The 72089-nt window shown below is 37.8% G+C and overlaps 3 protein-coding genes and 1 pseudogene across 3 annotated transcripts; all 4 read right to left on the minus strand.

Moving 5' to 3' along the window:
• Window positions 1–13577: 13577 nt before the first annotated feature.
• LOC119822756 lies at window positions 13578–14229 on the minus strand (annotated as a pseudogene).
• Window positions 14230–30131: 15902 nt separating this feature from the next.
• LOC119821676 (olfactory receptor 6) lies at window positions 30132–31088 on the minus strand. Its single transcript, XM_038340825.1, has one exon. It carries the CDS (start codon window positions 31086–31088, stop codon window positions 30132–30134), a length of 957 nt encoding a protein of 318 aa, XP_038196753.1.
• A 12797-nt stretch (window positions 31089–43885) lies between these two features.
• On the minus strand, window positions 43886–44830 carry LOC119822815 (olfactory receptor 6-like). The gene has a single exon (XM_038342435.1). The coding sequence runs from the start codon at window positions 44828–44830 to the stop codon at window positions 43886–43888; it is 945 nt and encodes a 314-aa protein (XP_038198363.1).
• A 10042-nt stretch (window positions 44831–54872) lies between these two features.
• LOC119821660 (olfactory receptor 226) lies at window positions 54873–55856 on the minus strand. Its single transcript, XM_038340809.1, has one exon. It carries the CDS (start codon window positions 55854–55856, stop codon window positions 54873–54875), a length of 984 nt encoding a protein of 327 aa, XP_038196737.1.
• Between the last annotated feature and the right edge of the window lie 16233 nt (window positions 55857–72089).

A 72089-nucleotide genomic window follows, 5' to 3' on the forward strand; every position in this document is an offset into this window, starting at 1 on the left:
ACCTCACTCATGAACATGGATGCAAAAATATTAAATAAAATGCTGGAAAACCAAATCCAAGAACACATCAGAACCATCATCCATCATAATCAAGTTGGCTTCATCCCAGAGAAGCAGAGATGGTTCAACATATGAAAATCTGTCCATGTAATCCACCATATAAACAAACTGAAAAATAAAAACCACATGATCAACTCATTTGATGTAAAAAAAATCTTTTGACAAAATACTACATCCCTTCATGATAAAGGCTTTGCAGAGAGCAGGGATACAAGAAACATACCTAAAAATAATAATGGCAATATACAGCAAGCCAACAGCCAAGATGAAACTAAATGGAGAGAAACTCCCAGTGATTCCACTAAAATCAGGAACAATACAAGTTTGTCCACTCTCTCCATATCTATTCAATATAGTTCTTTAGGTCCTAGCTAGAGCAATAAGACACAAAAAGCAGATCAAAGGGATACAAATTGGACAAGAAGACAAACTCTCAGTGTTTGCTCATGAGATGATAATTTACATAATCGATCCTAAAAATTCTACAAAGGAACTTCTACAACTCAAAAACACTTTCAGTAATGTATCAGGATACAAGATTAACTCAAAAAATCAGTAGCCCTCCTGTACACAGATGATAAAAGTGCTGGGAAAGAAATCAGAGAATCAGCACCCTTCACAATAGCCACAAATAACATAAAATATCTCTGAGTAACTCTAACCAAACAAGTGGAAGACTTGTATGACAAGAACTTTAAATCTTTGAAGAAAGAAATTGAAGAAGACACCAGAAAGTGGAAAGATCTCCCATGTTCTTTGGTAGGCAGAATTAACATAGTAAAAGTGGCAATCTTACCAAAAGCAATCTACAGATTCTTGGAAAAACAGTACTCAACTTCATATGGAAAAGCAAAAAACCCAGGATAGCCAAAACAATCCTGTACAATAAAAGAACTTCTGAAAGCATCACAGTCCCTGATTTCAAACTCTACTACAGAGCTACAGTACTGAAAACAGCCTGGTATTGGCATAAGAACAGACAAGAGGACCAATGGAACAGAATAGAAGACCGGGAAATTAATCCACAAACCTTCAAACACCTGATTTTTTAAAAAGAAGAGAATATCAAATGGAAAAAATAAACCATATTTAATAAATGCTGCTGCCATAACTGGATATCAACATGTAGGAAAATGAAAATAGACACATATCTATCACCATGCACAAAACTCAAGTCCAAATGGATGAAAGACCACAACATAAAGCCAGCCACACTGAACCTTATAGAAGAGAAAGTGGGAAGTACACTTGAACACATTGGCACAGGAGACCAATTACTGAATATAACCCCAGTAGTATAGACACTCAGAGAAACAATTAATAAATGGGACCTCCTGAGACTGAAAAGTTTCTGTAAAGCAAAGGACATGGTCAACAAGACAAAATGACAGCCTACAGAATGGGAAAAGATCTTCACTAACCCACATCAAGCAGAGGTCTGATCTCCAAAATATACAGAGAATTCAATAAATAGGTCATCAAAAGAACAAATAATTCAATAAAAAATGGAGTACATACCTAAACAGAGAACTCTCAACAGAGGAATCTAAAATGGCTGAAAGAAATGTTCAACATCCTTAGTGTCAGAAAAATGCAAATCAAAACAACTCTGAGATGCCATCTTACACCTGTAAGAATGGCCAAGATCAAAAACACTGATGACAACTTACGTTGGAGAGGTTGTAGGGTAAAGGGAACACTTCTGCATTGCCTGGTGGAATGCCAGCTGGTAGAGCCCCTTTGGGTGTCAGTGTGGCGATTTCTCAGAATATTAGGAAACAATCTTTCTCAAGACACAGTAATACCACTTTTGGGTATATATCCAAAAGATGATCAATTGTGCCACAAAGACATGTGCTCAACTATGTTTATAGCAGCATTATTTGTCATAACCAGAACAAGGAAATAGCCTAAATGCCCCTCGACTGAAGAATGGATAAGGAAAATGTGGTACATTTACACAATGGAGTACTACATGGCAGAAAAAAATAACGACATCTTGAATTTTGCAGGAAAATTTATGGACCTAGAAAACATTATTTTGAATGAGGTAACCCAGGCACAGAAAGACAATTATCCTATGTACTCCTTCATAAATGGTTTTTAAACATAAAGAAATGAAAACCAGCCTACAAATCACAATCCAAGAGAACTTAGACAACAATGAGGACACTAAGATAGACTTACATAGATATAATCTACCTGAAAAGTAGAAAAGACAAGATCTCCTGAGTAAACTTGGAGAATGGGGTCCTTGGGGAAGGTTTGAAGGGGGAAGGGAAGAGGCAGGGAGGGAAGCAGAGAAAAATGTAGAACTCACAAAAATCAATTTAAAAAATGAAGAAGAAGAAGAGAGAAGAAGAAGAAGAGGAAGAAGAAGAAGAAGAAGAAGAAGAAGAAGAAGAAGAAGAAGAAGAAGAAGAAGAAGAAGAAGAAGAAGAAGAAGAGGGAGAAGAGGGATAAGAGGAAGAAGAAGAAGAAGAGACCAGCGTCATTAAAATATTCTGGGAAGTACTTCCTCAGAGTCAGAACATGCAAGCTGTGTTCAGAGTTATCCAAAGTTGTACCTTGTGCTGGTAGTCAAATTTGATCACCTGTAAGAGTCTCCCAGGTTGTATTGGTTTTGAAGTCATGAAAAGGTCATGGAGAGCAGCTGAGGCCTAGCATTGTGGGAGGCCATTGGTGGTGAAAGTAAACCTGGAGAGGCAGTGGAAGTTCCTGGACTGAAGAGGTCATGGAGAAAAGCTGAGGCTTTGTACCATGAAGATAGCCCAGGAGAGTCTATCCGTGAACGTGCAGCCCAGTTTTAGCAGACCCTAGCATTTTGGAGACGCCAGTGCCATGGGGCAACCAAGAACAGCCGCAGCAATAGAGTGGAGTTGGCCCACACTTAGAAGACTTGGAAGACTTAGAAGCTGTGTGTGCTGTACAGGGCAGAGCTGGAGAAACACTTGAGGAACTCCAGAAGATTGTGATTGGCACCCATAATAAGCAATGACTTGTTTACATCTTTTGAATGTGACTTTGCTTTGTTCAGATTGTGGCTGTGCCCTGGTTCTTTCTTCTTGAAGCAAGAAAGTATTCACTTATTTTTGATTTCATAGGATCTCACAGTTGAGAGAATTTGAATTAAAAAGAGAGAGAGATTTTTAAAGCGACATTGGATTTTTATAGAAACTGAGCTTTAAAAGTGTTTAGATTGATAAAGTCTGTGGTACATTTTTAATTTTGTAATACATTTTATAATCATGATATTAATTAATCTGAGATCTTGGGGATGATCCAAAATATGAAAGATTCTATTTTAAAATGTGTTGTATGTCAATTGGAAAGGGGTCAACTGTGCTGGCTAATTTTATGTCAGCTTGACACAGGCTGGAGTCATCTGAGAGGAAGGAACCCCAACTGAGAAAATCCCTCCATAAGACTATGTAAGTGTCTCTGCAAACACCAAGGTCGGCAAAGTGTCAGTCTGCTAGTGGAAAGAAAGAAGTCTTGTTTACCAGGACTCAGTGGCCAACATTGGCTCAAACATCAAAAGTCTAACACTGGGTGATTTTAGGAATATCTAAAAATTGGGGGAAAGTTTCCTGGTGATAATTAACTCAACCCCAAGTGCACAACAAAATTTAAGGCATGTGTGTACATTAACACTTTTTCAAAGTACAAGGGACATCTTTCATAAATATAGCATCTATAGATTAACTGAGGAAGCAGAGTCAAGATAAACAAGATCATAATAAGGGCTTTGGGGAGTATATCAGTATAGATTGACTGAGATAAACAAGCACAAGATAAGACACTGGGGAAGCTGGTGTGGCCTGACCATGTAGATAATGCAGAAAGACGTCACCAAGTCAATGGATGCAGGTTGTAACTGGCCCTGCCTGCTTTGAAAGCCCAAACCCAAGCAGATAAGAACAAGAAGGAAAGAACCCCTAAAACTTTTGATCTGATACAACAAAAGACAGAAGGAATTCTGAGAGTAACTATTAGATCAATGAAGATGCAGTGGGTACCAACAGTCTTTATAGTCATTATAGTCCTTTGGTTAACAGCATAAGCAGCTCCAGAACACCTGTGGAATACAGTTCCTAAAGAACACTTATTCTCCTTAGAAGTCAGTTGGGAAAGAGGGGTGGAGAGGTAAAGAAATTCTTCCTCCATGAACTAAATTAAGACCAGACTCCTTGGAAAGAATAACTTCCCCTCAGCATTTACACACTCTCACACGGAGCCCCAGCAGATGTCCGCAGAGTACAGTGAGCCCACTGCTGGAGAAAGAGTGACTGAAGATGAAAGGTGCAGTTTCTTCAGCCTTGACATCCTTAGCCTACCAGGCTACCTTCATTTCTGTTTCCAAAATAAGTGGAGGTTAGGTCTCAAATGGGATGTGTGTCATATTCTAGTCTTACATAATGAGTACTCTTTTAAGAAGAGAAAGTTTGAAATCCTTTAAGAAACCATCAGTCAAGGTCTGGAGAGAATTCTCCAGGAAGTCTTCAAACCTGAGGTCTCTGAGGGATGTTCTAATAAGAGCACTCCCTGAAGTAATCAGTGTTGTTAACTTGTCTGCCTTCCAACAATAAGAGGTCTCACAGGGATACAGCTAGCTCAGTGTTAGAATGAATGCCTGGCATGTCTAAAGCCCTTGGTTCAATCCCTAACACCAAAACTAAAAATAAAATAATTATCTGGAACAGATCGTCATCAATCCCACATCAAACAGAGGACTGATCTCCAAAATATACAAAGAACTCAAGAAATTGGTCATCAAAAAAAACCAAATAATCCAATAAAAAAAAAAACTGGGTATAGACCCAAACAGAGAACTCTCAACAGAGAAATCTAAAATGACTTTAAAAGTTAAGGAAATACTCACCATGCTTAGCCATCAGAAAATTGCAAATCAAAGCAACTCTGAGATTCCATATTACACCTGTCAGAATGGCCAAAATCAAAAACACTGATTACAGCTTATACTGGAGAAGTTGTTGGGTAAAGGAAACACTCCTCCATTGCTGGTAGGAGTGCAAATAGGTACAGCTGTTTTGGAAATCATTATGGTGATTTCTCAGAAAATTGGAAAAAACATACCTCAAGACCCAGCAATACCACTTTTTATTATATACCCCAAAGAAGCTCAACCATACTACAAAGACATATGCCCAACTATGTTCATAGGATCACTATTTGTGGTAGCCAGAACCTGGAAACAACCTAAATGCTCCTCAGCTAAAGAAGGAATAGAGAAAATGTGCTACATTTACACAATGGAGTACTACACTGCGAAAAAAATTAATGACATCTTGACATTTGCAGAAAAATCAATAAAATCTATAAAAAATCAGATTGAGTGAGGTAATTCAGACCCAGAAAGACAAATATCATATGTCCTATAAATTTTTAAAATATGTCCAGTTATAGAGAAGTGACCAGTTTGTGAAAGGATCTAGCCCCAGTGTCACATTGATTAGCATTGTGTCATACCTGTGCTTTTGAACACAAAAGCAGACATGTTACATCAACTTGAGGATGGGTTATTCCCAGTTCTGATTTCCAGGTGTTCTTCCAATATCACCTTGGGCTGAGAACCCAGCCAACTTCCCAGTCATAAAAATGGAGCAATAAGCACATCATTCTCAGTCTTTGGAAAGTTGAGCACAAGGTTTTGTCTTTTATCTCCATGTGCCTGGGTGTGACTGAACTTTGGAATGGAACTTGGAAAGCACTTCAGTCCACCCCTCATTGTGTTACATATTATTTATTTCAGATAATATGACCTCTGTGGGACAATCATTGCCAATTTTTAAATTTGCAAATGTAGCATGTAACAAAATTGAAGATTGGGAATGTCAGGATTGGTGTACTGCTCTTCACTAGAATTTGGGGATAAGAATATTACACGTTTAATTCAATGCAAGTTTTTTTTGTCTGCAAGTAAACTTTTAAGCTCATAATGCATAATTCTCTCCCTTGTATTCTATATTGAATAGTTTTTATAGGATCATTGTTATCTCAAAGTCGTTTTATAGTTTTGGCTTTCTCCAACAGTGACAATCATTATAAAACCAACTGTCACCTTCTGTCACTCCCCACACGCCAGGACCTTATGTGAGAGCAGTGACCAGAGAATATGGACTTGATCCAGTGTGTCTCTAAAATACATGTGTATCTTGGCTTTGCACTCATCCTATATTCATCATTAACGTTTCCTTTTACAATTCCTATTATTATCTTTGATAGAAAAATGGGCAGAAACCCGATGTCGAAAAGTGCCAAGTTGTTGCTTTCACTAGAGAGTTATTTAAATCCAGAAAGAGCTAATAATAATTAAAACTATACAAGTGTTTTATAAGGGTGTTTAGGAGTTTTTTTTGTAAAGGGTGCTATGCAGAGTTAGTGCGTAGTATGTTTCCTATATTCTGAATGAAGAAAAGATAACAGTTTAGATGTTTAGGCAAAAGCTATCCAATACCTCCAAGAGATATGCTTCAAATTTTTAGAAATTCAAATAAAAGCATTGCTTACTAAATGTTGAAAAGAAAGAAGTTGCCTAGCATTCAAATGCTTTCAGGAGGTTTTTATTGTCACTTGAACTACCAGAAATTGACGGTTCATTTCTCTGCTTGAGAACTTCGTATATACTTAAAACATGGTCTGCAAAATCCACTTCTTCCCTCCCTTCTGTGTTCTTCCATACTATACCACAACTGTTTCCTTCAAATTTCATGTGTTCTCTTTTCTTTAAAATAATTTTTTTAAAAAAAAACAATAATGAGTACACTTAGAGGTGCCTTTTCTGCACAGGAGTAGGAACATCTACTAGGGCATGGGCAACCGTTCAGAGACCACATCTCTAAAGAAAATGCATTCTCCTGTTCCTGGGAGCCTTTGTTTGCCAATAGTTTGTAAACAAGGAATGGAGTCTTGAAGTCGCTGTCCCCATCCATGACAGGATGTTGACTGGCTTGAACTTGCTCATACACCGTAAAGTCATGGGTATGATTGTTATATCTAGCAAACACTGTTTACCCACAGACATTCACCACCTCTAGCTTTTACAGTCTTTCGACCCTCTTCTACAATGGTGCCTGAGCATTGTGGGGATGGTATATGACTAAATGTGCCATCTGTAGTAAACACTCCATAGTCAAATGAATTCATTTGGAAGATTTTCTCATTTGATAATTTCAGTTTTAAATTGTTACAAGATCCACTCATTCTAAAGCCATTCATAATGTTTTAGAAATATCAGTATGAAATAAATTTTAATTCTTGTGTTTTAGATATATTGTTAGTTACATTTTAATAGGTTTGCATTTTTCAAGATTCTAACTATGAGGAGTCAGACTGACCCAAAACTTTCTCAGAGACCATACTGGAAGGAAAAAGAGAACTTTAGTTCTGTGTACTTGTCCAGGGGTAGACTTGGAAAGGCCAGTCTGAGGCTGGAGCCAGTGCATCAGAGTAGTCAAGGTTGTGGCTTTCGTAGACTTGATTCTTGCCCCTGTGCTGTCGTTATCATTCCTAAGGCAGCTGTGACAGAGGTTTTGTGTTCTCTTTGCCAACATTGTCTGATAAAGCTCTCTACTGACCCTGGACATTTTTTTACCTTGGGAATTTGAAGGGAAAGCCTAGCCAAAAACCTTGTTTTGTAATGTGTGTGTGTGTGTGTGTGTGTGTATATATATATATATGTATATATATATATATATAATGTATGTAATGTATATACATATATACACATATATGTATATATGTGTATATATGTACATTACTGTACATTTATTTATATGTATGTAGAGCTGGTTTTGGAGTTGGACTATGGCTCAGTCCCTCTTCAATTCCAAGCCTGTTGATAAGAGATATCTCAGAGTTTCTGTCACAGGTCAGGAGCCATGAAATGGGACAGAATAATAATAGTAATAATAATAATAGTAATATTAATAATAATAATGATACTTGACAAACTTTCTTTGCCTTTCCTCATATCTGTGTCTGTCTTTATTATACCTTCCATCGAATATATATGTCTGTATATGTCTTTGTAGATAATGTTTACCTTTTCTGTAACAAACAACAAATTTTCCTTCAATAATCTTTGAAGTTTCCAGGATGAAGATGGGGCGCCACAACATCAATTTCACCTGGTTACTATGACGTCATGTTTTTAATAGCGCTAAAATTAGACCTGTTTTTTGGTACCAACTACACAAGACAGTTTCAAATGGTGCACAATTTTGACAACACTCTGGCCAGACCTCCTCAAAACACTCAGAGGCTAGTTACAATTTCCTTGACCAAATGTTATTCTGGGAATTTTACCATCATTTGCTTTCACAGGACCCCCTGAGAAGAACGTCCCCCCCACGTCAGCTGGAAGCAATCTTAGAGGATGACGCCCCCTCTCCCAACAGAGTTTGCCCTCAGGTTTAGGGACATCATTTAGTAGTTGGTATAGGATTGAGGGGATGGGGGAGGTATTATATGGACTCAGGGGTGTTTATGAAAAAAAGGGGGGATTACCTGGTTTGATAGGATGATTGGTATTTGTGAATTACTGTTTTTAGAAAATTGCATTGGTGTTGATTCTTGTATATTGAACATTGTATGTGAGTATGCTTCTACCTCTATTGTATGAGAGTATGCTTCTACCTCTGTTTAAAACAATTGTTATATTGAGATATTTATCATATTGCAATGTACATTTCTACCTCTGATATTACTTATGTAATGACATTGTTTAGGTTTGGGGATATTGTCCTCATTTATTGCACAGTTGTTTATTCTCTTAATCTCCAAGTTAGATAGGTATCGAGAATTATATAACAATAATCATATATGTTTGTCATATTTATATTTAGGATATTCAGGTTTTTTAGATACATAGAAATTATATTTAGTATAGATAGTATAATCTTCGACCTCTTTGAAGAGCTGTAGAAAATGGCCTTTAATCTAACCTAGAGTTTTGTACTTATGAGACACAATCACTCCTGGCAATACCGCTCTACTCCCAAGAGAATGTTGAGCACCAAAGGCACTCCACTGGGAGCTTGTCTTCTTCTTGGCAGAACTGGCCTTTGGGCAAAGAAAAGCCCATATCAACTACTGACAAAGGTACAGTATATCCATAAGTGGATAAAACAGGATTGTCTTATCTTGCCAAGACAGGGTAGGATAGTTCTACAAAAAGTTCCTTGCCTTTGAAAAATGTTATGTCAGTTGTGTTAGGCCTTAGCCAAAGTTGGTTGCCTCAACATTGAAAACAAAACTTTGGGTGACTGCCCAGGTAGTCAGTTGTCTCTGTCATTTGTTGTACATTTTGGAAGTTTCTCATTTGTACTTCCTGGTTGCTTAAGTAATATTACTTCCCTTCTCAGATCTTTGATGGGGTTGAAGATTAGATAATTGTAGTTACCCTCTACATTATTTAGACTCCTTGAAATAGAATGTTTAGTAAAGCTTTTGTTATGTTTCTTGCTTAATATTATTTGTTGTTTGTAATTTTATATTTATTATTTGTTCCTATTGAATATAGTTGTATTTGGTTTGGTTCTGTCTTATTTAGACAAAAGGGGGAGATGAAGGGGAAGCCTAGCCAAAAACCTTGTTTTGTAAGGCGTGTCCCCCTTCGGCTAAAGGAGTGTCCCCCTTAGGCTAATATTGACTTATAAAATCTTGCGGGCCTGCGGCCAGCCTGCTTTTTCTTTTCCTGTGCTCCTTGCTGGAACCTTGGATTTGTAAGTTCCCTTTTCATTCCTTTATTAAAACTGAATTTTATATATATACATATATATATATTTCATAATATATTATATTATATATAATATATGTTATAATATGTATTTTATATATATATATATATATATATATATGCTAGTCTGGTGAATCATAACTTCTGATCAACCATGCACCTTCAGGAATTTTCACTTGTACAAATACAGTATTGTATACATGATACTGTAGTTCTTTTTGTCATTGTGATTTTTCATCTTTAATTAAAAATAGAGCCTTTTCTCAAACAATATATTCTGATTACAGTTTCCCTTTCCCCTACTGACCCCAGTTCCTTCCTACCTACACTCCTACACAAATTCACTCCTTTTTGCTTCTCCTAGGGGAAAAAGGCTCCTAAGAGAAGATGGCTCAGCAGTTAAGGGCATTGCCTGCTCTTCCAAAGGTCCCTGAGTTCAATTCCTTGGGAAACCACGTGGTGGCTCATAACCATCTGTAATGAGGTCTGGTGCCCTCTTCTGACCTACAGGCATACACTCAGAATTTTGTATTACATTAATAAATAAATAACTATTTTAAAAAATATAACAAAATAAAATATAAAGAAAACCTCTCATATCAAAGTTGGACAACGGCAACAGGACAACAACAAGGAAAAGTGCCCAAGAGAAAGCACAAAACCAGAGATCAATGTGTTCACACACTCAGTAGTCCCATATAAAATATTAGGGTGAAAAACTATAATATTAATGCAAAAGACCTAGGACAGATCCATGGAGGCCCTGTGCTTGCTGCTTCAGTCTTTGTAAGTTCATGTGAGGCTTGCTCAGTTGATTCAGAGGACTTTGTTCTCTTGGTGACCTTCATCCCCTTCATCTCTTATGTTTTCTTACCTCCTCTTCATTGGGCTCAATGAGGTATGAAAGGAGATATTTGATAGAGACATCTCATTTAGAGCTGTGCATTCCAAGACTCTCTCTGTGCATTCTGTAGGGGGAAGTTTGTCTCATGATGATTTGGTTGAGCAAAGTACTAATTTGTGAGGTATAGCAGAAGATCATTAGGAGTTTTTATCATTATCTTTTAACTTTATCTTTTAAAAATCAACAGCATTTGTTTTACCTAGATCTCTGGGCCATCTAACTAGTCTTTGGTTTTTGGTCACTCAAGCAGTATCAGGTATGGGTTCCAATTCATGGTGGTACCATAAGTTCAAATCAGACATTAGTTGATTATTCCCCCCAAGCTTTGTGCTACATTGCCCTATCAACTTTTTGCAGGATGGGTGAAGCTGTAGTCTGAATAAACTTGCCTTGGCATAAGTCATCAGCTTATGCAAGATATCCTATTGGTCGGCGACAGTGGGACCAGGACATATCCTTGATGCATGAACTGGGTTTTGGAGCCTATTCCCTATGGTTGGATACTTTGCTCAACTTTGACAGGGGTAGGGACTTGCTGCTACTTCAATTTGGTATACCAAACATTGTTGACTCCCCAGGGAGGCATTACCTCCTCTGAGGAATAGATAAAGGAAGGTTGGGGGATGAAAGAGGTAGGTATAGGTGAGGGAGGGAGAACTAAGGCTAGTATTAAAATTTTTTTTTCTTCTCATGGTTTATTTTTTTTTATATTTAAAAATTTCCATCTCCTTCCCTCCTCCTCCCCCCTCCCTCCCCTCCTCCTCCCCCTTCCCTCCCCTCCTTCTCCCCCTTCCCTCCCCTCCCCTCCACCCATACCTCCCCTCCCTCCCTCTCAAGGCCAAGGAGCCATCAGGGTTCCCCACTCTATGCTAAGACCAAGGTCCTCCCAACTCCCCCCAGGTCCAGGAAGGTGATCGACCAAGCTGAGAAGGCTCCCACAGAGCCCGTCCATGAAGAACAATCAGAGCCCAGAGCCATTGTCCTTTGCTTCTCAGTCAGCCCCTGCTGTTGGCCACACTCAGAGAGACGGGTTTGGTCGCATTGATCCATCAGTCCCATTCCAACTGGAGTTGGTGATCTCCCATTAGTTCTGTCCCACCGTTTCCATGAGTGAACACACCCCTCTCGTTCCCGACTTTCTCCCTCATGTTCTCGCTCCTTCTGCTCCTCATCGGGACCTTGGGAGCTCAGTCCAGTGCTCCAATGTGGGGGGCCTCAGTCACCTTCCCCATCTGTCACCAGCTGGAGGTTCCCTCACGGTCCTGACTTTCTTTCTCATGTTCTCTCTCCTTCTGCTCCTCATCAGGACCTTGGGAGCTCAGTCCGGTGCGCTCCAATGTGGGGCTCTGTCATTTTCTTCATCTATCGTCAGGGGTGGAGGTTCTATGGTGATATGCAAGAAATTCATCAGTATGGCTATAGGAACTGGCCTTTTCAGGCTCCCTCTCCTCAGCTGCCCAAGGAACTAACTGGGGGCGTCTCCCCGGAAACCTGGGAACCCCTCTAGGGTCAAGTCTCTTGACAAACCCTCAGGTAGCTCCTTAAATTAAGATATATGCTTCCCTGCTCTCATATCCACCCTTCCTATATCCCAAGCACCCCATTCCTCCGAGCTCCCCCCGCTCTCACCCTTCACACTTGTTCTCTCCCCATCTTTCTCTTGGCCCAGTCTTGCCCAACCCTCAAGTTCCCAATTTTGCCTGGCGATCGTGTCTACTTCCAATATCCAGGAGGATTACTATATCTTTTTTTGGGAGTTCACCTTCTTATTATCTTCTCAAGGAGGGGACCTCCCACCGGCCTGGGTGCACTCAATTCCAGTCCCCAGAGCCCAAACAGGCTGAGCTGTGGGATTTTGTGGCCCCAAAGACAGGAGGATGAGGAAGGGGAGGGGGGAGGATTCTGGGTGCAAGCTGGGAAGGGACAGGGAGAGAGAGGCAGTATCCGGGGAGAAATAACCCCTGCAGAAAGAGCAGGAAGTGTGTGCTGGTGGCAGGGGGAGTTGTGGAGAGTTGGTGGTCCCTCTCCGGGCAGCTGCCGCGGTTTGGCACTCACTCCTCACTCACCCCAAAGAATGATGGATCCTCCTGCAGACTGTCAGGTCCCCTTGCAGGCCGAGCAGCTCTCAGATAAAGGCCTACCTTGCTCCTGGCAGTCCAAATGTAAGGAGGGGACCTCCCACCGGCCTGGGTGCACTCAATTCCAGGTCCCAGAGCCAAACAGGCTGAGCTGTGGGATTTGTGGCCCCAAAGACGGGAGGAGAGGCAGGGGGAGGGGGGGGGAGGATTCTGGGTGCAAGCTGGGAAGGGACAGGAAGAGAGAGGCAGTATCCAGGGAGATAACCCCGGCAGGAAGACTAAAAATTTTTTTTAAAAATTAAATAAAAGATAAAAAAATGGAACTAGAAAAAATAAGCTATATTCTCTAAAGATGGTTACGGATAATGGTAAGATAATATGAGTTTGGCAAGTAGCTATGGGGTTTAAAGTAACAGGAAACATCCCTGAGTGCAAAGAGATTGGTTCACAAAAGCTGAAGTTTATAGAATTTTCTCACTATTTTAAACTGATTTTATTTTATTTGTTTAATGTCAGTGGGAAAATTGGTCAATAATAAGTGAGCTGCACCCAAGAATAAGAATCTTGGACAGCACTGCAGAAACAAGCATTCCTGGTAAGCATGAGTAAACTTTACTCTCAGATTAGAGATAGTCCAATGAAAGATGTTTAAACTGTTCATAAACTTCAGAATGATTTATGCCCTGATTATCTCCTGTATTCTTTTATCTATCTCTCTTTTAAATACTTTCCTTAATGCTTCCTTCATATCCTTGTTCCTTGGGCTATAAATGAATTAGTTCAACATAGATGTTACAACTGAGTAGAATACTGAGATTACCTTATCTCCTTCACTCATTTTCTTTGAGTTGGGCTGCATGTAGGTAGGTAAATATTGTTGAGCCATAGAAGAAGATAACAATGATGAAAGGGAACTAAGGTGGAGAAGAACCTGAGCCTCCCCTCATTTGATTGTATTTGAGCCACAATGAAAATAATATTTCAGTAGGAGAAAAGGATGAGAGAAACAGGACCTGGAGAATTACTACACCCATTGCAAAAATGACCATCTCAGCTGTGCAGGTCGCTTCTGAAGCCAGCTTCAAGAGTGCAAGAGGCTCACAAAAGTAATGATTAATTAGATTTGGTCCCTGGTATGACAAGCATAAAGTAAATGTGATATCTACTACAGACACAAATATCCCACTAGCCCAGGATTCCACAACTAACAGAACACAAACCCTATGTTGTCATGATGCAGAGTAGTGCAGGGCTTGCAGACAGCTATATAGCGGTCGTATAACATGACGCTAGAAGAGAGCTTTCTGTGCACCCCATTATGAGGAAAAAAACATCTGCATTGAGCACCCAGCAAAAGAAATGGGTCTTTTTTTACAACTAAAAACTGGACTAGCATCTGGGAACAATAGTTGGAGAGAACAGATCATTCAATGACAGGTTTTTGAGAAAGAAGTACATTGGTGTTTGAAGTTGAGACTCAACATGAATGAGGAGTATAATGAACAGATTCCCAAACACAGTGAGTAAGTAGATGATGAGAAATACCACAAACAGCAGATCTGAGTCTGATGATCTGAAGAAAGACCCAGCAAGATGAACTCCAGTCAAATAAGTATGGTTTCCTTTGGCCATGGAGGTGCACGCCTAGAAATTAGCATATGTGGAACAATGAATGTTGACTATGATTGTCAAATCCAGAAAGTAAAAATGTGATGGGAAAATGGGGATTAGAAAAGCATTTTAAGATGCAGGATTTTGTACTTACTGTAGCCCTATACTGCTCCTAAAGCCAGTTGATTGTAGGTACACTGAAATCATGACTATACATAACTTTCCAGCACTCCTTGATGAAAGAGTACTATCTTCTATGGGGTCATTTCTCAACAGGTGTATGGACAATGTCAGGAAATATTTTTCAAAGCAATACATGTTGTTAATATGACATGAAAATTAAGTGTTGTGATAAACATCAAAACTGTAAATCAAAGGTACAAATATATGAGATGGCTTTGAAAACCAATAAAGAATCCCATCTTTTATCAAAAACTCTTAGTGGTACTTTCCAGTTCACTGATCACAGTGATTATTTAGCCTTGATTTATCAAATATTAGGTGCAAATGACCATCATCTCCATTTTCTTTTCATAGGATTCTCTGTCATCTTCTGTACAAAGTAGGAAAAATTACAAGGATATAACCTTATTATCATGTAGATACAAATGGAAGAACTCTAACTAGACTTAGGCAGTATCACATATCATAGGGCCTTTCATGAATCCACAGGGATTATCTGAAAATGACACTGTCTCGTGGGACCTGATTTAGGCTGCAGTTTGACAGGTATGTGTATTGGCAGGAAATCAGGCATTTGTGTAGTGTTTGGAGGATGCACAGCTACTAACTTCAGTTTGATGCATATCTGATAATACAAACAATGTGATGATTGAATATAAGATAAGAAAGGGGTAGGAAAGGTAAGTGGTGGGACATGAAACTTGAATGTTCCTAGGAATGACTGAAGCACCCGTACTCTTTTGAATGAAAGTGATGTCAGAAAAGTCAATCCTACTGGACAGACTATATTAAGATATGAAAAGTCAGAAACTGCAAGCATATTTGTGTTTATACATATGACCCTCTGTTCAGGTGTACAGTAGGAGAAATGTGAACCTAACCTCTGCTCTGAGCCAATTCATGGTCATAGATTGCTAAGTGTACCTTGAGTCGAGGACACAGAGGCTAGCTTCAGATAAAGAATTGCCATTAAGTCTGGGTCTGAACTATGTCTAGTCTAACCTATGGAAGGATGCAATGGACCAGCAAGATCATGTCAGAAAGCACATTACAGAAATAAGTTCAAGTAAGAAAGCTCTTGACTAGCACTTTACTTCGAGAGGACAGGAGGATCAGTGACAAAGTCAGTGCCATCAATATGTTTCTTGCTATATGTTCTTTAAATTGTCATTTACAATATTTTCATTGGTTATGAAATATTGTTAGTAGATTACAATTCATATTTCTTAATTGAAATATAAAGGAAATACTATCTTTTAGGAAATACTATCTTTTAGAATAATATAACTATGGTTTCAAAAAAATATTTGCTTCAGTATATGTGTGCCATTTTGATATATAATTTTGAGCTATATTGTAAAATTTCTTATACTTAATACTGAAAGCTTTAAGAAGTACCTTGATAAAAGTCAAAAATGCTTAAGGATATCAATGAGGGCTTCAATACTGAACACAATTTCAAAAAGTTTCAGTAAGTGAATTTACCATGTTTTATTATGGTGAAGTTTAATGCTATGATCTTTGCCTATCTCTATGTATAGTTTGGTATTAATATGTGCATTAATTATGTGTTCTTTAATATATGTGCAGAAATATCTGACCCTAACCTGACTCTATGATTTTTCAGGTTAATAACACTACCTTATTAATCCTAACATTCTATATATCTGCATCTCTTGACATGAAATAAATACTTAAAAGTAGATCCCATCACCAGCTTTTGTTGCGGTTGGCTGGTATAAAAAGGCAGTCCCCAAGTACCAATCCTCATCTCAATTCTTTTCTTGAGAGGAGTTCTTTAAATATTGAGGTCTTGGGCTGGAGAGATGGCTCAGTGGTTAAGAGCACTAGCTGCTCTTCCAAAGGTCCTAATTTCAATTCCTGGCAACCACATGGTGGTTCACAACCATCTGTAATGAGGTCTGGTGCCCTCTTCTGGCCTGCAGGGATAAGTGCAGACAGAATATTGTATACATAATAAGTAAATAAATATTTTTAAAAATTGAGGTCTTGAAGAAAGATGCAAACAAGCTATTCCCTGGGCACCTGTTGGCAATAACAGTAATCCACTTTACTACATTTTTACACTATGAGATGCTTTCAGAAATTTTATTTTGTTGATTTTGTAATCATTGTTTGATATCTATGAGACTATTTTCCAATTCTTCCCTGAACAGCAAAAGAGTTTTGTATGTTCTAAGTCTCAGAATGATGCAATAGGCCTACTCTACCTGCCCCTCCTCTGTGTATGGCAGAACTATAGTGTACATATAAGCAGGCATCTCAACATCATTACTCCCATATTGACAGAAAAACAAAAATTTTCATTCTTCTTATTGGTTCTCTGGTAAAATATTCAAAAGTGATGTTTATCAGAAAAGTCTTGAATACTGTTAAATTATTTTAGCTGTTATTTAAAATTATGACAAAGAAGCCTCTGGGTTTTTTCTGGTACAATTTATTGAAATTATTCAATTATGTGTTCATTGTATCAATTTTATTTCTTATAGATGAATATATATTACTTTACCACATCTATTACTAAATTTTACATATATACCTCTTTTTAATTATACTAATGAAATAATTATTTGTGTGAATTTTTTAATTTATCATTAAAGTAATTTTAATTCTATTGACTCTTTGGTCATTATTTATAAGCTTTTTATAAAAACACTTCTAGGTATTGATAAGTTTTATATAAGATGAAGGAGAAAGAAAATCAATCAAGAATGAAATGTCACTAGTACATGTGATATTCTCACAAGTCACAGACATGGCAAGTATTAGCATAAGTGGCTATCATTTTGATCTCTTATTAAAGAAAGGGGAACTGAAAGGCTTTTCCTATAATAGGTTACGTGGTGTCAAGGCAATCAGAATGAAATAGTACAGGGCTGTCTCTTGAGCCTCAACCTGTACCACTTTGCCATGTATTCCACCTGCACCAAGTAGCTTTCTACTATAAAGAGTACCTTTGTTCTGACTGCTTGGTTGTATTTAGACTGAACAGGCCTGAAGAGTATAAGAGCGAATTAAAGTAGATTCAATGACATAGAGACATTTTATTTGCTTCATTTAAAGGCTTCTTAATTTTTTACATAGCAGATCTTTTCTAGTGATAGTCAGTAGCATAGGGCTTTCTGTTGTCAAAGTTACCTTTTGTTTAAAGCATCCCAGTCCCTGGATTAGAACCAGGAATGATCTCATTTTAACTAGTAACCTCTGTATATATTATGTGTATGTATATTTTTCAGTAAAATATGTAAAATGTTTCTTATAGTTTTCCAAACACTGCTGTGTTACTTATCTCTTCTTTCTTCCACTCTACTTCCATCTTCTCTAGCTAACTAATATCCCCCTCCATCTCTGTCTCCCCCTACATCTTCCACTTTCCTCCTTCATAGCATTATATTCTACTATCCTCCTTTCCAGAGCATCGCATGGTGGCTCTCCCCCTGCCTAGCTTCTGAAGTTACTGCAGATTATACATTATATACGCAAATCTAAAGGGCTCTTGGGGTAGTGGAGGAAGGAATAACTGAGATAGATATAATCAAAATACATTGTGGAGATGTATGAATTTTCAAAGGATAAATAAAATTTTAAATTTAAAAAGTGAAATTTGGAAATGGGGGGTAAATGGAATCTGAGAGGGGTTAGAGTGGGTCAGGGAAGAGGTGTGTTCTAAGCATGTTGTATTTGTTATGAAATTACTTAAGATGAATAACAAACTTTAAGGAACATAAATGCTAAATGGAAAAAAAGCTTTTCTTTATGTGCTTCCCACACAAATCATCCCACCTTTAAAGGCACAATTCACCACAAATGAGAGGGTAATAAAGCACACTCCATAAAAATGTACACCAAACCCCAGGAATAACTACTTATATTTCAATAAAATAGCCATAAAGTTAGAAGTATAAAATGACACAAAGTTTTTGTGTAATGAAGAGGTCATTCAATATTTGGAACAGTTATGAATTTATGTGTACTCATTTTAGAGATGAATACATGTAAAAATAAAATATTAGCAGACATGAATGGTAGGTAGGTAAAGAGCAATACAGTTCAAAAGAAACTATACAAATATAGATAGAAGAGATGTTCCTACATTTGATGAAACTCCTTCAAAACATAAGTATAAACATAGAAACAACCTCATTCAGCATTATAACACTAAAAACAAAATTGTGGGGCCTGTAACAGCAGGTAAATAAAGTAAAAAGCAAATCAACAGTCTAATTAAAATATTTGAAATCTGGCTCCAACATGTTGGATGAAAACAATACATCTGTCATTTCTTAGTTAAAGCTATTTTTATTGATTTTTATTGAGCTCTACATTTTTCTCTGCTCCCCTCTCCATTCTCCTCTGCCATTCAACCCTCACCCAAGGTCCCCATGCTCCCAATTAACTCAGGAGATCTAGTCTTTTTCTACTTCCCATGTAGATCAGATCTATATATGCCTCTCTTAGTATCTTCATAATTCTCTAAATTCTCTGGGATTGTGGTTTATAGGCTGGTTTTGTTTTATGCTTAAAAACCACCTATGAGTGAGTACAAATGATAATCATCTTTCTGTGTCTGCGTTACCTCACTCAAAATGATGTTTTCTAGGTCCATCCATTTTCCTGCAAAAATCAAGATGTCATTATTTTTTTCTGCTGTGTATTACTCCATTGTGTACTTGTACCATATTTCCTTATCCATTCTTTGGTTGAGGGGCAATTAGATTGTTTTCAGGTACTGGTTATGACAAACAAAGCTGCTATGAACATAGTTGAACACATCTCCTTGTGGCCCGATTTTTCATCCTTTGGAAATAGACCCAAAAGTGGTATTTCTGGGTCTCAAGGAAGGATGTTTCCTAATTTTCTGAGAAATCACCAGACTGATACCCAAAGGGGCTCTACCAGTTTGCATTCCCACAGGAATGCAGAAGTGTTCCCTTTACCCCATAACCTGTCCAATATAAGTTGTCATCAGCTGTAAGATGGCATGTCAGAGTTGTTTTGATTTGCGCTTCTCTGATGATGAAGAATGTTGAACATTTCCTTAAGTATCTTTCAGCCATTTTAGATTCCTCTGTTGAGAGTTCTCTGTTTAGGTCTGTATGCCATCTTTTATTGGATTATGTGTTCTTTTGGTAACAAATTTCTTGAGTTCTTTGTATATGTTGGAGGTCATACCTCTGCTGATGTGGGGTCCCATATTTCCTGGATATTTTGGGTTAAGTTCTTCTTAGATTTAATGTTTTCTTTGACGAGTCTATTTACTCTATTATATCTTCAGTGCTTGAGATTCTCTCTTCCATCTCTGGTATTCTGCTGTTCATGCTTGTGTTTGTGGTTCCTGATCATTTTCTCATGATTTCTGTTTCTATAATATCCTCAGCTTATGTTTTCCTTATTGTCTCTATTTCAGTTTTGAAGTGTTGAATAGAATCTTTCATATGTTTGATTTCTTTCTTTTTTTCATGGTTTATTTTTTTATTTAAAAACTTCGATCACCTCCCCTCCTCCTCCCCCTTCCTTCCCCTACCACCACCCATACCCCCCTCCTTCCATCTCCAGGCCAAGGAGCCATCAGGGTTCCCTACTCTATGTTAAGTCCAAGGTCCTCCAACTCCCCCCAGGTCCAGGAAGGTGATCAACCAAGCTGACAAGGCTCCCACAGAGCCCTTCCATGCAGAAGAATCAAAGCCCAGCGCCATTGTCCTCAGCTTTCTCAGTCAGCCTCCACAATCAGCCACATTCAGAGATTCCGGTTTGGTCGCATGTTCCATCACTCCCATTTAAACTGGAGTTGGTGATATCCCATTAGTTCTGTCCCACCGTTTCCATGGGTGAATGCACTCCTCAAAGTCCTGACTTTCATTCTCATGTTCTCCCTCCTTCTGCTCCTCATCAGGACATTGGGAGCTCAGTCTGGTGCTCCAATGTGGGGCTCAGTCATTTTTTTCATACATCGCCAGGTGGAGGTTCTATGGTGATACGCAAGAAATTCATCAATATGACTATAGGAACGGGCCTTTTCCGGCTCCCTCTCCTCAATTACCCAAGAAGCTAGCTGGGGGCATCTCCTTGGAAAGCCTCTAGAGTCAAGTCTCTTGACAAACCTCAGATGGCTCCCTTAATTAAGATATATGCTTCCCTGCTCCCATATCCACCCTTCCTGTATCCCAAGCATGCCATTCCACCGACCTCTCCCCATTCTTCCCTTCATGCTTTTCTCTCCCCATCTCCCCTTGGCCCCGTCTCACCCATCCCCAAGTTCCCAATTTATGCCCTGCGATCTTGTCTACTTCCAATATCCAGGAGGATTACTATATGTTTTTCTTTGGGTTCACCTTCTTATTATCTTCTCAAGGATCCTGAATTATAGGCTCGGTGTCCTTTAAATATGGCTATAAACCAATTATGAGTGAGTACATCCCATGTTCATCTTTTTGGGCCTGGGTTACCTCACTCAGAATAGTGTTTTCTATTTCCATCCATTTGCATGCAAAATTCAAGATGTCATTATTTTTTACCACTGAGTAGTATTCTAAGATGTATGTATTCCACAGTTTCTTCATCCATTCTTCCACTGAAGGGCATCTAGGTTGTTTCCAGGATCTGGCTATTATAATTAGTGCTACCATGAACATAGTTGAGCAGATCCTTTTGTAGTATGATTGGGCATCTCTTAGGTAAATTCCCATCAGTGGAATTGCTGGGTCCTGGGGTAGGTTGATCCCGAATTTCCTGAGAAACCGCCACACTGATTTCCAAAGTGGTTGCACAAGTGTGCATTCCCACCAACAATGGATGAGTGTACCCCTTACCCCAAAACCTCTCCAGCAAAGGTTTTCATTGGTGTTTTGGATGTTAGCCAATCTGACAGGTATAAGATGGTATCTCAAAGTTGTTTTGATTTGCATTTCCCTGATAGCTAAGGAGGTTGAGCATGACCTTAAGTGTCTTTTGGCCATTTGAACTTCTTCTGTTGAGAATTCTCTGTTCAGTTCAGTGCCCCATTTTTTAATTGGGTTAGTTAGCATTTTAAAGTCTAGTCTCTTGAGTTCCTTATATATTTTAGAGATCAGACCTTTGTCAGTTGCAGGGTTGGTGAAGATCTTTTCCCAGTCAGTAGGCTGTTTTTGTGTCTTAGTGACAGTGCCCTTTGCTTTACAGAAGCTGCTCAGCTTCAGGAGATCCCATTTATTCAATGTTACCCTTAATGTCTCTGCAGCTGGGGTTATACGGAGGAAATGGTCTCTTGTGCCCAATTGTTGTAGAGTACTTCCCATTTTCTCCTCTATCAAGCTCAGTGTGTTCAGATTAATATTGAGGTCTTTAATCCATTTGGACTTGAGTTTTGTGCATGGTGATAGACACGGATCTACTTTCATTCTTCTACAGGTTGACATCCAGTTATGCCAGCACCATTTGTTGAAGATGCTTTCTTTCTTCCATTGTGTACTTTTGGCTCCTTTATCAAAAATCAGGTTTTCATAGGTTTGTGGTTTAAGATCTGGGTCTTCTATATGATTCCATTGGTCGACTTCTCTGTTTTTATGCCAATACCAATCTGTTTTCAATACTGTAGCTCTGTAATAGAGTTTGAAGTCAGGGATGGTAATGACTCCAGAAGTTCCTTTATTGTATAAGATTGTTTTGGCAATCCTGGGTTTCTTGTTCTTCCATATAAAGTTGATTATTGTCCTCTCAATATATGTGAAGAATTTTGATGGGACCTTGATGGGGAGTGCATTGAATCTATAGATTGCTTTTGGTAGAATTGCCATTTTTACTATGTTGATGATCCCAATCCACGAGCAGGGGAGATCTTCCATTTTCTGGTATCCTCTTCAATTTCTTTCTTCAAAGACTTAAAGTTCTTGTCAAATAAATCCTTCACTTCCTTGGTTAGAGATACTCCCAGATATCTTATGCTATTTGTGGCTATTGGGAAAGGTGATACTTCTCTGATTTCCCTCTCTGCTTCCTTATCCTTTGTGTATAAGAGGGAAAGTGATTTTTTGGAGTTGATCTTGTATCCTGAGACATTACTGAAGGAGTTTAACAGCTGTAGGAGTTCTTTGGTGGAGTTTTTGGGGTTGCTTATGTACACTATCATATCATCTGCAAATAACGAAAGTTTAACTTCTTCCTTTCCAAATCGAATCCCCTTGAATGCTTTATGTTGTCTTATTGCTATTGCTAGAACTTCAAGTACTATATTGAAGAGATAAGGAGAGAGTGGACAGAATTGTCGTGTTCCTGAATTTAGTGGGATGGCCTTGAGTTTTTCTCCATTTAATTTGATGTTAGCTTTCAGCTTGCTGTAAATAGCCTTTATTATATTTAGGAATGACCCTTGTATCCTTAATCTCTCCAAGACCTTTATCATAAAGGGGTGCTGAATTTTGTCAAATGCTTTTTCAGCATCTAATGAGATGATCATATGGTTTTTTTTCCTTCAGTTTATTTATATGATGGATTACATTGATACATTTTCATATGTTGAACCAGCCCTGCATTTCTGGGATGAAGCCTACTTAATCGTAGTGGATAGTTTTTCTAATGTGTTCTTGGATTCGGTTTGCCAGTATTTTATTGAGAATTTTTGCATCAATGTTCATGAGTGAGATTGCCTGTAATTCTCTTTCTTGGTTGAGTCTTTATGTGGTTTAGTTATCAGTGTAACTGTAGCTTCATAAAAGGAATTTCGCAGTGACTCTTCTGTTTCTATATTATGAAATACCTTAAGGAGTATAGGTATTAGGTCTTCTTGGAGGTTCTGGTAGAATTCCACATTTAAACCATCTGGTCCTGGGCTCTTTTTGGTAGGGAGGTTTTTGATAACAGTTTCTAATTCTTCGCGACTAACAGGACTATTTAGAGCATTTACCTGGTCCTGGTTTAACTTTGGTATATGGTACTTATCTAAAAACGTCCATTTCTTTTATATTTTCCAATTTTGTGGCATACAGGCTTTTGTAGTAAGATCTGATGATTCTCTGAATTTCCTCTGTGTCTGTGGTTATATCCCCCTTTTTATTTCTAATCTTATTAATTTGTGTGTTCTCTCTCTGCCGTTTGATTAGTTTGGCTAGGTGTTTATCAATCTTGTTGATATTCTCCAAGAACCAGCTTTTTCTTTCATTGATTCTTTGGATTGTTTTCTGTGTTTCTATTTTGTTGATTTCTACCCTCAGTTTGATTATTTCCAGTCTTCTATTCTTCCTAGGTGAGTCTGCTTCTTTTTTCCAGAGCTTTCATGTGTGCTGTTAAGTCACCAATGAGTGCTTTCTCCGTTTTCTTTAAGTGGACACTTAGTGCTATGAACTTTCCTCTTAGCACTGCTTTCATTGTGTCCCATAGTTTTGAGTATGTTGTGTCTTTGTTTTCATTAAATTCAAGAAAGACTTTAATTTCTTTCTTTATTTCTTCCTTGACCCAGGTGTGGTTCAGTAGTTGATTTTTCAGTTCCCATGAGTTTGTGGGCTTTCTGAGTGTAGCATTGTTGTTGAATTCTAAATTTAATCAATGGTAATCCGATAAGACACAGGTGGTTCCTAATATTTTATTGTAACTGTGGAAGTTTGCTTTGTTACCAAGTAGATGGTCAATTTTCGAAAAGGTTCCATGAGCTGCAGAGAAGAAGGTATATTCTTTCCTATTTGGTTGGAATGTTCTATAGATGTCTCTTAAGTCCATTTGGTTCATTACCTCCAATAAGTCTTTCAATTCTCTGTTAGGTTTCTGTCTGATTGACCTGTCCATTGGTGAGAGAGGAGTGTTGAAGTCTCCAACTATTAGTGTGTGTGGTTTGATGACTGCCTTGAGTTCTATAAGTGATTCTTTTACATAAGTGGGAGCTTTTATATTAGGGGCATAGATATTCAGGACTGAGACTTCATTCTGAAGGATTTTTCCTGTTATGAGTATAAAGTGTCCCTTTCCATCTCTTCTGATTGATTTTAGTTTGAAGTCAACTTTGTTAGAAATTAGTACGGCCACACCGGTTTGTTTCTTAGGTCCATTTGCTTGATAAAACTTTTCCCAACCCTTTACTCTGAGTAGGTGTCTGTCTTTGTGGTTGAGGTGTGTTTCTTGTAAACAGCAGAATGTTGGATCCTGTTTTCGTATCCAATCTCTTAGCCTGTGCCTTTTTATAGGTGAATTGATTCCATTGATATTCAGTGATATTAATGACCAGTGGTTGTTAACTCCGGTCATTTTTTTTGTAGTAGAGTTTGTGTGTTTCCCTTCTTCTACTTGTGCTGGTGAAGGTTCTCTAGATGCCTGAGTTATTGTGGGCATTGTTGGACTCCTTGGTTTGTGATTTTCCTTCTATTACTTTCTGCAAGGCTGGATTTGGGGCTACGTATTGTTTAAATCTGTTTTTGTCCTGGAATATCTTGTTTTCTCCATTGATGGTGAATGCTAGCTTTGCCAGGTATAGTAGTCTGTGCTTGCATCCATGTTCCCTTATTGTCTGTAGCACATCTATTCAAGACCTTCCGGCTTTCATGGTTTCCAGTGAGAAGTCAGGTATAATTCTGATAGGTTCCCCTTTTATATGTTCCTTGACCTTTTTCCTTTACAGCTCTTAATATCTGTTCTTTATTCTGTATGTTTTGTCTTTTGTTTATTATATTGTGTGGGGATGCTTTCTTTTGATCCAGTCTATTTGGTGTTCTGTAGGCTTCTTGTAGCTTCATAGGAATATCCTTCTTTAGGTTGGGGAAATTTTCTTCTATAATTTGGTTTAATATATTTTCTGGGCCTTTGAGTTGTAATTCTTCTCCTTCTTCTACCCCAATTATTCTTTTTTTGTTTTTTTATCCATGAATTTTTTTATTATTAAAAATTTCCATCTCCTCCCCTCCTCCTTCCCCTTCCCTTCTCGCCCTTCCACCGATACCTCCACTCCCTCCCTCTCCAGGCCAAAGAGCCATCAGGGTTCCCTTCAGTCTGTTAAGTCCAAGGTCCTCCCAACTCCCCCTAATTCAAGGAAGGTGAGCAACCAAACTTACATAGCTCACAGTGAGCCCATCCATGCTGTAGAGTCCAAGCTCATCGCTGTTGTCCTTGGTTTCTCAGTCCTCCTCCAACATCAGCCACATTCTGAGAGTCCGGTTTGGTTCCCTGTTCCATCAGTCCTTTCCAACTGGACTTGGTGGAGAGATGGCTCAGAGGTTAAGAGCATTGTCTGCTCTTTCAAAGGTCCTGAGTTCAATTCCCAGCAACCACACTCTGGCCTATTGCCCCAATTATTCTTAAGTTTGGTCTTTTCATGGTGTCCCAGATTTCCTGGATGTTTTATGTTAAGAATTTGTTGGATTTGTTTTGTTCTTTAATCTGTGAGTTTATTTCCTCTATAGTATCTTCAGAGTCTGAGATTCTTTCTTCCATCTCTTGTATTTGGTTGGAAATACTTGTCTCTGAATTTTCTGTTTGTTTACTCATAATTTCCATTTCCATTCTTCCCTCGAATTGTGTTTTCCTCATTACCTCCATTTCATTTTTCAGGTCTTGTACTGTTTCCCTTACCTGTTTGATTGCTTTTTCTTGTTTTTCTTGTTTTTGGGTATCTTTGAAAGATTTATTTATTCCATCTACCTTTTTGTTTGTCATCTCCATTTTTTATGGCAGTTTTTTTACCTCCTGTTTAAGGTCCTCTATTATTTTCATAAAGTACTGTTTAAGGTCAATTTCTTCTATTTCTTCTGGAGTAGGGTGTTCAATTCTTGTTGTTTCAGGATGACTGGATTCTGGTGATGTTATGTTGCCTTTTAGGTTGTTGGAGGAGTTCTTGCATTGGCACCTGCCCATCTCTTCCTTCAGATGGAGCTAGGAGAGACTTGGTGACTTGTTCCAATCCTTGCTCTGACTGAATCTGGGTGGATCTCCTCAGTGCCAGAGCAGGAGCTATTCCTTGCATCATAATCTGAAGGAGCCCGCACTCCCTTGCCAGGCTCCTCACACCTGCCTGGAGGGCATCCTCTCCCCCCTCTGGTTAGGTGGCCTTGGTACAGGGTCAGGACACTTGAATACACTAGGGAAGGCCGTCCCAATGGGACTCCACAGCAATGAATCAGAGATTCCTGGTAGCTGAGGGATGCCTCCCAGATGTGCCTTCCGGTTTTTAGATCTGGTGTCTTTGCTCCCAGATATGTCTTCTGGTATGAATATCTGGTGTCTTTGCTCCCAGATGAGTCTTCTGGTGCTAGTATCCGGTGTCTTTGCTCCCAGATGTGTCTTCTGGTCCTCCTGGATGTGTCTTCTGGTCCTCCCAGATGTGTCTTCTGGTCTTAATATCCAGTGTCTTTGCTGGCCAGGGAGTTCCAGAGAAGGCCTACCTTACCGGTTGCACTCCCTATGCAGACCCAGCGCCCTGATCTGCCTGAGCTGGAGATGTTATGAACCCAAAGAGGGGAGGAAGAAGGGATGGTTTTTCTGGGTGCAAGCTCCCAGATGTTTTTTCTGGTCCTAATAATATCCAGTGTCTTTGCTGGCCAGGGAGTTCCGGAGAGGGCCTCCCAGATGTGTTTTCTGGTCCTAATATCTTGTGTCTTTGCTGGCCAGGGAGTTCCAGAGAGGGCCTACCTTGCCGCAGGCAGGCTAATGAAACAAAGAAGCTCCCGCCTGCTGGTTGCACTTTCTATGCAGTCTGATTTCTTTCTTTCTTTCTTTCTTTCTTTCTTTCTTTCTTTCTTTCTTTCTTTCTTTTTTGGTTTTCTTTAAGTGATTTGCTGATGTCTTCATTAAGAGTTTCAAACATTCTCTTGAAGTTATTTTTTAGGCCTTCTTCTTCTGCTTCATCCATATTAGGTTGTTCAGGTCTTGCTGTTGTAGGGTCTTTAGGTTTTACTGGTGTCATGTTGCTCTTTGCAGTGTTGCATGTGTTCTTACATTTTCTATTTATCCTTTCCTATAATAGATGTGGTTGAGATTTCTAAGATTCTGTTAATTAATCTTCTAGGTGCCAGCGAATCCAAGCTTAGATGGTTGTTCCTCGTGGTACAGTCAGTGTTACATTCTAGTTACCCCATTGGTTACTCTATGTTCCTGGAGATAGCTCTGTGCTCCTGTGCTGCTCCCTTGGAGTTTTCTGTCTCAGGCCTACTTTGGCCTAAGTTACTGGTTTTGACCTATATCTGCAAATTCTGATCTGGATTCCCTCCTGCCGAAGTCACTGGGTTGGAGTTGGACCTGGAAAGATTTCTGGCTCCAGTCTACTATTTTGGAGGTCCCAGGCTTGGGTGCGACCAGACCCGCAGAGGACGTGCTTACTCCCTCAGAGGTCCCAGACTCACAGTTAAACTACAGAAATTCCAGGTTCCTGTCTATTCCCTTTGATGGCCCTGACCAATACCTGGACCCACAGAGGTCCTGGCTCAGGCCTACTCCCTTCCTGTCTATTCCCTCAGAGGTCCCAGATTCACTCTCACCCAGACTGGCAGAGGTTCTGGCTCAGGCCTAGTTCCTAGGAGGTCCTAGACTTGTGCCCAGACCCACCAGGGTCCTGGCTTAGGTCTATTCACATCTGGACCCTCAGCTGTCTTTGGTTCTGGCTCACTTGCTCAGTGGTTACTCCCCAGTACCTGTTCCAGTGAAGATAGTTGCCTCTGGATCTGGTCGCTGGCTCAATTCTGATCTGCCAGTGTTCTGGGACTGGGTTGGCTCCCGGGCCTGGATTTGTTCCTGGCTTCTTTTTCCAGTGGAGCTTGTTCCCTCTCTGTCCTAGGTAGTTGGTTCGGTCCCACTCCAGTTCCAATGGAAATTGCTAACTCTTAGTCAGGTTGCTGGCTCAATCCTGATCTGCTAGTGTCCCTGGACTAGGTTGGCTTCCAGGACTGGATTTGCTCCTGGTTTCTGCTCCAGACAGAGCATGTTTCCTCCGGCTCTCTCTGTCCTCGATAGCTCATACAGTCCCCCTCATGGGAATTTGTTGTCCAGGGTGGGGTTCCTTGCTTCAGGGCACTTTGGCCTAGGTTACTGGCTTTGACCTATATCTGTAAATCCTGGTCTGGATTTCCTCCTGCCGAAGTCCCTGGGTTGGAGTTGGACCTGGAAAGGTTTCTGGCTCCAGTCTACTGCCTTGGAAGTCCCTGGCGTGAGTGTAACCAGACTCGCAGAGGACCTGCTTACACCCTAGAGGTCCCAGACTCACAATCAGACCCACAGAGGTTCCAGGTTCCTGCCTATTCCCTTTTATGTCCCCGACCAATGCGTGGACCCACAGAGGTCCTGGCTCAGGTCTACTCCTCCTGAGGTCCCTGACTCATGCCTGGCCCTGCAGAGCTCTCTGGTTCCTGGTATTCCCTTGGAGGTCCCATGTTCACTCATGCCCAGACTGGCAGAGGTCCTAGCTCAGGCCTAGTTCCTGGGAGGTCCTAGATTCATGCCCAGAGCCACCAGGGTCCTGGATTAGGTCTACTCCCTTAAAGATCCTAAATTCATGTACAAACCCTCAGCGGTGTCTGGCTCTGGCTTGCTCAGCAGTTGCTCCCCTGTACCTGTTCCAGTGGGGATCACTGACTCTGGACCTGGTTGCTGGCTCAATCCTGATCTGCCAGTCCCTCTGTCATTTTTAAACTCTTAGAAGATCACATTCCATGAGCTTACCAATTCATCATTCCTACTGAACCCAACAACACCCAGTTCTCTTCTATTGTTTCATTATTTCATGAAAGTATATCTAACTTGTTAGGATAGAACACTGACCTTTCTAAAATTAAAAGTGAAACTTATTAAAATGTGAATGTACTCTAAAACTTGGAATATTCCTCATATCCAGGCCAAGGGATGCCTGACCAAAAGCACTTCATCTCACATCAATGCCAGTGCTATTTTTTATCTGAAACAAAGGTGCTTTAATGAGTTGCCAATCCATTTCCAACTTCCCATAGTCTGACCTTCCACTATTTCATCTACATTTCATATGTAGAAGGTCCAATTAAAGTAGAAATGTGTGTGTGTGTTCATTTCTCCTATGTTATGAGAAGGTAATGCATGTACTACTTTACAATATTCCTGTTACAGCTAAAAGAAAATTATTTTCTCATTTTACTAAATTTTAAAACTAACCAAAATGAGTGGTGGGTGACTATAAAACCAGTCTCCATCCCACATCGAAGAATGGTAGTCCATACAAAATTTTTCACAGAGACCTCTTTTTGTGTACCCCTGCTGAGTCAAAGACATTTAAATCAGAATAATTCAGAATGCAATAACATTATCAACAGAACTCTAGCAACATTTCAGTAATAGCTGATTATTTATTCAGAATGTTTTATAGGTAATAAAATTCCTTTATAATTATTTTGCTAATGTATGTTTTTACTAAATCTGTTTTTATAAAAAAGCATTTAATTAGAACCTGACAAGAAAAGAGGTTTCTCTGTGATTGTTAAGACCTTTATCTTTTTCTATGTCCTTAAATTGTTCTACTAATTCAGTATGTATACAACTACAGAATTTCATCCAACAAATGTGCCTTCTGAGGCTAAGTCAAATGATAAATATCTAAGTCACTTCAAGAAATAGAATCTCCCAAGGACAGGGCTCTGCCACCTGCTATGGCTTTCCTGATGGCGTCTTTGACTTCCTTGTTCCTCAGGCAATAGATGATAGGGTTGAGAAATGGAGTGAAAACTGCATAGATAGCTGAGATCAATTTGTTAGAATTAAATGACGCAATGGCCCGAGGTCGGACGTACATGAAGATCACAGCTGTGTAGAAAATGACCACCACTGTAAGATGAGAAGCACAGGTGGAGAAGGCCTTCCGCTGCCCAGTGGCTGAGGGTATATTCAGGATGGTAGAGATAATGAAGGCATAAGAAAGGACTGTGGCTGAGAGAGGAAACACAAGGATGACAATGGCTAGGGCAAAATCTACCCTCTCAGCCATAGATAAGTCCATACAGGCCAGTTTAAGGATAGGTGACACATCACAGAAAAAATGGTTCAAGATATTATTGCCACAGAAGGCAACTCGGGAGATGAAGTATACCTTTGCCATGGAGATACTGAAACCACTCACCCAGGAACTGATGGTCAACTGAACACAAAACCCTGTGGTCATCATGACTGGATAACGAAGAGGCCAACATATGGCTACATACCGATCATAGGCCATGGCAGCTAAAAGTATGCATTCAGTACAGGCAAGAGATATGAAGAAATAGAGCTGTGTCATGCATCCCAAGAAGGAAATGGTATTGGGGTGAAATAGAAATCCAGCCAGCATCTTAGGTACAGTGACAGAAATATACCAGGCCTCCAGAAAGGACATGTTACCTAGAAAATAGTACATGGGTTTGTGCAAGGACCCAGTGACCCACACAGTAAAGATGATGACCAGATTCTCTAAAAGTACAAACAGGTAAGTTATGAGGAAGATGAAAAAAAGCAGCATTTGCAGCCAGTGAGCAGTAGGGAAGCCCACGAGGATAAACTCTCTGATGTTGGTGATGTTTCCCTTCCACATAGCTGCATTACCATACGATAAAGGATTTAATATTAATATAAGAACATTCAAGAGTGAGATCCAGATGGGCAGCAGGGGCTGTTAGGCTGAAGAAATTTTTATTGTAAAAATATCACTCTAAATTTTTCATCTATGCTGGGTTTGATGTGGGAAACATGTGCAGTCACAAGATGACTCCAGGAAAACAGACTACCTAAAACAAAGAGCACACAGCCAGGAACATTGAAATGAGTTCATGAGGCCATATTTAAGGTTTTAGTCTTTGGATCTGAGTCAGGAATGGGTGTGCAGATGGTACTAGTGGTGAGAACTTTCCTGTTAGTATGCTTCCATGTTCTAGAAGTAACTATGAGGCAGAAAACCATGTGATTGGAAAATGTTCCCAGGGAGGCTCAATCAGCAGTGCCAGAAATGAGGCAAATTCAGAATCTGGATAAAATAAAAGCAGCACAACTACTAGAGAAGAAACCTCCTGGTCAGGATAGCAAATCAGTTGGACATCTTTTGAAGACACTAGTGATGATTCTTTGTCCATGTTTAGAGCAGTGACTTTAAAAATAGAATAAAGAAAATTCAACACCTTTTATATGGCTTGTATTAATACACTATATATACTGGCATAGAGAAATATATATACATAATTATGAATATGATATATAGTAGATATTCAATGATTTGACTATTATCCCCCTCCATGCACTCTGTTCCTATGCATACACACATATACATTCACATACACACAAAAAATTTAAATTTATACTTTAGACACAGTAAAATGTCAATAATCATAATTAGTAATAAACTAGACAGTAACAAAAATATAGTTTTATATGGCTGAAATCTTCTCTCTTAGTTTCTTTTCCAAAATTTGTTACTGAACCATAGATCTTAGCAACCTTGGCATATAATGCTTTTTTTTTCTTTTACTTATTATATCAGGAAAATTTACCTTTTAATTTGTCATTTGTTTTATACTTTTGAGTTATTGTTACATAAAACAATGATCACTTGAACATAAGCCCTGCCATAGAAGGAACAATTAAAAGAGTAGAAGGAGGTGATGCAAAATAGGGTACCTATATTGAACACAGGGATGATTCATGTAAGAGGAGGATGAAATGGAAGTTCATCTTGATACTTGGAAGTACATAAAATTTAAGCTTGTGAATTATTTACTTCTGTAATTTTCCACTTAATGTTTTAGGCAATAATTCACAATAAGTATCAAGGGAATCAAACTGTAGAAAAAAGAGAACCATAGTATATGAATATACTTATAAACATATGTGCACTAATACCATACTTCATATTATCTAATTACTAATTATTTATCAACATAATCTATGCTTTCTGCAAACACATATTAAAATAAATATTGATGCAAATATCACTTGATCAGTTCTATCTAATTCTTGGCTGTCGACATTATAACTTTAGATACAAGTTGAACATAAATTGCAATTGAGCATATTGAAGAAGAGAGGATTCAAGAGAGGTCCCGGCTCCCCAGGGACAACATGGTCTAAGGACATTATTACAATTTGAATAGAGTTAGAACTGGCATAAAATTAAAAATAAAATGAACTAAAGAGAAAAATACTTTTAAGGAAACAGAAATTTCAAAAAAAGACATAACTCAGGAAATGGGATTATTTCTCATTTTCACCATTTTTTAAAGACCCCTCAAACTGACCATAAATTACTTGGTTATTGTATATTGGGATAATGACTATAGTGAATTGGAACTCAAATTTGACTTCTTTCTCCACCAAAAAGGATGATCCTTTAATTAATTTTAGTTGCTTCTCTCAAGAGGTATAAGAGAGGGAGGAAGCACATAGCTTAGCTCTGAACCCCATGAGCAAGGTAGTAAAGGAATGTTTGTAGGTAGATGCATTTAGCATGTCTGATTTTAACATCTCATAGAACACATTATAGAAACATAACAGAAGAGTCTACAAGGAAAACAGACTCAGTGTCTAGAGAGCACCCAAGAAATGCAAACACACTCACCATAGGAACATACAGATAGAAAGTCTGAACTCTATTCCATGAAGTATTGCTTCCTGACATTATAATCTGAAGCGGACCTCAACTGCCTAACCCACTTTATTCACTGGTGGAAAGGGGCTATAGAGCATAATTAGTGGTAAGGAGGATCTAATTATTCCTTGTTTAAGGCCTGGTTTCCCTGGATATTACAAAGAGAAAGTAGGCATGGAGTTTGGTAGCACATACCTTTAATTTCATAGCTCAGGAAACAGAGGTAGGTAGATTTCTGTGAATTCAAAACCAGTGGTCTACAAAGTGAGGTCCAGGAAAGTTGGTGCTAAATAGTGAGACCTACTCTCAGAAACAAACTAAAAAGAAAGAAATAAAAAAATGTAAGATGGAAAGCAGTCAGATTCTTCTGCTTGAAGATTCACTTGAAAGGAGAGAAACAAATCAACATGCAATTATTGTCCAGTGACTGACATTCACAAACATGCAGTGCCAAGTATCTCATTGGAGGAGGACCCACCGTTCCATCTAATAAATAGGACTTACTTATTTAAACCTGGATAGTTGAGCCCTGATGGTTGAAAACTCATACAAGTGAAGAAATAATACTATGATAGTTTAATAAGATTTGATACCATGCACCAATAGGGAAATTGATACAGAATTAATGCAAGTTTGAATCCAGGGTATTTTACGAGTTACAAGACAGTGCCAGGGCTGTGCAACAAGACCCTTCTAAAAAGCAGACAAACAATTTTCAAAAAAAGATGATAGCTAAAATAAAGTACACTTCAGAAAAATGATCATCTAGCTCATCTTTTTGTACATTAAATTCATTTGTTTTACAAATGTTTACTGAGAACCTAATATGGGACAAGCGCTTCCTGTACATTTAAGTGGCTCAGTTAACAAGATAGATAAATCAGGCAGAGTATTCTTCAGTAACATCCTAAGGAAGAAAGCAGGCAGTGGAAAAGTGAATACAGTATGTAGAAGCAATGGGAAAGTTCTATGGAGATATTTAACCAAGACGTAAAAATGAAAAGGAAAACATGAGTGTAGACAGTGACAATAAGTTGATATTTTAAACAGAAAGATAAAGACAAAACTCATTAAACAGTCATTAAGAACATAAAAAGCATTAGCCACGTGGCATCCTGATGAAGAGGTTTTTAGACAAAAGACAGTTCTTTAGTGTGGTGGAAGCAGAGTGAATAGAGAAAGAGATGAGGTCATAGCAGTAAAGAGCAGGAGACCTGACTGCGAGCAGATCCATTGAATCCCTTCTGATGCATGGCTCACATTTGCTATTATTTACTGGACTGGTTTAGGAAGGTTTTGAGGAGTTGGATAGTTAAGAAATCAGAAGCTTAGGCACAGGGTTCACTGAGTGTTAGCATGTGTGAAGACCTGGGTTTCATGCCCAGAACTTAAAAAAAAAAGTCTCAGTAACGTATTGCTTGCTGAATTATTTACTACACATTTGAAAGTCAATCAATTGATCAATCGTGTCACCCTAAAAGTGGCCATCTTGTTCATTACCAATCATACTTCTATGTCTGCTTTAGGACACTGGCTATCTGCTAACCCCGTTTGACTACCTTTACTTCTACTGCCCCCTCTCTACGACAGCTACCTCTCCAGAAACAACAAAGTCTTTTCCTTCTTAAATTGTAATTTTTTTGTTTTTCAAGACAGGGTTTCACTGTAACTTTGATGTCTGTCCTGGAACTCACTCTTGTAGACCATGTTGGCCTCGAACTCACAGAGATCTGCCTGCCTCTGCCTCCCAAATGCTGGGATTAAAGGTGTGCACCACCACGGCTCAGCGTAAATTGTCAATTTTTAGCAAGTGTAGTTGCACACACCTGTAACCATAGCATGCAGTGGACAAGGGAGAGGCATTATGAATCCAAGGTAAACATGGGAAAAAAATCAAACAAGATATTTTCCACTCATTGAACTCACTTTTTACTTTCTCCTGCTATGTGTTTATCCCAGTAGTTGGAAGCAGTTGAGAACTGCCAAGGCATTGCAGCTCTTTAGCAAACAACCCAGAGAAAGAAACAGTCATCTATCTGCAATAAACATCACATTAGAATATCATGTACACTGAGAATACAAGATTGAGACTGATTGTTTTTGTCTGGGGAGCTCAGAAAGCCTTGAAGACTCAGCTTGGACTGCATGAAGCATTGCAAGGTTTTGAAAAGGGAGGTGACTACCAAAGAAAGAAAACCAAAAATGTAAAAGTATAGAGTGAATAAGTGGAAGTGAACAATAGAGTTGGATTTTGATTGGGAATAATAGGGGCAGAGAGAAGAGAGATGAACAAGGAGAAAACTGGAGGGTGATATATGTAGGATTAGTTCTCTGTATACCATCTTAAGAATGAAAAAAAATTAAATTTATGCCCTGGCAATGCTGAAGCATGCATGTGCAGCCTGTATATGGTGGTTCTGTTGAACTTGTCCATATTGGGTTTCATGGTCTAAGCTGACAACAACTGACCAGGTCTCTCCCTCAAGAGGACTTCAGATCTTATTACAGATGATTGTGAGCCATCATGTGGTTGCTGGGAATTGAAGTCGGGACGTTTGGAATAGCAGAGTGCTCTTAATCACTGAGCCATCTTTTCTCACTTATAACAACATAATGACAAATACCTCTTGTCACACTGGTCACATGTGGAAAAGAGTTAAGTCTTGTTTCATAACCTCTAGTATTAGTCCATTATTGTTGAGTTACATGTTTATTTTTAAAGCATTAGTATGACTGTATAGCTTCAAGCATTGCCTAGATTCCTATCTACACTCCGTCACTCTGGTGGAGTATTTGGCTGAGGGACACATGAGTCCTACATTTTCACCTTACTTAATATTCATCATGTTTTTCCACCATGCTTTTACTAACTTCATTTTTCATGATAGCTTCTCGTCACTCCAAGATCGTGTAATCTATAGTGATAACAACAATAATATTTATTGGATGTATCACACAGCAAAATATGAACCATTTCTTTCCTAGATGTTATATCACTTAATTCTCATAACAACGTAATAAGGTGGCTATTACTGGTCCCACGCTATAGGTTAAAGAGTAAATATTATGACTAAATTCACACACACACTACTAGGGGAAGTGATGGAACTATAATGTAAGACTGTAATATAAGAACCTACAGCACTTCTGCTTTATTTTTACTGTATAACAATAACATTTATTCAAAAATTGATCTGTCTTTCAATAGATGTGTCTGTATCCCTTCTTCCATATATCTAATCTCCTCAAATAATTCAGTATCAATAGCCCAGTCTTTTCTATTCTGATCACATATTGATCCTTCATTGTCCTTCAACCTGATGTTAAAATAAAGGAATTTTTATTTTTTCAAGCCCTTTTACCCAAATTATACATCTAAAATATAGCTTCTACACTGAAGCTAAACTTTTAAGTTTTCTTCTTTTTATTTATTCTTCTATTATACAATACATCCTGACTGTAGCCTCCCTCTCTCCATTTCTCCCAGCCTTCACACACATCTCTTGTCTGACCTAGATCCACTGCTCTTTCCCTTCATAAAAGAGAAGGCCTCCCAATGTTATCAACCAAACATGGCAAAACATAATGCAATAAGACTAGGCACAAACCCTCATATCAAGGCTGAATGAGACTACCCATTAGAAGGAAAAGGATCCCGAAAGCAGATAAAAGAGTCAGAGACACCCCAGTACTAATGTTAGGAGTTCCACAAATACCCCAATCTAAACAACCACAATATGTATCCAGAGGATGTAGCCCAGACCCATGTAGGTTCCGTGATTGCTGCTTCACAGTCTGTAAACCCCTACAAGCCCTGTTTAATTGATTCTGTGAACTGTGTTCTTCTGGTGCCCTCAACCCCTCTGGCTTCTTTAATCATTCCTCCACCTCTTCTACAGAGTTCCCAGAGCTCTGCCTAATGTTTAAGAGTGGATCTCTGCATCTGTTTCCAACAGCTGCTAGAGGAAGCCTCTCTGATGATGACTAGGCTAGGCAGAAATTTAGGGGTATAGTAGAATAAAAATTATTTCATTGACTTTCTGGGCTTTTAGGTCAGTTATGTTTTGTTGTACACTAGGTCTCTGGACCATCCAGCTTCTGGTTCCTGTCCAGAGCTTCTATGATCAGTCTAAAGTTCCCATCATCTATATTTGTTTGTTGTGAGAAACTTTCATGTTTATAAAATATTTAAGAACTCCTAACTACTAATGTTCTTCATTAAACACAATCTGAGCCTGTGAATGTGTGCTTCTACAGTACACAGACCTCTGATCCAGCCACAGACTAGCTATGCCCTAATTACTTCTTAACTCTTTGAAAGGCTTTAGTAAGATTGGAATACTGACTCAGAGAAAGTGGCTCACCTGCTAAGTCAAAGAAAAAGAACTGGTATAGGTAATCCAGAAGATGCTCCAGGTTGAGAAATGGGTTTTCCAAAGAAGTTAGAGAAAATGAGATGAGAACTAGAGGAACACTACAAAGGGGGAGGAGTTTATTTACCTGGGGTAGAAGGCAGGATTAATAGGAAAAACAAATTTCCAAGTTTGGACAGAAAACAGTATGCAGAGAATGGCTCTGAGGCCTTACAGATACTGGCAGAATGTCTACTGATTATTTAAGAGAGTACTAAATGCCATTCCTATTTAGTCTGTTGATCTTAAATAAATATGAATGTGAACATGTGCATTAAACCCATCTGTTTCTTTCTATTCTCCTATCATTGCTGTATGTGCCACTTATGATCTAAGTCCTATGTTCCTCTGAATTCTCAAATTCTTTCTTTGCTAGATAACAACACAAGGTTGAACTACTCCTGAGAAGTGTGAAGTTCTTCACTATGTCACTCTTAACAATAGTCTAGTCATACATATTCTTCCTTGTTCCTGAAATTTTTGTAACTCATACCCCTAGGAAAGAGCTTGTTCAAATATCATCTTTGCCAAACCAACCATGGCCATCCACTTCCTTTCCCACACACATCTAGCCTTCCTGCTGTTTTTCATTGCAACCTTTGATTTTGTAACATTTCTCATATTCAAGTATCACATGATAATATTTCATTTTGCTTTCCTATCATTGTAAGATTTATGAACACCAATTTTATCTCATTTTTGACTTACCTTGTTATCTCTATTTTCTGTCGCAGTCCCTGGGTTGTGTTAGATTCTTGATAAGAAAATTAGTTGTGAAATACAATTAATACTGGCTATTTCACCAAACCACACTTCATAGATCCTTTTCTTTGCTGCCCAGATGAAGTAAGTCACATGGTTTGAGTCTAGTTTAGAGATTTTGGTTTAGTTGTCTCCTTACCAGACTGATGGACAGGCATCCATGTGAACACAAACTTTGTGTTTGCTCCTGAAAGTGATTGGAAAACAGAAGGTGACCAAAAAGGAATGAGAGAAAGCAGCACCTTAGCCTGTTTTGATCTTGGAAAGTTGTTTCTCTATAAAGTCAAAGAGTTTCACAGCTGTTTTTTCTTCTCCACAAAAAAGACTACCAGGTCTAGAGTCCAAGAAAATGGTAACTCATTCTGTTATTGATCCTAGGAAAATGAAACATCACTTTAATTTGCATATATCAGAAAAATTTAAATCCAAAATTTGTTCATACTTTTGGGCTTGTTTGATACCACTAGAGCCCAGTATGGGAGAGATTTTCTGTTGATTGTGATTTTTTTCTATCACTGTTTACTGTATTTCCCAGTCCTCTCCCACTCTTGCTCTTGACCTGTTTCTCTGTCAACAATGCCAGGCTGCTTTATATGTTGACTCCTCCCACTGTCTCTCCCAGGCAGAACCTAGAACTGGATAGGTCCCAAGCCTTCATTTTCCTCCCTCTTTGTGATAAAATAACTATGTTTCTTCAATGTGTTACTATTGCTTGAATGAGGATGCAGATGAGGTGATCAAAGCACACATAAAAGAATTTCATAGAAGTTTGATACATATTAGGCTCTCAGTAAATGCAAAGCTCATGTCTACTGCTTTCTTCAAAGCATTAAAAATAAATAATTGTAGCCGGGCGGTGGTGGCGCACGCCTTTAATCCCAGCACTCGGGAGGCAGAGGCAGGCAGATCTCTGTGAGTTCGAGGCCAGCCTGGTCTACAAGACCTAGCTCCAGGACAGGCTCTAAAGCTGCAGAGAAACCCTGTCTCAAAAAACCAAAAATAAAATAAAATAAAATAAATAAAATAAATAAATAAATAATTGTACACAGGGCTAGAAAAGTGAACATCAAGAATAAAGCAAATTTGAGGTGTTGTTTTCTAGGTAGCATAATATTGGCCCTCTTATCTTTTTAAAAGAATTATCTTGGCTCTTCCTTTTAGAAGCTTAGTAACAAGAACATCTGTTCTTAGAGATCCAAGAGGAAAACAAAAAGGAATCCAGAGCAAAGGAGAGTATGAAAGAGGAAAGTAGGAAAGGAAAGTATATATGGAGCAAACAGCTTAGAGTATTTCTGTTCCAATTAGTTTGCAAACTTCACGCTCTCCTCTAATTTAATTTTTTCAACTCTCCTGCTATTTTCAGGATGCTAAGAACTAGAAGGACAGCTATGATTAGATTTTGAATCAAAGAAAAACAACAATAAATATGTTCAGGTCTTTCAGATTCTGAATATTAGGCCAATGGAACAGAAAATAACTTTATGTATTAGATGTGGTCCAGACATAGTCAGAAATGATCCAGACCTGGTCATCAATTAACAAGTTAAGAACACAGATCCTCAAAACTATGTGACAAGATATGCCCCAACCTGTAACCTTATTTCTTCTTATGTCTCTCTTTGAGAACAGCAGGTGGCAAAACTGAAGATTATTACATATTATTCAGCTATTTATTTTCTCAATCTTCTAAATTTTCTTCTATGAGATAAAACTAAGAAAAACTTGTCTGATAAAAATTAGTGGGGTCTTTATAATTGTCATGTAAACATTTTTGTAGTAACTCTATGACAAAAAGCAAAGTTGCGAATTTATTTTCAGAAAAATATAAATATATCAATGTATTCATTGAATCAAACCCTTCATTTTATAACAATTAAAAAATTGATAATTTAAAAGAAAATAATTTAATTGGTAATTTAAAAGAAAATAACTACTATAAGCAGTTATTCATGTGAGGTGCCTATGATATTGTTCTATGTATGCTTACAGAGTTGATTTCCCACCCTTCTTAGGCATATTATAGTTATTAATAACTGAAACATTACTACTCCAGGATATCTCAGATATTTCAGAAACCTTTGAATTATTTATTAATAATTTATTAATGTGCAATTTATTTTCCATAACATTTCTCAGACATTGAGATGAATAACATTGTCTCCATTTTAAATATGAGCTTTCCAATGACAAAGCCATGAAGCCACCTTGGCTTCATCATGAAACCATCCACAAGAATCAGAGACTAATATTGTCACTCATATACCTAATCCAGGGCAAAGTCTTCAGATCTGTAAAAGAGAAACAAAGGTTCAGAGCAAGTAACGATTTTCCTATGGTGCCTGAATCATCAACATTCTAATAGCAACGTCTCCCCTAAGTCAATTAAGTGAAAGGAGAGTATATTACTTACCACATTCCCATGAAAAATGAGAAGAACACTTTGAGTTGAATATCAGAAAATCTTTTGACTCCAGAACACTTATCTCAGCCACAGAAGATAAAGTTTCAGTTACTGATAAATGACGAGAGAATTATAGCTTACCTAATTCACATAAGCTAAGGAAAGCTCCACAACCGACTGCCCCCTGCATGCAATTTATGTGTGAGTCAACACTTCACACAGATTCCACATACACCGAATACCATGTAACATTTGTCATCCTGGGCTTGGCTTGTTTTCATAATGTCTTCAAAGTTCATGTTGTCACATATGACAAGCTCTTCCCTTTCTAAAGGTTGACTTGGTGAATAGATAAGCTTTAGTGATTCAGTTCAGATCAATAACAACATAATTAGTAAACATACATCATGTACCGAAAAATAGTTGAACTATTAGACTGTGTTTCCATTCTCAACAAAAATACAAGTGAGATATCATATATACCTTAATCATTCTGCATTGTGAATCTATGTCAAATCTATTATCCCCTTTAAATTTTTATAATTATAGTTTTCAGTTAAATTGAAACATAATAATAAGTCCCCAAGAAGCATTTAAAGATAAGTGAAAGTTTTAAGCTTTCTAACCTCAGTCTATAAGAACTGTTGAAACAGATATGTAAGATCCAAGATAGTCACATCAGTGATAAAACTAAAAATTTAAACATTTTAGGAAGAATTTAGTATTTTAAACTTAAATATATTCTAGAAATTTTGAAGGTACAGACATGAAGGCAATACAATAAAAATATTACAGATGTTATATATTAAGACAGGGAATGACTCACCATAGGGTTCTTGACAATCAAATGCATATTAATTGGGATTAATTTGGGTAACTGAGCCATATGCAGATGTATAAGAAACTTACAACCTAGAATGAGAAATCATGTTTGCATCCAAATTATTTTCCATAGGATAGAGTACTGCAATCAAGATACCATTAAGTCATTCATACCTAGAACATACCAGAATGAGATTATAAGCATGTTCCACCATGCCCATTTTTTTAACATGGGTTCTAAGAATCAGACTCGGGTCCTCATACTCTTGTAGTCCACACTTTACCAACTGTTCATCCCTAGTCAAAGTATCTTAAGCTCAATATTGACCTGGAATGTTCATACATTCTCCCAATATTTCCCACTTATTCTATACCCAATAGGGTAATTTTAAAAATGGGTTTATTTAGGAGATAGTGAAACTCAGGTATTGATTAAGAGTGTCTGGAACAACATATTTAGAAAATTCTTCCAGAAACCTTACAGTGCAGTGTGTTTACTCTGATAAAATAGCCCAAAAGGAAAAGGTAAGGGGATGTTGTTTCACATATTGTTAAATTCATGTTGTCCAGTGTAAAAATAATTTCCTAAATATTCTCTCTCTCCCTCTCTCTCTCTCTCTCTCTCTCTCTCTCTCTCTCTCTCTCTCTCTCTCTCTCTCTCTCTCCCTCCCTCCCTCCCTCCCTCTCTCTCTCCCTCCCTCCCTCCCTCCCTCTCCATTTCTCCTCCCTCTCCCTCTCCATTTCTTCCTTTCTCACTCCCTCCCTTTCTCCTTTTCCTGCTGACACTCTGACACTTTGCATTGACTATTGAATGAAACCAACAGCCAATAGGTTGAAGTAATCCAATCCATGTGATTGACTCCTCTTTCCTCCTTAAAGTGTACAAAGAAAAAGAAGTTCATAAAACAAAGCATGAAACCGAATGGACAAATAGTGATAAACAGCACATAGGCTTATCATATCAAGCAACATAACAGGCATTGTAGAGATGCAGAAGAAGGAGTTACTTGCCACTCTAGAGGGTCTTGTACTATGGTAGAGAGGTCAAACAAAAACTGAAAATTGAGAACCTGTTAAAAGGTGTTACAAGCATGGCTGACTAGTCAACTCAACTTGCTCCTGCGCTGATATCAGGAACTATTATTCATTTGATAATCAATTTAATAAAAATTTGACAACAATTTTTAAAGTATAAAACAATTGAACAATTGAGCTTACCTCTACAGAAAGAAACATTTGAAGAACAGAGCTAACATAGAAGTGAGTTATAAAATGGTAATTGTTATTATTTAAACCAACAGTATGCTTCATCAATAACTCAGGGCAATTACAAACAGTACAACTGGTACAGCATTGCTATCAGTTATCATTACTTCTCTCTGTGTACATTAATCACTAGATTGTACTTTCTCTTATAGAAATAAATCACTAATGCTAATGTCCTCCAGAGCTACTACTACAGATTAGAGACACAGAGAGAACCTGATTCAATCTATTTTGAGCAAGATTTCCTGGGATCAGACAAAGGCTTTGATATTAATTTAGTTTCTACCATTGACAACTTATTTAACCTTGATGCACTTCATTTTCTCCATTTGTAGCATCAGCCAGCTGACCATAAAGTGCTCTGAGAATCTAATAGCTCATTTTGAGTAAAATACTAGCGACAGCCCCTATATATTATATGTCACTTAGGATAAAATAATTCAAGACACTTTAACTATCCAGTTATAGCATCTTTAAATTATTAAATAATTAAATTATTAAATAATATTAAAAATAAGATTTGGCCCATATTTATTTATTTATTGATCTATTGTTTTTGTCTGTACTATGATTTCTTTACAAATCCAAGTTGGTGAAGTGAAATTGTTAATAAAAGGACCATGACAATTGGTGCGGGAGAATTGTCTGTAATCTGTCAATCATGTTTTAAATAAAACACTGATTGGCCAGACAGGAGGTAAAGGTGGAAAAACCATACAAAAAGTAAAAATGATGTAATAAGAACAGGAGAACTCTGGAAAGGAGGAAGTTGATTCCTCCCACTCCTGCCCAGATCACCAAAGCAGCAGGATGTGATCTACAACCACTAAAAAAAGGTACTGAGCCACATGGCTAACATAGATCAGAAAAATGGGTTAATTAAGATGTGAGAGTTAGCCAGTGAGAGGTTAGAACTAATGGGCCAATCAGCTTTATAACTTATAGAGATCTCTGTGTTATTTCTTTGGGGCTTGCCGGCTGTGGGGTTCTGGGCAGGACAAAAACCCAAACAAGCAGGCCTGGCTCCCCCTCATGTTACAGACAATTCTCAATAATTACACAAGCAAAGTCTTTTTCTTAAGGCAAGGAGATCAGCTAAGCACAAAGCACTGACCACCTCCCAAGGTCTTCTTGATAGCATTCTTGACTTCCTGGTTCCTTAGGCAGTAGATGAAAGGATTCAGCATGGGTGTAAGGACTGCATACACAGCAGAAATGAGCTTGTTGGAATTAAAAGATGCAATAGCTCTGGGTCGGACATACATGAAAATCATGGCTGTGTAATATATTATGACCACAGTGAGGTGAGAGGCACAAGTAGAGAAGGCTTTCTTTCTTCCCTGAGTGGAGGGTATGCGCAGAATGGTGGACACTATGTAGATATAGGAGAGCACAGTGGTAATAAGTGGGAAGACAAGGATGACAATAGCCAAAGCAAAGTCTACTAACTCAGCTGTGGACATGTCTTTGCAAGCCAATTTAAGGATTGGTGAGATATCACAGAAAAAGTGGTTCATGACATTAGAGCCACAGAAAGCAACATGTGAAATGAAATAAACCTTGACAACAGAGACCATGAAACCACTAAAATAGGAAAGGGCCATCAGCTGTATAGAGTACACTGTGGTCATAATGACTGGATATCGGAGAGGGTGGCAGATGGCCACATAGCGGTCATAGGCCATAGCTGCCAGGAGCACACACTCTGTGCAGGCAAGTGAGATGAAGAAATAGAGCTGGGTCATGCAGCCTGTGAAGGAGATGTGCCGTCTCTGCAGGAGGAATCCATCCAGCATCTTCGGGACTGTGACAGAGACGTACCATATCTCTAGAAAGGACATGCTACTTAGGAAATAGTACATAGGCTTATGGAGGGAGCCAGTTGCCCAGACAGTGAACATAATTACAAGATTCTCTGCTATAATCAACATATAGATAACAAGGAAAAGGAAGAATAGGAGAACCTGTAGCCAAGGGGCTGTAGGGAAGCCTATCAGGATGAACTCACTGACCAGAGTAATGTTCATGTCCAGCATGATCAAAGGTCGTAGGAGATGTTGAAGCCTTCTGTGGCAACACCACAAATAAGGTCACTATCTAGGGCAGCACACAAAAACTGAGTTAGTAATTCACTCTTCTTGTGAATAAGATTCATAATAAAATTTATATTAATACTTTCTTCTTCAATGTGATAAAATAATTTCCATCAAAATACTATTTTGAAAATTTTTTCCAGAATCAAAAGTTCACTTTTGCCACTCCCCATATACTAACAGACCTTGGAAGAATCTTGTCTGTCCCTGAGTTTCCCCCTACTTTCAGGTATGACTGGGGTCATGTTGCTTATATACCAGACCGGCTTTCATATCTCAGCAAAGTTACTTTCTCAGCAGACAAAAGCTATTACAGAAATCCATAATTGTTCAAAACACAAAAGAAAGTGGTTGTGTAGTACCCAATCCCAGTTCATACATCTACATTGCAGCCTCTACACCTAAATCCCAGAAAACATCACAGAAGAGGGGAAGAAAGATTGTAAGAGCTAGCTAGATGATGAAGCCTTTTGCTGCTAATGTCTCCTAGATGTGATAGGAAAAGTTTCTCATTAAATTTCAACAAATATGATTCTCTAAAGAAAACAAGTTGACATGCCAATGCAGATGAGGAAAATTTCACAAGGTCTCAAATCTACATGAAGGCATTAAGACAGTCAATGTCTGCTGAAAGGCAGGAACTATTTTCTCCTTTGATGACACCCTGATAGATTATCAGATCCCAAGTGGTCAGCCCTCAATACATGTGCATGAATGCCATACTAGTGGACTCTTTAGGCTTTGTGGGTGGTGGTAGTGAGAGGTGAAAATTATGTACATAAAATTCTCATATATAAAATTCTCAAAAAATAAATGAATTAATAAAAATCTAAGTTGTCTCTACATTAATTTTGCACTCTTCAAAATTAATAGAAATATGAAGAACACATTCACATATATATTTTATAGTAAATTACAGTTTATTTCATATGTGATGGAATATAATTGGAACATATACTTAGAAGGTTATTCTATTGACTCCAAAAAGTTCCTGTAGACTCATGTAACTATATTGTTAAGTGTGACAGACTCACAGAATCCAACACTGCAGCTGTATAGAATGGCCCATGGGGCTTTGTCTTAAAAAAATGAAAATAAACAAATGGGCCTTGTTTTGATTGATTTACTTTGTGAGTTCTCTCTATTTTAGAGAAATTGTTTAAGGAATCAGAATAAAAAAATTGTTTGAAAAAAGTCACTTCTACCCTAATACTTTTCCCTACAGACAGTGGATGGAACGCTAACACCATTCCTAGACCTTTGTTAAAGAATATAGGCACATTTCACCCCCACATCGATTCTATTTCTGTTCAACTAGGAAATTACTGAAAAAGCTCTCATTCATTCCTGAAATAGAATGATGGAGGTAAGCATTCAATCAGAAAATCCTCAAAAAGTTTAGACTTTTAGTGATATTTTAGCTACTTCTTTGACCCACAATTTCTTCAGTTGGAGTCTATGGAAATTTTTATAACATAGTAAGTATTAGAAATGTCCACTTAGGAGAGAGACATCTATAAGAACTATGTCAAGAAGCTGCGAAGATGAGTCAGTGGATGCAGCACTTGTCATCAAACGTGGGGACCTGAATTCAAATCCCTGACACTCTTGTAAATCATTGGTGTGCATGGTGACCTATCTGTAATCACTGTGAGGACCTGAATTCACATCTCCAACACCCTATTAAATAGTTGGTGTGCATGGAGACCTGTCTGTAGTCCCCACATGCTGGAATAAAAGAAAGAGACTAGCTGGAGGAAGCTGGCTAGCCAGACTACCTGAGAGGCCCACTCGAGGCTCAACAGGTGACCCTGCATTAAGATAAAGAGAGCTCAGAGAAGACATTTGAAGTTAACTCACTCCTTCTGTAACAGTCTACACTTCTGTCATGAGTCACACAATTACCTCATACTCACCACTACCTGCAATTTAAGATCACGGATTTTACAATCAGGGCAAGGTTTCAGTCTTCTTACAATACTTGGTAGTTGTGCTCTACATCACTGAACAAGTATGCCCTCCATTTCCTCTCCTATAGAGTGAAAAGTAACAAAAACACATGTCAACCTCATCTGAGATGTGTGAATTGAATAAAACAGTGTATAGGAGCCACTTAACATAGAATCGATTCATAGGCATCTCCTATTAGTAGTGACTACCATTAAGTTACACTAGACCCATGGATACTTACTCATCATAAACATGTGCATGTTTCCACTCGTGTACTCATAGACACAAGCAGTTACTCTTCTCTTTCTTTGTTCACTATTCCTGTTAGAGTTTATGGAATAAAATAATCAATATTTGTTAGAAAATTGAATCACAGCATCCATAAAAAAATCTCTGAATTATAGATCATTCATGTCTTTTCTCTAACTTAATTTTTAATGAATTGTTTTTATTATTTTAGCCCATCCAATTCCTTCTTCATAATTTATGATTCAGTATTAAACCTAAAGGGTGTGATCCTTGTTTAGAAGCAAAGACTTTCTAAGCTCTGATCTTTCATGGTACCCTAAGGAAGAATGCCCTTTCATTCTGCTCCCTGATTCTTTTTTTACAGTCCTGAATTCTGCTTGTTCTAATAAACGTCAGCACTCACTGAGCTCTTCTGGAATAAGAAATGTATTTTCGGTGCCTACAAGCTACAAGGTGTGCATTTGTCACAATTGCCCCAGCTTTAACTAAGCATCTGCCGACTCTTTGTTACCCATTTTGTATCCCTCGAATATTCTTTCTCTTCTTAAAGAATATAGCCTGTAATCACTGAGAGTCTCCTCACCTTTCTGGAAACCTTCTGCATCCAACAACATCACTTGTTATCACCAACCACTAACCATTGTCCACCTTTCTTTACTCTGAGAATGAAAAACTCTTCAGACATAAACACTGATTTTGAGAAAGAGAGTGAGTCTGTGGAATCTTATACTCCTGTGAGAAGCAGATGGGTACTTGGTCTGCATGGTAGTGAGGGCAACTGCAAGACAAGAAGATATATATTCAGCACTTACTTATCTCTTTTTTTCTCTTGTGCTCTCTCCCCAAGGACCAACTTAGATCTCCCTGTTCTGGCTCTGGGTAAACTTGGTGTGCTCTACAAAGAACCTGGGAAGCTGACCCTCTGTCTACTTTTCAAGTTCTATTTAATATTGAATCCTATTTATTTGTACTTATTAATGTGATATTAATAAAATCACAAAACCTTACACCAGTTTATCAAGAAAATAAAAAGAATAGAATAACCTAAATTTAAATCAGTAGAAAAATATAAATAAAAAACTAAAGCAGATATAAATTAAATAAAAAACAAAAAAATATATAATTTTAAGAAAAGATCAGTGAATGTAAGCAAAGATGATCAGATTAAAAGGAATTGAGGTTTATCTGTGCAATACACATTCTCTAATATTTAAATTTGTTTATTTTATTGTTTATGTATAGAAGTATTTTGCCTCCATGCGTATATGTATATATGCATATATACATGCATACCTGGTACCCATAGAGTCCAGAGATGAGCACTGGATCACTTAAAACTAGAATTACAGAGTATTATTAGTGTCCTGTGGGTGCTGGGACCTGAACCTTGATTCTTTGTAGAACAACAAGCACTCCTAAGCACTGAGTCAAATCTCCAACTTCAGTATTATTTACTCTTCTCAAAGTAAGAATATTCAGTTACTCACAGCAACATCGATTAACCAGAGGTCCATTTAATGAGATAAATCAGAATTATTAAAATTTGCATTCACTAACAGAAAATAGAATGGTGATTGTTACTCTTGGAGACATTAAAAAGGAAAAGGAAATATTAGCCCCAGGATGGATTTTTTTTCAGTTGTAAGATGAATAATTTATGAGAATTGAATGTACAGTATGTTGACTGCTGTTTATAATTAAGTGTATAGTTAAAATTGTCAGTGAATGAGGCACACAAAAAAGCACAGGTAAGGTGATGGATATGTTAATTAGCTTTATTTGGGTCATCATATCACAATGTATGTAAATTCTAAATCATAATACATATCTTAAATAGTTTTTTCTTGTCAACCATGCCTCACTGAAGCTAGAAAGGCAGAGTCACCTAAGAATACTTAGGAATAAAATTTCAAAACAACAGAAAAACAGCTTTCAAACTTCTTTGGGTTGACTACAGAAATGTTAATTACTCTGTTCTGAGACATGAAGTTTGACCAGAATTTGTTCAGCAGGAATGAACAGAGAAAGGTTTTGTTTAAACAGAAGCACAGGAGAGACTATGAAAAGATGAGAATATACAAGAGATGACCAAATAATTTGACCTCTAAAGAGAAAGCCATGCCCATTGCCTTGAACTGTCAAACACATTCAGTGGCTGAATGGGTCTTTGTAACATACATTCTGTGTGTTAAGGAGGAAATGTCAACTCCTTCTGCCTGTCAGACTGCCATAGCCTGGTGATCTGTAAACCTCAGCTATGAATTATGCCCCCAAATAATCCAAAAATCTAAATCCAGTGCTGGACGTTTTATAAGAATGAAGGCCCAAAAGATGCAACCTAGAGTCAAAAGCTCCTGATAGGAACAATGGACGGTGCCTGGAGAAATGAGGAGCATGAAGATGTCAAAATCCCTGAGAATCTAGGTTATGTTAGTAAGAATGTGGTGGAAAGTGAGCCTAGCCTCTCTTTCTTCTTCCTCCATTCATATCCTTTGTCTAAGGATATGTGGTGAGTTGGTATTAATTCTCCAGAGGCTGGGATCACACGACTTTACTATCAGACTGTGGAGCATAAAACTCAGAGAAGGAAATTTTGTCCTAAGAAATGATTCTAAAAGAAACTGATGAGTTCATCCTCACAGACACTTGTTCTCTGTGTTGCATGAGGCCATCCACTCCCATATGCTAGTATCTAGATGAGATTTCAAGAGTGGATATAATTTGTAAGGGTTAAAAATATATATAAAGTAGTGACTGTATACAATTTTTATTTAGTTTAAGTCTCTTTTCTTAATCAGCTTATTTTTAAATGTATGCATTACCTGGCTCTGTGGCACAATGGATATCATTTAGACTTCTAGATAAAGAAAATATATGCATTACTGAAGTTTAATTCATGAAAAAGTATGGTTTTTTTTTTTTTTACAAAAGACTAATGTGTTTCCTGTGTACTATACTGTAATCAAAAAGGACTTGAAAACATATCTTCATCAGCCATGGGAATCAGCCCTAATTCTATTAAATAGTTTATAAATGGACTATTAGTAAACAGCACAACATAAGAAACACAACAACAGACAAGACAAGAAAATTCCCATGGCCTATCATAAATAAACACTAAATATAATGAACAAATAAGACGTGTTAAGAGCTGCAAGAGGAAAGACACAAATCACAGATGAAGGAGAACCCATCAGAACAATGGCTGAATTCTCAGTGGAATCTTGGAAAGCAAGAAGAAACTACTTCTTCTTCATCCCAACTACTAAGAACATGATGGCCAGTCTACACTAATATTCTCAGTACATTTCTTTTTAAAATATACATTTTAACTGTGATCTATTTTAGATTTATAGAAAAATTTCAAAAATAATAAAGTTCTCATACATTCCTCATTCAGTTTCAGTTCCCTTTAAAACCAGTTTAGTGGCATCAAAACTTTTTGAAAAACAGGATCTGAAGTTGTAGAGATGACTCATCTGTTTTCACCTATGTTCAGTACACAGCACTCACATGAAAATTGATGCCATCCAAAACTCCAGTTCCAGAAGAACTGATGACCTCCTTTGAACTTTACAGGAACCAGGCATACACATGCTACATATATGTATGTATGTATACAGGAAAGCATCTACATACATAAAATAAAGTAAATAAATTTAGAATAAAAAGACAAGAAACCAAAACTGATACTTTATTATTAACTAACATTTTTGCTCAGTTTTAGTCATAGTTTATTGATAAATTTTTATCCTATAAGTATTTTAATGAACAAAATTAAGATGTTTCCATAACTGAAAATGAGTTATAATTTTAGATATTTTTCATCCAGGTAGACTTGGGTTTTGGTTCCTGAGTCTCTTCACCATGAAATGCTAGCAAATAGTAAAAAATATCAGATCATAAATTTAAGATTTAAAAAATAGTATTAATATCAACATGAGATTCATTCATACAGTTTCACCATGTGAATGATGTAAAATTACAAATGGGATCACAGAGACCATACTTAGAAACTTGAAAGGAAAATTAAGGAATTTGAAATTTATTCAAAGTTGGTGGGAACAAATAGATATTTTTGAGGGCATATGTTTTACTTTGCCATCTTAGAAATATTGAATAAACACTAGATATATAATTATTTGTAATTAATCTGTGACAACCATTCAACATATTGAATCGTTGTATCATTTGTAAGTTACTTAAATGTCTAAAGCATAAAATAAAAGTTTACAGTAATAGCAATGAGTAATGTCTTCCTTCCCTTTTGAAATTTATGTTTCCATTTTGTTTACTTTTCTTCTATGATTTCTTTAGGGATTCATGGCTGTAAAAAAGACTGTTAATAACAAGCAGGTCTACAGTTGCTGTCATGATATATTGTGCATGGGGTACTGTGTCCTTCTCAAGGAAGGCTGATCAGTTGAGCAGGAAGCGCTGGCCACTTCCCAAGGTCTTCTTGATAGCATTCTTCATTTTCTGGTTCCTTAGACGATAGATTAAAGGATCTAGCACCTTAGGTGTGAGGGCTTCACAGCTGCAATAATCTTACTGGAATTAAAAGGCATGACAGTAGACCTTGGAAATACATTTTCTGTAAAAGACTCCTAAGAATGCAAGCTCTGGATGTGTCAAACGTGTACAATCTTGTAGCTATGTACCTCCTCCCACTAGAGACTCAGAACTCTCTCCTTAACTGTGACCTATTTCCTGTGGATTTTAAAGGTTCAAGAGATACATGACTATAACTATGAGTCCATATTTAGTTAATATTCATGTGCTTACTGGTTATGAAGTGGAACAGATGGGAAAAAGGCAACCCAGTCCAGAGAGTTCACGGTAGGGCATGGGATATGCCAGTCAGAAACCTGTAAACAGGTAGGAACTGAGGGATGCTGAGAGAACCTGGAAGTCAGGGTTTGATGTGCTGAAAAACACCTTAGTTAGCCATTTGTCCCAGGTCTGAGGCCTTACAGTTGCAAATCACAAGACTCTGATCTTCAGATACCTAAGAGAGTAACCAGTAAACATATTTCCAAGGTCTGAGAAATTAAAAGTGAACTTCACAGAAGAGCTCTTAAGTTCACATCATGTAGGACCTCTTACCATTCTTTGGGCTAATAAATTCTCATGTACACAGGCATGCATCTTTATTTAAATACTTCTCTACTCTGCTTGCTACTAATGTTCTTTCCTCTTAGTAAGCTCTATATTGAGCCATTGGGTAATGCAGAATTATCTCTATTTTTACTATATTTTTTCAGAATAAAGAACACTGAGCCTGCATATATCTATACTATGAAAAGAATTGTATCAATGTGCTAAAAAATGCTTTTATACTCTGTAGTACTTGTCCCCAAGAGACAGCACAGCTGAATAGAATGTTTTCTAGAATAAGAAACATCTTTTATGTCATTGTCAAATGCTCTGAACACTCTATATCAGTCCAAATTGCTCCAAACTTGAGTATAGGTATACTGTGCACTGAAGTTCTATTATTCTATTAATTTCCTTCAGAATCACACACGCACACACGCACATACACACACACAAATTATATCTATTGATATTTTACAAAGCTCCTCATTTTCTATGGAGCTTTCTTCATACCTACCTAATTTAACCTGGTATCTCTAATCACTCACCATACTCAAATTACCATTTTAAAGAATGGGAAAGTCTTCTGACATTTGTTCTAGAGTGAGCCACTGTGGATGGGTTTTTACATTCTCTGAAGTCAAGATCTAGTACTTGTTTATACTGCATGGAAATTACTGTAGCACTGACACAATATGACTGGAAAAGTTATCTCACATTCACCTAATGTTGACTTAGATGAAGACACCTTTGTCTTCTCAGAAGGCTAACTTATTCATTTGCCCTGACTCTAGGCAAGCTCTGTGCATTGCCAGGACCATACATGCTCAGGGTACCTGGACAGAAAAAAATCTACTGTCTGTAGATTCCTGATTATAGATAAACTATATCTCTAACTATGGTTATGGCCTTTTTCTGTTATTCCTATGTGCAAGTTGATGTGATGTCAATTTACAAAATCCTCTAAAAAGATCTTAATGAGGTTCATAAAAGAGTACATTAATTTGTTTAATATATTATTATACCAGTGTTTTGCCTTTCTCCTATTTCTCTGTTTTAATTGACAATAATTATATATAGAGAGAGCACTATGTGGTACACTAACGTGTGTTTGTTCTGTAATATCTCAAAGTGTGTGTGTGTGTGTGTGTGTGTGTGTGTGTGTGTGTGTGTACTTTTATGGACATGTTTTCCCCAGTGTTACTCAAATGTTTGTACTATGATGTTACTCATATGTGAACTCTAAAAAAGTTGATCTAATAGAAGTTGAGAAGAGAATAAAATGGTGGTTACCAGAGACTTGGGAGACTATGAAGGAACCATTACTGAGGGAAAAAATTGGCAATGAGAGCCAAGCTACAGTTAGAAAGAAAATATATATTACACTATTTATTTATTCTTTCTATTAAAAGGTTAAGTTTAGTTCTTTAAAATAAACATATTTAAGTAATGTGCATGTTTTATGGAAACTTATGGAATTCTAAGTAAAATAATATATACTAAGACAGATATTTGGAGAAGTGAAGAATCCTAGGAAAGCTTTGTCAGTACCTAAGGATCGAGATCATTCCACTTATCTGCAACTAACTGGAATTTGGTGAGGACGTCTGGACCTAGTGTTTCCATTCTCATTTTCCTCTATACCTTCTTCCTTATCCTCTTCATTGCCTTGTAGTCATATTCACTGGGAAGTATGTATAGCAAGTTCAATGGCTTCACTCTTGTTTCCCCATAATCCTGGAACTGGTCACAGTCTCACAGGTGGTAGGAAATACCTCTCACTAACCTACAACCCTAGCCCTGCTGTTCTTCTTAAAATGCAGCCTGAAAATGAAAAGCCACTAATTCAATGACCTCAGAAAATTTGGAAATGGAACCAGAAACCTCTGTGGTCCAAGAGATAATAAAAAACCAGCACAAAAACTCACAATATGGTTTAGTGATGAAGATCAGTTTGGTAGACTTATTGAGTGACAAACACAAAGTCTTGGCCCATCTCCCACAGAGTTGCATAGCTGCAGTCCCAGAATTTCAGAGGTGAATGAAGAAGGCTTGGCAGTTCTCAGGCTCTTTTCCTTATATAAAAAGTTCAGTGACAATCCAGAATACATGAAAACCTGTCTAAAGGTCTTGATTTCTTATCTCCTTTCTTGGAAACCCACAACAGAATGTCCACCTTCTGGGCTTCAGCTACTTCACAGACTAGTTATTGGCTTGTGTCTTTTCCTTCTTGTAGCCCATGCTTCCTTTAATGCATTTGATTAGTGTGACCTGCAACTGTCTAAACAATACGGTTCCAGATCTTACACCACAAATTAGGGCCCTATCCAACAGAAATGCATTTTCTGACTTGAAATCTATGCCTCTTCCTTTTTTGGACTAGTTGTACTAGAAACTCTGATTCCTAACTTAATCCTCCCAGCTTAGACTTCAAGAGAAAGAAAGAAATAGGGGGGAGGGAGGGAGGGAGGGAGGGAGGGAGGGAGGGAGGGAGGAAGGAAGGAAGGAAGGAAGGAAGGAAGGAAGGAAGGAAGGAAGGAAGGAAGGTAGAGAGAGTGGGAGGGAGAGAGAAGGTAGGGAAGGAGGGAGGGAGCGAGGGAAAAGGAAGAAAATCAGAAAAAGAATGAAAGCAAGCAAGCAAGCAAGAAATAAAGAAATCAAACCACGTTTTACCATACTTATCAACTTCTTAACCATCTCTGCCAGATTTCTTGGCATTAGTATCCTGACCCTGGTACAGATGCAGAGTGTGTCGCAAGGCTCTTTTGACCTCTTGGTTGCGCAAGCAGTATATGATGGGATTGAGTAATGGTACAATGACTGCATAGAGTACAGAGACCAGCTTGTTGGTATCAAAAGCTGAGAGTGCCTTAGGCCTGGCATAGATGAAGATACTGGCTGCGTAGAAGATAATCACAACAGTAAGATGGGAGGCACAGGTCGAGAAGGCTTTATGGCGGCCAGCAGCTGAAGGGATGCGCATCACAGCGCCAGTGATGGCCATGTAGGAGGCTCCAGTGACAGAGAGTGGCCCCAGAAGAATAAAAATGGCCAGGATAAAATCTGTCAGTTCTGCTGTGGACATGTCAGTGCATGAGAGGTTGAGCAATGGAGAAACGTCACAGAAAAAGTGGTTAATGGTATTGGGGCCACAATAAGAAAGGCGAGAAATGAGGAAAACTTTGACCATGGAGATGCCAAAACCTCCAGCCCAGGATCCAGCTGCCATCTGCACACATAGTCGGCTACTGACAATGACAGGGTAATGGAGGGGATGACAGATAGCCACATAGCGATCATAGGCCATGACAGCAAGAAGGACACATTCAGTGCAGCCCAGGCCCAGGAAAAAGTAGAGCTGTGTCATGCAACCCTCAAAGGAAATCAGCTGTCCATGTGTCTGATCCGAACCAATGAAGCCAGCAAGCATCTTAGGAATTGTGACAGTAACATACCAAATCTCCAGGAATGACATATTAGCCAAGAAAAAATACATAGGTTTGTGGAGCGTGGGGTGGTTTCTAATCGCTGTAATGATGAGTGCATTTTCAGTCAGCACCAACACATAGGCCAGCAGAGAAAAGAAAAACAGTAGTGCCCGCAGCGGCGCAGGAGCTGGGAAACCCAGCAACACAAATTCACTCACTCGCCCACTGTGATTCCTTCGCTCCATGCTTTCAGTCTTCTTCACTGCTCTTCAGGTGATGAAAAACGTGTCTTACGAAAGCATCAGCAAGAATCTAGATTGGAGAATTCACTCTGATAGCCTGTAATGCATGTAGTACACACAGTTAATAGCAGCTGTTCACTGAGCTGAGTGATGAACAAGAAAACACAGAAGAATAAATGATTGTGCATTGCAGACACTGAAAAGATGACTCTGGCCCTTGCAGAAGCATTTGCTGTGAGATTGCAGGTTTGAAAAAAGACAATATTCCCAATGTCTGTTTTTTAGTCCTCCTATACAAAGGCACAAAGAAAAAAATCAAAACCATAAATGTTGATGGTGAAAACATAGAGGTGATGTGCTTCATGAAGTAATTAAAGAAATAACTAAAATAAAAAACAGTAGGAATTTTAGGCTTCCCTAAAGTGATAATTTATCATAAGCTCTGTGGTATCTCCTTTTTAAGGAAATAAATTACACAGTGAATAAATAGCAACCATATTACAACACAATTGGGTATCTACTGTGTATTAATAAAGGAGGCATGATTTTAAAATATTTGTAGTACTACTGACTCTTCAGAGCAACTCTGAGGTGCTATTACTAATAATCCTAGTTAAATCAAGAAAACTGAGATATAACAATGTTAAGGGTGGGGCTGAAAAATGACTCTAGTTGGGAGCACTGGCTCCTCTTCCAGAGAACCAAGTTCAATTCCCAGCACCCACGTGGCAGCTCACAACTATCTGTAAATCCAGATTCACAGAATCCAGAGCCCTTTCCCCACTTCCATGGGTACCAGGCACACATACTTTATACATAGACACAGATACAGTCAAAACATATACATAAAATTAAATAAGAAGAAAATTTTGAACAAAAAAATTACATAGATTTTTTTAAAGTAGAACAAGAAGTTTGAGACTTTAGAAACTGTGAAATTTTCAAGTGACATGCATTCCAGGTTAGCATTTGAGAAAGAGAATCTGTGAATTCAGCTAGGAATTCAAACTTTTCATGTAAAGAAGAGAGACTAAGGCAGAAATCAGCAACTACCCACTCAAGTCCCACAGAACTTGACACTTACGAAGAAAGCCTAGAACTCACTTAGACACCAGGTGAGTTCGGGACATGAAGTAGGTCCTGGATGACCTGGGGGCTGAAAAGTCTATTGCTTTTGAAAGTTTCGTTGATTTTTTTTTCCCAGAGTAATGTCATTCCTTTAATGTCAAGGTTGAGGAAACAAACACTCAGAGAAGTCTCTTTTTCTATCTTGACAACAAAGCCAGAATTTTCACTTTCAAATCCTAAAGCTCTCTCTGAATCTGATGTGTGAATGAAGTTGGCATTCCCACATGACAGTTCATATGAATAAAGGATTTTTTTCAGTCAGTGTCTTTTAGGGTCATAACATCAGGAAAGTATACAGAGATCACAGTTGCAAAAAAAGTAGAGTCTGCTGTATATCTGGATGTTTTTCTGCCCAGAAGTTTCTTCCCTGTCTTCTATTGCCTGGGCCTATGAAGTGGAAGGGGAAGAATGAACTCACAAAGCAAACTCTAATAACCTGCTAATGATATTAGAGCTGCGTTTCTCTTTTTATGTTAGGTTATCAGTCGTTGGGCATTTGACATCTCTCTACTGACATGCTACATTCTTAAATGGAAAGTTAACTGCTACAACTGTTCTTCATGACCTTAATCATGACCATCTACCTTCATATCTTCCTTATATGACACTCATCATGCTTTTGACACCTTTGGTCTCAGACCTTCACCTGAAACATATAATATTTTCTATCTTCATATTTTTAAAATCTGAAAAAGAATCTTTTATATATGAACTACAAATTTTCTATACTTAGAATCTATCCCCTAAAGTTCAAATAATCATATTTCACTTTTTTATTTAATTTTCATCCACAATAACATTAGGGCACTTTAACAAAACATAAAGCTATTTTGTCATCTTCTGCAGCTTTCACCAAAACATTACATCTTGTTGTGGTATTTTTGTCAGTATATTTTTGAAGTGCAATTCTTTGTCTCCCTGCACTGTTCTGATCCTGCCTCAGTCTCCATCAGCACAACTGACTCAATCTTTGTTCAGGAAGCATGTCTATGTCTATCTAAGCATATCCAAACACTATCTATCCTTGTTTCTTTCCTATCCCCCTCATAGGACTGGTAATGTGCCTCTCATTAGTTCTTCCACTAAAACTTGAACATACCATCACTGCTATTGCTCAGGTGAATGTTTTAAAAGGAGCTATATATCTGGAGTGGCTCATGTATACTCATTGGTACATCAAAAATAGATGTAATTCTCCAGATGTTATTGGATGTATTAAGTATATATATAGAAAAGAATTAAGCTTTTCTAAACCTTTTATGACAATAAGTAGCATATTACCAAAGCCAGAATCTGGACACTTCATAGATTGTTTTTATACTCATCTTCCTATTACCCTACATCCCATCATAGCTAACTCAAGAACTATCTAAGTTGCCTACTCAGTTATCTCTCATGGCTGCATTTTCTCTCCTGTCCTAGTTCTACTACCTTTTTCCTTGTTACTCATATACGGTCTGTTTCACTTCTTGATGTCATAGCTTCTCACTTGTTCTCTGTTCATCCCATAAACACCAGACCTTTGAGCATCAGATTCTGTATAGAGTTATATTTATTCAGAAATCACTAACGACAAGACCATCCATCTTATGAAAACACATTCAAAATTTTCCAATGCAGCTTCAATATGCATTGTCTTCTCACTTTTCTACCATAGTCTAGTCATCCATTACTGCCTTCTCTTCCTAAGCCTGTCATGATGTTCTTCCACTTTGTGACTTGGCACAGACACTTTTCTCTGTCAAAAACACCTGAGCTCTCCCAAGTAATCTTTATCATTCACAATTCATTCCCTTAATTATCATTCTTCCAAAGCCGTCATATTCTACATGCAGGAATTAGCCCTGGATGTGTCTGGTTCACATTCTGACAGTATTTCTTTAGTTAATGATTATCACAGACAATATAACTTCTAAACAGAAAAGAAAGGAAGATATAACATGAACAGATAATGTGATTGTTGAAAGGATAGAATACAGCACAAGAGGAATATATGAAGAATTTGTATAGAAATGCCATCTACAGAGAATGTAAATAGATCTTCAAGAAAATTGATACCTTTGTAAATCTATGCTGCTTGTAGGTCTGAGAGGCTCAAAGAAAACACTCCCACTAGTAGGTCTCCCATGCACCAGTGGGTTGCCTCACATTTATGCATGCATATCACCAATTGGATTTAGCAGATGTTAAAAAGAAAAACTGATGTCAAGTTCTGGAGAAGGGCACACAGAGGAACTGAAGGAGGAAATGGAGGCCAATCAGATTATATTTTGTTGTATACCTGTAAGAAATCCTCAAGAATAAAAAAAATTGAAAATCACAAAGTTAGATTTAGTGCAAGAAGACTAGACCTTCTCTAAGATTAAAGGTGCGATATGTATATAGAGTGAACTTACTTTGTCAGAATAGTGTCAATGATAGAAGATTATTGATGATTTCTAGAATATGGAAAATAAACAAATCATAAGACTGTAGAGAGGTAAGAATAATAGGAATAAATGATAACAAACTTTTAATGCAAAAGATAAAAAATTACCATCAACAGAGGTGGCAAAGGTAGAGAGGATAAACTGGACTTTGTAGTTTTATTAGGTATTAAGAAGAATAATCACATGGATATTCTTTGTAAAAATCAAAGAATTATAGAACTGACCATTTGTAGAGAAAATAGCACACAATAAAATCTACTTACTTTTTTCTATGTCCTTAACTTGTCAGAGTCCTTCTAGGATGTCCATGTTAGCTAGAAGAGGACTTAGGAAGCAAATGAAGAGTTGAGGTGACAAAGAAAACAGAGCCATTGTGGGAACTCCACTTTCTCTCCTTTCCGTGATCAGGGAACTCTGACAAACCAAGAAAGTTTCCTCCCTCCTCCTTCTGATGCGTTGGGATGGTACTCGGCAGGAGCCCAAGAGACCAGAAGTGTTATAAGATGAAAAACAAAAAGACTAAGATAAATGACATGAAACAAAATGTTTGGCAAACTTGGGAAATAGGTTATCACGAAAGTTATATGAGAGATGGTCTTCTAATCCTTCCACAGTCTTGCATCTTCTCTCTTGGGCCTCTCACTAATGTGCAGCCTTTATTTCTTTCTTGCTTGATTTATTTCTGCTCAAATAGATGCTCAAAAGAATGTCATGAGCATTGGACCAGGCCAATCTGGATATCTTAAGAAATTAACATTTCTTCTTTGAACTTTATATCTTTAATATATGTAATAATATTAACAGGCCTACCTCACATGGTTATTGAGGGAATAAATGTCACAAAAACATATGGCTCAGCTATAATCAGATATATAGACAAATTATTCAAAACTAGCATGACAGAGACTCTTTCAAATCTATGTTTATTGAACCATTATTCATAAGTCAAAATACATAGTATATATTCATATATACTAATAAATATATAAAGAAATATGGTATATATGTGCAATGGAGTTTTATTCATCCATAAAGAATAAAAATATACTTTTTTGGGTGAAAATGGATGAACCAGAGATTAGACTATTAAAAAAATTAAATTAAAATCAGAAAGACAAAAATGATATATTTTCTTTAGTGTAGAATCTAGATTTAAGCACACACACACACACAACACATATCATTTGTGAAAGTGTAAAGGTAACTATTTGGAAAGAAGAGGGGAGAGAACTGGGGGAAAAGACAACAGAAGATAATGTGGGTTAGATGTAGGTAAAATTCATATATGTATTACATTGTATTGTGTAGAGAAATGACAGTAATTATACTTTTAAACTAAAAATAAGAAAATTAACGAGGAGGGTCTAAAACATGAGAGTCAGCATTACTGGACTGTCTCCTGACCGAGTTTGGGTAACTCATTAATTCAGCCACAAAAGATGCTCTGGATTGAGACTGAGATTTTCGTATTTTGGTCACTATTTATAGTTTATGCTTTATTAATCTGGGGATTTTGCTATACATATCTATTTTCTGTGAAATGATGATAATATATTTCAAGTGCTGAGTATTAAATGAAATTATGAAAATGCTTAATACTGTTACCATTAACTCATCTAATATAAAGGTTGATAATATGAGGTCCACAATTACAATGATAGTGCTAAAATATATGACCTTAGAAAAATTGTTCAGGTCTCATCTGCAATTATGAATGCTTCAAATACTTTCCTGATACAGGTGTAGAAAGTTAATAAATTAGCGGACAGATAAAGTTTCTTAGAATCACAGTGCCTGGAATACAGTGTTACTATTCGAGAAACATTTACTAAATCTGTTTTAAATTTGGAGAGATTAAATATTAGTGGGAAATGGAAATGCAAGGGAAAAGTATTTGAGATTCTAAGTGGTATGCTTCTAAGTACTGAGGTGAAATTTTTCCAATTATTTTTCAAAATGTAAGTGATCAGAAGAAAGTATGATTGAGCAATTATCACTATATCAGTGATGTGCTAATAATAAGTTTTACAGGCTCCATGACAGATGTATGCACACACGTGCGTGCACACATGCAGACATGCACACACCCACAAACACACAAGAAAAAAGAAACCCTCACAGGTCGTATTACTGAAAATGCACTGAGTTATAATAAAGTAATCAGTATTAATAAAAAATACCAGTGCCAAATGTAAGATACATCCCCATGTACCATTGACCAGGAAGATGCCAGAGAAGCCCTGGAACAATACAGGCAATCACCACAGTTCTTCTTTGCTCACCAGAACCACCAGGCAAAGCCACATTGCTGAAGACACCCCATATTTTTGTTGCATACTGTAGAGAAATCAAGCTAGAACTGAGCTTGAAATTTCCTCCCTGGTGGCTAGCTTTTCACAGGGTTGAAACATGGGGAAAACTGCAGAAGGAGAAGAGTCTGCAACAGTCTTGTGCAGATATGACCTCGTGAGCTACAACAAGATCTATTCCAGGAAAACATGTTAATTTTGTAAGAGTAACATGGCTATTATGTAGGTAACAAACTCCTTTCCGGTTCAGTCCAAGGCCTGCTCCAGATGAGGAAATTCATATCTAGGATTGAAAACCCAGTCAAGAGTCTATAACAGGAAGATCACAGGCCATAGGAACTAACCACCTACTACTGTTATTTTGTTAAATGAACATGTCAAACTACCTTCTAAATACTTGTGTTTATATCCATAGGTCAGTGCTGCTCTTAACATTGCTCAGAGGAGATGGTTTGCCATAGTTAAAGCAGGGATTCATAACTAGTCACAGTATTGAGAATAAGTGAGTGCTGAGTGCTAAGCTCTAAATAAAATATCTATGCCAGGGCTGGAGAGATGGCTCAGCCGTTAAAGGCTAGGCTCACAACCAAAATATCTATGCCAACCCCTCTAAGGCTCCAGGAGGATTGAGCTGTATAAATACCATTCTAGGGTTGGCAGAGACTTGACTCTAGAGGGGTTCCCAGGTGTTCAGGAAGACGCCCCCAGCTAGGTCCTTGGGCAGCTGAGGAGAGGGTGCCAGAAATGTACAGATCCTATTGCCATACCCATGAATATCTTGCATATCACCATAGAACCTTCACCTGGCATTGGATGGAGAAAATGACAGAGCCCCACATAGGAGCACTGGACTGAGCTCCCAAGGTCCCGATGAGGAGCAAAAGGAGGGAGATCATGAGCAAGGAAGTCAGGACCGTGAGAAGTGCGTTTACCCATTGAGACGGTGGGACAGATCTAATGGGAGACCACCAAGTCCAGTTGGAATGGGACTGATGGAACAGGGGACCAAACCGGACTCTCTGAATGTGGCTGACAGTGGAGAAGGACTGAGAAACCAAGGACAACGGCAATGAGCTTGAACTCTACAGCATGGATGGGCTCACTGTGAGCCTTGTCAGTTTGGTTGCTCACCTTCCTGGACTTAGGGGGAGCTGGGAGGACCTTGGACTTAACATAGTGAAGGGAACCCTGATGGCTCTTTGTCTTGGAGAGGGGTGGAATGGGGGTATGGGTGGAAGGGAGGGGAGGGAAGGGGGAGGAGGAGGGAAGGAGATGGAAATCTTTAATAAAAAAATAAAAAAAAAATCAGATACAAAAAAAAAAAACCAATAAGATCCAAAGGATAGGGAACAGTGATAGAATACAGTTTCTTCTGGACATTACAAGACTGTTGCACTCATGAAACTAGCTGCAGTGTGGCTATCTGAATAAGACCTGCACAAAATTGGGATGATCTACACTGCACTATGGATGGGGAAGGAAGAAATTCATAAAGCCCCACTCATCACTGTGGACCATGGGCAATCAATGGTTGTTAGAAGAGCGTATCACTTCATGGTGTAACCACTGATAAGTTGTTTGTACTTCAGTACTTAAACCCCTATCCATGCTCTTGCAAGTAGCCTATTTAAACACAGTCACAAAAAAGACAGCAAAGTTGGAGGGATATTTGTTGGGAAGAAGAAGACCTTCAGTTGGAGGGAATAAGAGAGGGCAGTAGGGGTAAAAATGGCAAAAATTTATTATATATATAATTATTTATTATATATATAATTATATATATACATAATTATTTATATATATAATTATATATATAATTATACGTATAATTATATATAAAATGGTGAATTTTTTAAAAGACAGAAGTAAATTGGCAAAAATCAGAGAGAAATCAGCAAGACAAAGTAAAATATCAGAAAAAAAAGTACCTACAATAAAATTACAGCTTTGATTAAAAATACTGGTTGAATTAGAATTTATTCGGTGACCTCTGGGAGCAGTAAGCAGACCCAAGACATGCATGGAGCCACATAGGAAGGAGTAAAAGACAAGCCTCCTGAGTAAATTGGAAGCATAGGGGTCACAGGAGAGGGTATTAAAGCAGAGGGGAGTAAATGAGGGGAACAGACAGTAATGTATAGCTCAATAAAAACAATAATAAAAGAATTTATTTGGTGATAAATTTGGTGATTAGAATTTTATTTGTGATAGATGCACTGTTTAAATAAAGAATGTTTGCAGAATTTACATTTCAGATGGATGTCAATTTTCATTTATAACATATATTCATTAAACATTGTGATGGATTTCATAAAGATATTTTCATTCATATATATATATATATATATATATAATATGCTTTAACTATATATATCCTCCCTCTACTATCTCCCATTTTTTTTTATTTTCCCTGGAATTCTTCTTCTTCTATGCATATAACTTTGGGTTTTTATATGTTACAAATATCCTATATTTTCTTTTCATATGTTCTTTTGAATTTCTCATTTTCCTTGAGTATGTGTTCCAATTCTTTTCCTTTGTCTTCAGGACCTTATATGCTGTCCTTCACATGGCTCATTTTGTTGGTGAGGCTTCCACTTAATTTCCTATTAGACAAATCAAATTTTAAATTTTTTATTAAACCTTTGAAAATGTCATAATGTATTTTGAGTATATTCACCATCCTTATCTAATGTTTCCCAGATCCATCCCCACATCTCTAATATAATCAGCACAAAAGCAGCCATGTCATTATAGGAAATAGACTCCCCTTTTCCAGCAGCTCCGAATACCAATCGGTCCTGGACTAGGGCATTTTTCTCACTTCCTTCCATTTGTGATGGAATTTTACCAGTCTTGAGCCTTCACATCTGTTGAGTGTGCTGTCACAATCACTGGGAGTTCATATGTGCAACTCCTCTGTTTATTTAAAAAATAAATAAATAAAACCTGCTTCCTTGAAGTCACCTACCACTTCTGGACCTTAAAAGTCTTTCCATGTTCTCTTCTTTAAAGATCTTTGTGTCTTTGTGGGAGAGATGTGACGTGGCTGTCAACTTTAGAGTTAGTCCCTCTGTGGTCTCTTATTCTCTTCATGTTGACCTGTTGTGAATCGCTGTACTAATTGTTATCTAGTGCACTAATCTATGAGGTATAGCAATACACATCCTACACACCTGACCGTATTACAGAGAATGATAAAATATCAACACCAGAAAAAAAAACAGTCCAATTAAAAGGATGCTGAATTCTTTCTTAAGTGGTGTTTGTAGCAGCTTTCATCATATATTCATTATCATTTTATATATTTTTATTAAATTTATTTATTTATTTTACATTCTGTTTGCAGTTTCTCCTTTCTCCTCTCTTTCCATTCCCTCCCTGGCCCTCCTCCCTCTCCCCACCAATCCAATTCTCCTCTGTCCCTGCTTAGAAAGGGGTAGAGTACCCATGGGTGTCAACAAAGCATGGCATATCAAGTTGAGGCAGGACTAAGCTCCCCTCAAGTATTAAAGCTGGGGAAGGCAACCCAACCTGAGGAACAGGTTCTCAAATGCTAGCTAAAGCAACAGAGGCAAATGACCCATCTCTTTTTCAACACATTCCTTCTGTTCCATCACTACCTTTTTTTCAGTTTCCAAACTTCTCCACCTGCCTCTATTTGGAGTAGAATCTTTCATTGACTCTTCTCAGCTGGGTTATTTGGAGGCAGCGACTATCTTGTCATATTAATCCAAAAATCCTTCAATGTATTTTTAATCTCCTTTGAGACTGCTTGATCAGCTGAACACTTAAAAGTTATTTGGCTCCAAAGTTTAGACATTTTTCTGATATATTTCTGTTATTAATATCTGGCTACATTGTGTTTAGAATATATTTTATATGATTTCAGTCTCTTGAATATATTGATGATTGTCTCAGGTACAAGGATATATAATCTATTTTGTTACATTTTATAGACAGTTAAAATGTATTCTGAGGCTGGAATTATTCAGAAAACTGCTTGCTTCACAAGCATAGCAACCTGAGTTCTATCCCCAGTATGGTTGTAAAATAGACCAGACATAAAGGTGTATACTAGTAATCCCTGTATTTGGGAAGAAGAAGCCATCCAACCTAGTTTAATAAATTTTCTGATGTTGTTGGAACTACAGCATTGCCATGTATCGTCCATATCCTTGTGGAGCCCTACATTCTTTGTGTCCACTTCATCTCAATAATCCAAAACCAAAGACTTTTCCAACAACCCCATAAGGCCTCAATGTCTGCCTGCTTTTTAGATTGCTTTCCCTATGTTCTGATTATATTACCTCTGTTGTTCTGTTTTTCACTTCCCTGACAGATATCTTTATTCTCTCCATTCTGCTACTGAGATCAAACAAGGACCTTATTCTATTTATTTTATACTTCTAAAATTTTCACTTATCTTCTCTACATATCATATTTCTTTGCTAAGCTTTTCCATATTTTCATTTTGTTCAGTGTTTATGAGTAATTTCACAACAGATTAACTTATTATGATAGTTTTAACTGTAATAACCTAGAATTGCCTGAAATGCAAATCTCAATGAGAGGTTTCCTAGACTGAATTGACCTGTGTGCTTACTTATAGAGAATTCTCTTCTTAATTGGACTAATTGAAGTGGAAAGGCACAGCCTACTATGGTAGTACCATTCCCTGGTTTGGGGTCCTGGACCACATAAGAATGGAAAAATAAAGCCAAACCGGAAGCATGCATGTATTTATTTCTGATCTTGCTTGTGGATATGATTGCTTTCCTGCCTTGGCTTTCTGATTCACTATAACATGGAAAGTGCCTGCCTCCTCTAACTTGATTTTTGTCAGGGTATTTTATCACAGCAACAGTAATGAAACTTGAACACTTTTGTCCAGGCAGTATAAGAATTAATACATTCATAAAACATAGAAGGCATTCATGGTAATATTATCTAATTGAATACTCATAATTACAGCATGTGAAATCTAATATTACAATGTAAATTTAAATGCATTGCCATAATGATAAGTAGCTTGCCCAAGATCACAAAGTCAGTGGGAGAAATCAATTTTGAGCTCGTGTTCTTACCCATGACCACCTCAATCAGATTTACCATACAACACTGTACCTTACTAGAGAAATCCAAGAAAATTAAATAAAAATGGTTTCCACTTCCTTATATAGCAAAAGTAACTTTTTCATATAGTTACTTAAAATCTATCATTGGAATATTTGTTGTTAGTTACTGTTCTATTGCTGAAACAATAGGTTCAGAGGGTTAGAGTCCATGATGGTAGAACAAGGGCATGGCCACATGAACCACTGAGAGCTCACATCTTCATCCCAAAGCAGGAGACAGAAAGAGGCACTGTGAATGGTGTGATGCTTTCAAAACTTCAAAGTCTTCCCCCAATGACAAACTTCCCCTACCTATATTTCCCAAATATAGGTAATTCCACCTATTGATGATCAAATATTGAAACATATAAAACTATGGAAGGCATTCTCATTCAGACTACCACAGTCTGTAACCTTATTAGTGGTTTTATATGGGAAAATCAATTGTATACATGCTGGCTATTACTTGTAATAGAATATTACAGCATTCTATTATGACTTGTGAAAGTGTTTCACATCTGGGATTTTTCCAATTGAATAATATCTGCCCATACCCAATGAGAATAACTATATGAGACACATGTCTCAATACAAAAAAAATCATATTTCATGTAGACCTCATGTACATAACCTAAAGGTAATTTCATACAGCATTTTTGTGTACTCGCATTTTGATTGTGACTCATCAAGTTTTGACCACTACCAATAGAATTCCTGTATACCATGACTCAAAATTCCATGCCATGTCTTTAAATTTCTCTGTATTTTCAAATTCAATTGGATATGTGCAGTGTGGTTGTCTCACACGCAGCATAGAGTTGATTTGGTGTTTTCACTTCAATGGAAATTCTTCTCTGGACACACACATTTGTATAATTTATTTTTAGCAACATCTTACTTATATATAGTTGTACTGTTCTTACACAGTTTGGGTATGCTGTCATATATTTCTTCACATTTTTATTATTTCTGATTAACACAATATAATGATTTTATAGTCTCTTTTACTGGAATTTTGGAAAATAAAGGAAATGAATTTGTGTATCCAACTGGCATCATGAACTGGAAGTCTTATTTCATGGTTTAAGTATAAGGCCCTAAACTGGGCAGTGGTGGTGCACGCCTTTAATCCCAACACTCGGGAGGAAGAGGCAGGTGGATCTCTGTAAGTTCAAGGCCAGCCTGGTCTACAAGAGCTAGTTCCAGGACAGGCTCCAAAGCCCCAGAGAAACCCTGTCTCGAAAAATCAAAAAAAAGTATAAGGCCCTAATATATAGGTTGTTTCTTCTGCAAATAGCATAGGAGTGAGCAATAGTCACATATGTTGCAAAGACTGTTTGTTATAAATAGCAATGCTGGCTTCTCAGTGGCAATGGGCTTTGAGTCTACAGCATGAACGGGCTTTGTGTGAGCCTTGTCAGTTTGGATGCTCATCTTCCTGGACCTGTGGGGACTTGGGAGGACCTTGGACTTAATATAATGTAGGGAACCCTGATGGCTCTTTGGCCTGGAAAGAGAGGGAGTGGGGGTATGGGTAGAGGGGAGGGGAGGGAAAGGGGAGGAGAGGGAAATTTTTAATAATCTTTTAAAAATTAAATAAATAAATAAATAAACCCATTTCAATAAAAGAAAAGAGCTAATGAATGAATGAATGAATAAATAAATAAATAAAATAGCAATGCTGAAAAGAAGAGTAAAAAAAATGTGGGAAACTATGGCAACTGACCAGTAAGAACTAATAGTAGTTAGTGGGTGGTTGGGACACAGGCTCATTGCTAATATAAGCAATTGGGCTGAAACAGGTTCCCTTGATGGGCACATGTGATAGTAGAGACATGACAGCAAGAGGCAGAACAACTATGTATTTCCAGTCTCTTTAAAGGGCATTACGTTTAAACACATATATACAAAAAGATTCAGTAAAAAAAAAAAAAGATGATTACTAAATATAAATAAATATTTGATGAGGAAGAAGACCTGCCCCAATGGAGAGATGGATATGTAACATAAAAACCCTGCACCCTAATATATAATTAATAGAGACAAAACCAGTTCAAAAGGCACAAGAAAGAGTTGGAGCCAAGATAGGAGGGGTTGAGTACAATGGGCATTTTAAGACACAAACAGAAACTTAGATCAATATACAAAAGTCTGAAACATCATAATGTGCACTATAATAAAAGCATGAACTCTATAGTCAGATGTCTGGGCCATACATATGTGCACCCCTCTGAGTATCTTGTAGGACTCTGGAGAAATTTCACATCTATTAGCTTTAGTGTTATCTGATTTTAAAAAATCAAACACAAAGGTCCTTTGTCACCGAGCTGCTTGGCCAGCAAGGAAACCTGACTGTCTACCAGAACATCCATCATTCATTGGGGTGAGTGAGTACCTGAACCTCGGCAGCTGCCCAGAGAGGAACCAACAACATTCCCCATCGCCCCCACACACACACTTCCTGCTCTTCCTGCAGGGCTTATTCTCCCCAGATACTGCCTCTCTCTTCCTGTCCCTTCCCAGTTTGCACCCAGAAACCCCCCTCCGTTTCATCCTCCCGTATTTGGGGCCACGAAATCCCACAGCGCAACCCATTTAGGTGCCGGGACCGGGAATTGAGGGCACCCAGGCCTGTGGGTGCCTGTTTCAATAGCCTGCCTGCAGCAAGGTAGGCCCTTTGTCAGTGAGCCACTTGGCCAGCAAGGAGACCTGACAGTCTGCCAGAGGATCCATCATTCATTGGGGTGAGTGAATTAAATTCATTGGGGTTAATTGAACTTCTAAAAGAAGACCCACAGGGGATTATTCAGAGGAAGAAATGGGCAGGCACCAATGCAAGAATTCCTCCAACAATTTGAAAAACAACATGAAAGCACCAGAACCCAGCAAACTTATAACAGGAAGACTCGAACACACTAATCAAGAAGAAGTAGAAAAAATTGACTTTATGAAAGTAATAGAGTCCCTTGAACAGGAGGTGAAAAACTCCCTTAAGGAAATAGACAAGAAGAATAACAAAAAGTTTGAAGAATTGAGTAAATCCGTAAATGATATCCTAGGAAACCAAGAAAAAACAATCAAACAGATCATGGAAACAGTGCTAGACTTGAAAACTGAAATGGAGGCAAGGAAGAAAACACAAACCAAGGGCCAGCTGGATATGGAAAATCTATGTAAACGAAGAGAGACTACAGAAACAGCATAACCAACAGAATACAAGAGATAGAAGAAAGAATCTCAGATTCTGAAGATACCATAGAGAAAATAAACGCACTGATCAAAGAAAACAGCAAATCCAACAAATTCTCATCACAAAAATTTCAGGAAATCTGGGACACAATAAAAAGACCAAACCTAAGAATAATAGGTGTAGAAGAAGGAGAAGAATTACAGCTCAATGGTCCAGAAAATATATTTAATAAAATTATAGAAGAAAACTTCCCAAACCTAAAGAATGATATTCCTATTAAGGTTCAAGAAGCTTACAGAACACCAAATAGACTGGATCAAAAAATATCATCCCCTCACCATATTATAATCAAAACACAAAACATACAGAATAAAGAAAGAATATTAAGAGCTGCAAAGGAAAAAGGTCAAGTAACATATAAAGGTAAACCTGTCAGACTAACACCAGACTTCTCTACGGAAACCATGAAAGCCAGAAGTTCCTGGATAGATGTTTTGCAGAAACTAAGAGACCATGAATGTAAACCCAGATTACTAAACCCAGCCAAGCTTTCGTTCACTATAAATGGAGAAAACAAAATATTCCAAGATAAAAACAAATTTAAACAATACGTAGCCACAAAGCCAGCCTTACAGAAAGTAATAGAAGGAAATTAACTAACTAAGGAGTCAAGCATTGCCCAAAATAACTCAGACATCTAGCGACCCTTCACCAGCATATCTCAAAGAAAGGAAACACACAATCTCTACTACCAAATAAAAAATGACAACCGGAGTTAACAACCACTAGTCATTAATATCAGTTAATATCAATGGACTCAATTCACCTATAATAAGGCACAGGCTAAGAGATTGGATACGAAAACAGGATCCAACATTCTTCTGTTTACAAGAAACACACCTCAACCACAAAGACAGACATCTACTCAGAGTAAAGGGTTCGGAAAAGGTTTATCAAGCAAATGGACCTAAGAAACAAGCGTTTCTGGCCATACTAATTTCTAACAAAATTGACTTCAAACTAAACTCAATCAGAGGAGTTGGAAAGGGACACTTTATACTCAATACAGGAAAAATCCATCAGAATGAAGTCTCAATCCTGAATACCTATGCCCCTAATACAAAACCACCCACTTATGTAAAAGAAACATCACTAGAACTCAAGGCAGCAATCAAACCAAACATACTGATAGTGGGAGACTTCAACACTCCTCTCTCACCAATGGACAGGTCAATCAGACAGAAACCTAACAGAGAATTAAGAGACTTAATAGAGTTAATGAACCAAATGGACTTTACAGACATCTATAGAACATTCCACCCAAACAGGAAAGAATATACCTTCTTTTCTGCGGCTCATGGAACCTTTTCAAAAATTGACCACATACTTGGTAACAAAGCAAACTTCCACAGTTACAAAAACATATTAGTAACCACCTGTGTCTTATCAGATCACCGTAGATTAAAATTAGAATTCAACAATAATGTTACCCCCAGAGAGCCTACAAACTCATGGAAATTGAACAGTCAACTACTGAACCACACCTGGGACAAGGAAGAAATAAAGAAAGAAATTAAAGTCTTTCTTGAATTTAATGAAAATAAAGAAACAACATACTCAAACTTATGGGACACTATGAAAGCAGTGCTAAGAGGAAAATTCATAGCACTAGGTGCCCACGTTAAAAAAAAAAACGGAGAAAGCACACATTGAAGACTTAACAGCATACCTAAAAGCTTTAGAAAAGAAAGAAGTGGACTCACCTAGGAGGAGTAGAAGACTGGAAATTATCAAACTGAGGGCAGAAATCAACAAAATAGAAACACAGAAAACAATCCAAAGAATCAAAGAAACAAAAAGCTGGTTCTTGGAGAATATCAACAAGATTGACAAACCCCTAGCCAAACTAATCAAACGGCAGAGAGAGAACACACAAATTAATAAGATCAGAAATGAAAAAGGGGTCATAACCACAGACATGGAGGAAATTCAGAGAATCATTAGATCTTCCTAAAAAGCCTGTATGCCACAAAATTGGAAAATGGAAAATAAATGGACATTTT

This window comes from Arvicola amphibius, chromosome 1 (genome assembly GCF_903992535.2).
Source record: "Arvicola amphibius chromosome 1, mArvAmp1.2, whole genome shotgun sequence".
Taxonomy (NCBI): domain Eukaryota; kingdom Metazoa; phylum Chordata; class Mammalia; order Rodentia; family Cricetidae; genus Arvicola; species Arvicola amphibius.

Bases quoted from the DNA above. Each gene is read 5' to 3' on its own strand.
- LOC119821660 (XM_038340809.1), bottom strand. From the start codon at position 55,856: ATGGAGCGAAGGAATCACAGTGGGCGAGTGAGTGAATTTGTGTTGCTG.
- LOC119821676 (XM_038340825.1), bottom strand. From the start codon at position 31,088: ATGTGGAAGGGAAACATCACCAACATCAGAGAGTTTATCCTCGTGGGC.
- LOC119822815 (XM_038342435.1), bottom strand. From the start codon at position 44,830: ATGCTGGACATGAACATTACTCTGGTCAGTGAGTTCATCCTGATAGGC.